Below are 72,089 nucleotides of genomic sequence, written 5' to 3'. Positions count from 1 at the left end.
TAACTCAATTAATTTCATTCACTCTGCATATTCAATCCTTTAGACACCCTTTTAACTCTTCATCACAAACGTAACTCGATTTCACAAAACAATCAAGAGTAATCAAACCGACTTCATTAAAAATCCCAATTCACCATTACAACACTGACTTCAGCAACGATTGCCTCAGTCTTCCCCAAACCCTATGAAGAAAAAAAACCCAATTCTTTGTCTTCTTTCTCCGCCCGAAGCATGAAGCTCCTCCCCGATCCTTCAAAAATCCCTCCCCAAAACTTATTCTCTCCCCTAACCTTATCCTCTGAATTTCTTCAATCTTTCGTCTTGGATTTGGAATTGGCTCCCACCGTCAGAGCTTGGATCCAAAATTGGCTCTCGCCGTCAGAGCTTTCTCCCCCATTTTTACCTTTAAGAGATCTTTTTACCGAAAACAATGTTCCTTGAAACGGCATAGAGAACAAGACAGCCGAAAACAGAATCGAAACCTCATAATCGGGACCACATTGAGTCGCCTGACCAATTCAGGTCTCATATTGGCTAAGAGTCCAGTAGTAAGACCCGGATGTCCCCGTAATTGGATCAAATTGGTCCTTTGCGTCAGATTGGCTGAGGCCCGTAGTAAGACCTGGATTTTTCCGTAATTAGACTGTATTGAGTTGCCCGGCCAATTCAGGTCTCATATTGGGTAAGAGGACCCAGATTGGATTCTTGAAATTGGATCCAATTGGCTCTTCAAACCAAGCTCACCCGTCGTGTGAATTGGTCCTTTCCCTTCCTGCTGACTCCCGTTATTGGAATCGAACGGAGCATTTCAGTATGCCCCGGCTGACTATAACGGGGTGACTGAACCTCGCCACTCAGTATTTGCACTGGAGTTGGTCATTGCTCCCAATATTCGAGGTAACTCAACATTAATAAAAGTCCCCTTTCTTTATATTTTCATGGTATACTCGTGTTACAATACGACATCGTAAAGCTTTAATGGCTGGTTCTTAGTGGCCAACAATATTATTAGATGCACACCAATATATTTGACATTGTCATATTATATGGTTTTCTATTTGGAAATACACTAAGTATCTAGTTGTAGAGAGTTTAGTTTTAACTTATTGGCCAAGTTCCAATAAGTTATTTAACCTCAAAAGTAGAAGACAAATAAATACTATAATATGAAAAAGATATTGTACTAATAAATGTTTTTATATTTAAGAAGGTTTGTACATAAGGCTTTCTAAAATATCTAGAGATTTTCTAATATTCTTGGCTATACCAAATCATAGCTAAACATTTGCTCGTAGATTAGGTTTTCAATAACTTCAAAGGAAATCTACAATCTTCTTTCAAAAGCTCATCTTATTACAAAAATTCAACCATAGCTCCATACATCCATCATCAACATATATATATATAGTCTTGGCTTCCAAAATACTCCTTTATTTTATATAAAATACTCAAGTTATAATAAAATTTCTTCAAAATATAATATTTCTGTAAAAAATATATTTTTTTAAAATGTTAGAAATTCATATCTACTGATCAAACTGTTCAGATTTTGCCAAATTCAAGGATATTATAAAATTCACCTTTAAGCTTTATTTTACAAAAATTCAATCATAAATTTGCAACCAATTGTCTGGCATCTTAAAAACCCTAGTAGGTGCTCTACAACCCTAATTCATAATCATCTCAATACTATTTTCTTCATATCTCACAAATCCAAAATCCAAATATCACAAAACTTATGCATAAAATTTAGTAACATAAAATTAAATATTTTTACAAATTCTTAGTCAAAATCTTGTCAAATTACACAAGATAAAGCTCAAAGCACAACAACTAGCAATTCAGGTCACTTACAACTCTCTAGATTCCAAATACATTTTTAACTTCCAATAACAGCTTTATTTCGGCTCCAAATTCATCAAGCAATATACATAAAATATAGCCGAAAAAGTAATCCTTCTAATCCTAATCACTGATCCTATGTTGCTTTCTTTATGCGTGTCTTATATCCAAAAGAGTGACAGTAGATACAAAATCAACACCTTAATTTTGAGCGCCCATATCTCTTTTTTATAATCTCCAAATGACTCATAATTTATACCAAAACCATAGCCAAAAACCTAAACTTACTGATTGTAGCCATTAAAGCTCGAATGTCTCTAAAAATCTAATCCTAATTTCTAATATGGCCTTAGGCAGCCTCCTCGAAGCTTATTGATCATGATTTTTGACCAATAAGAATAGAGATTTTCATCATCCATCTCCATTCATCTATATGGATGCCCTAAACTCTCTTTTTGCTACCAAAATCTTTCTCCAACTCTTTTTTTTATAAGTTTTATATATGTCCTCAATACCAAATTAAAGAACCAAAATAAGACTTCAAGGATCACCAATGTCTAATAAAGGTGACTCTAAATATTTAAAGTTACTACAAAAAAAATCAATCTCAAAAGCCATTATCAAAAGAAAATAAAGTTATACAAATTCTAATAGTAGCCCTTTTAAACAACCTCTTTTTGAGGTAGTAATCTGTCTACATCCTATAACCAACAAAAGTCTATTAACATATCTCTGACCATGTTGTCTAATATATTGTACATTAAATATATAAATATATTATTTTTATATGGTAGCCAAACCATAACATAAAAATATTATGATCTTTGTCATCAAATTGGTCGATGTACTGGAACTTATGCCATGCCATTGTCGGAATAAAGAGAATTTGCCTCAAGAAAGCACTAGACTCTTGGTTGTCACTAATTGCTCAATTAAGCTTGAAATTAAAGAAATCCTAAGTTTATATATAAAATTTCTCTTTTTGGAGAAATTACACTAAATACATAAGCCTCAAGTAACCAACAATACCTAAAATATGATAAAATCGTCTAAAACCTTTTATATCCTTATGTGAAATTTTTTTTTTTCACAATAATTCCAAATCTTCTATTTTTTGCATACAAATTGTAGTCCAAATCTTAAACCTTACAACCTTCACTTCTAAATTCCAAATGCTCTCTTTAAAGTTACCAAAACTCTTGTTAAGGTCGCAGGTAGCCTCTTCAAAGCCCATTGTGTATGATATTCGATCAATAGGCATGTAGTTCTCCATTCTTTACCTTCATCCAACCATGCCTCATTTTCATCCATTCTAATTAATCTCCTACTAGTTTGGATTTTCTTTCTTAGGCTTCCACCTTCTTCCAAGGCTTCATACTAAATATTAAGGTCTTATCTAGACATATATATATTAATGTTCTCGTTGTATTCAAGCTTCAATAGACCAAAGGAATTGAACTAATAGAGGTGGATTCCAATACGGGAAAAGACTGGTTATATGAATTGGGTCTGTTAGTATCACAATTGAGTGTATTCTGGCTATTAGAAATCAAGTATCAAACTAAAAAACATCGAGGCTTACTACTTCCATCTTAACTCAATCTATAATCAATTCTATGATTATCAATTCAACAATATTTCTCTCAATCACCATTCTTCATAAGCAAATAATAAAGAAAATAAACAGGTAGCACCAAGCTTACTTTGGCTTATGACTCTTAGTCTGATTCTCGGCTTACAATTCTCAGTCTTGCTCTCAGCTTATGACTCTCAATCTGACTCTTGGCTCACGACTCTCAGTCAAGTTTTCGGCTTACGACTCTTTGTCTCGCTTTCAGCTTACCACTCTCAGTTTGGCTCTCCACTTACAACTCTCAATCAAGCTCCCGACTTATGACTCTAAGTCTGGCTCTCAATCTCTCTTTCTTCAACCTATTTATCTTACTAAAAAGATGATCCATCGACCAGCAGATTCCAAAGGTTATGACCTTTTGAATTCTTAACCATTTATTCTACTAATAACCTACTATTACCAACTAAATTGCTTAACCATTGGTCTAATTCTCAAGGTTGTTAATAACCAACCACTAACTTATCACAAAGTTTATTTACCTATTCTACATAGCCACACTCCTGATTGTACAACGTCCTCATAAATATTATTTAGTCTCAATTTATAAAAATGTAACAGCGTTGGCTTCTTCAATCAATGGTGTTGGCTTACCATTCTTTGAATTGATGACCTTCTCCTCTTTACATCTTCGTTGTCTGCCTCGATATTTGATGGTTCTCTATCCAAATGCGCCATCAGATCTTCATTCAACAAACCCAATTCCCATACTTGAGACTCAGATCAGACAATTTGGTTGTCACGCTCCTCCAACATCTTTTGCCATTCTTTTGTCAGTTTCAAAGTTATCTCCGAAAGTCTTATTGCTGAAACTGGCGTATTGGTCAGTATTAAATTATTGGCCTCCTTCGCTAATGTGCCTAGTTTAGTCTCCAACATCGTAACCACTACCTACAGTCATTCTTGCCGTTCTTTCCACTCGGTCGCCATCCTTACTGTCTCAGATATCATGTTCACCATCTTCTCCTTAACCACAAAAGAAAATATGATGCTTGTCAAGAGCCCCCCTCCTACTTCTTAGTATGGTCCAATCAATAAAGTCGACTCCCTCTTTTGTAACAGGAAATCCATCTCAAGTTTATATATAGTAAAGTTTAAGCCGATTACCATTGATCCATGTCATAAATTTAGTACCCATAAAGTCTTCTAATTGTACTGAACTATTTGGAAATCTGTCAATAACTTGATATGGTCCATACCATCGAACTTGAAATTTTTCTGAAAAATTGTTAAATTGACTATCGTAAAGAAGTACCAAATCATTTGGCATAAAAGCCTTTGGTCTAAGCTTACTATCAGAATAAGTCTTTCTTCTTTTTTAGGTAGTTTCTATTATCATTAATGCATTGGCTCTAGTTTCATCCAATTTTTCCAATTCTTCTAAACAGTGCCGTAATAAATCATGATCTCTCAAATTATTATCTATAGCAATTCGTAAACTTTGGACTTCCAATTCAATAGGTAAGATTGCTTCCTGGCCATAAACCAATTGGAAAGGAGTAGCATTGGTAGTAACTTTATATGAAATATGGTATGCCCATAAAGCTGCAAACAACTTAGTGTCCCAATTTGTTTCCGCTCTTGAAAATATTTTTGTTAAGATTATACATAAAATTCTATTAGTATTTTTTGTTTGTCCATTGGCTTTAGGGTAATACAGTGTAGTCTTTTGATATTTTATCTCGTATTTAGTCGTGAATGCTTCGATTGTACTATTGATAAAATGAGTTCCTCGATCACTAACCAATTCTTATGGAAAACCAAACCATGTGATAATATTTTCATACAAAAAGGTTGCTACTGTACTTGCACTATCGATTTTTGTAGCTACTACTTCAACCTATTTTGTTATGTAATTTGTTGCTACTAGTATATATTATTTTTGTCTATTTCTCGAGGCTAATGCAATTGGTCCCACAAAATCAATTCTCCATTTTTTTAAAGGTGCTTGAGCCAGAATTGGTACCAATGGCATTGTTGAAGTTCCAGTAGGTCGATCCGTTCTCTAACATGGGTCACAATGATGGACGAGTTGGTGGGCATTTGCAAACATTGTTGGCCACCAGTAATCAGTCTGTAAAGCTTTACGAGCCATGCTGTCCCCCATAAAATGTCTACCACAATTGTCCAAGTAGCAACCTTCTAATATAGTATGCACTTCAGTCTGATAAATACAGTGTCTCAAAACTCCATCCTTGCCTTATTTATATAAAGCTTCACCAATCATCGTATAAAGTACATATTTTAATATTAAGCGTCGTTTAAGCTTTTCATTGAAATTGGGTGGAAAGGTTTGAAATATCAAGTATTGAATTATTTCACTATACTCTGGAATAATTACATCTACTGCAAATAGCTCTACATCCGATAGTGGATCGTTAATGGATTCATTATCCAATATATTGGATAACCAAGATAAATGGTCTGCATTGGAATGTGATTTTTCTGGTCTTACCTGAATAGTAAAGTCAAATTCTTGCAATAGTAAAACCCATCATGCAATACGACCACTCAATTGAGGCTTATTAATCATATATTTTAAAGCATCATGGTCGACATGGAAAACAAATTTATAACCAAGAAGATAATGTCGAAACTTTTGTATGGAATAAATCATTTCCAATGCTTCTCTTTTGGTTGTTGTATAATTTCTTTCAGTTGTTACTAATTGACAACTTGCATAATAAATAGGGTGATCAAAACCCCGGTCATTTTTTTGGCTTAGCACAGAATCAATCGCGACATTAGATGCATCTACATAAACTTGGAATGGTTTTGTCCAATAAGGTGCCACCAATATTGGTGCTGAAACCAATTTTTGTTTCAATATTTCGAATGCAATTGTACATTTCTTTGTCTAAAATGGACTGGTCCCATCAGTTGGTGGTTTCTTCAAGAGATTTTTCAAAAAAAGGCATATAACTACGAATAGATAGATAAATCACCAATAATAACTGACATGGCCGACAAATACTCAAACGTGTGTAATAGTGTCTGGTTGGTTTAATTCTACTATAATCTTTATTTTATCTGGATCTGTAGCAATGCCTGCCATCGAAACTATATGATCCAACAATTTACTAGAAGGCACACAAAATTGGTATTTTTTTGAATTTAAAGAAATTCCATATTTGGCACATTGATTCAAACATTGACCTAAACATTCTAAATGCCTGGCTCTCGTACTAAATGTACAAAAATCATCTAGAAATATTTCCATTGAAATTTGTAGATAATCTTGGAATACTTGCATCATTACCTTTTGAAATATAGCTGGTGCATTACAAAGCCCAAACGACATAACCTTATAGGTAAAGGTCCCTCAATCCATAGTAAAAGTAGTTTTTAATTGGTCTTCTTTTATAATCTTAACTTGATTATAACCGGAGAATCCATCAAGAAATGAATAATATTCATGTCTAGTGACAGCATCCAATATACTATCCATGAATGATAAAGAAAAATAATTCTTTTTGGTAGCCGCATTTAATTTTTGGAAATCTTGACAGATGTAAACTTTTCTATTTTTTTTGGCACCATAACAATTGGTAAAACCTATTCACTGAAAGGAACTGGATAGATAAATCCAACTTTTAAGAGTTTATCCAATTCTTCTTTTACCATAAGTGAGTATTTTGGATTAAGTCGATGTTGTCTTTGATGTATTGGTATAGCATTTTCCTCCAATATAATTCGATGCTTACAAACTTTAGCTAGATTTCCTTTCAAATTTGCATACGACTATGCAAAAGTAGTTTTATGCATTAAAAAGTAATCCATGTAAATTTCTTTCTCTTTGGCTTTTATCTCGTCATAAATCAGAATAATAAGGGAAGCCTCTCCTTTACCTAAGTTAATTAGTTGACATTGTAGAATTTTAGGAGTCCTTGGACTGATGTTTTGGTCAATTTCAGAATCTTTTATACAATCTAACACATTAGAACTTTTCAACTCTAGTTCCATAGCACTAATGTGATTAAGATCTCATCTATTCATCCAATATGCAATCATATGATCAAAATCGTCAATAACATCTGGAGGAACTAAGTACTCTCTTAATCCCTTGTATTGATAGTTCATTCTAGTGTGCTCGACAATTCGCCTTGTATCAGCATAAATTGGGTTAGGTGCACCAATTTCTTCTTCTGTAGACTCATCTTTACAATCCAACGTGAATTCTGAATTAGAAACTTGAATTTATCCGTGATATTGGATAGGGTACATTTGAAGCACAATTTTATCATTACCTTTCCTAATTGTCAATGTACCACGACCCCTATCATTTCAAGCTTTAGCTTGATACAACCACGGTCACCCCAATAAAATTGGTTATGACAATATAGAGCTTCGCAATCAAAAAATAATATAATCAATTTTGTAGGTAATCTCCATAATTATTATATCAATATTTTGTAAAATATCCATAGGTTTAAGTCGACTGGAGTCAGGCATTCTCAAAACTATTGTAGTAGGCAATAAGTGATCCAAACCCAACTCCTCCATTGTAGCCGTATTCATAAGATTTACACTAGATCCTCCGTCTACTTGCACTCTCGATAATAATACTTCATCAATTGAGACATCAATCATAGGCGCACCCAGATTGGAATTCAAATTTACTTCTCGGATTTCTTTATTTCGAAATCTGCGATGAATTAATCAGAAATTCAAGATAGTTTGGTACTTAGGTGCTACTGCTAATAGTTGCTTCATGGAGATCGTGGATTGTATGATGCCCAAATCTTTTAGAATATCATATGGTTTTGTATTAGTAGTAATTTCCAATGTCAGTTTCTTCTTCCTAGTCCTAGACACTGATGCAGGTAAATTGGTTTTCTCTATATTAAAAATTGGTAAAGCTCTGGGAACTGAATTTGATGGAGCCTGTAAAATCAGTTCTTTCAATGGGTAAGATTATTCTCCCAATTGGACTAATATTAGTTCCTTAAAATTCATGCCTTTTAGAGGATCTTTCAATAGAAAGGATGTTTTTCAAAATTGTGTAGAGAACGGAACAGCTTGACTCGGAACTCAAGCCTCCGTAATTGGTACCTCATTGAGGTGTACAACTGATTCAGGTATTATATTGAGTAAGGGGTCTATGTCAAGAGCAGGATTGGATATCCCCGTAATTGGATCGAATTGGCTCTTTGCTTCAGGATCACCCAAATGTTGAATTGGTCTTTTTTCCTTTTGTTGACTTCTTTTAAAGACAGCTTGGACTACTTCTTCCTGATGAACTGGTGAATCTTGAGGACCTTGATTTATCTCCTTTATATTTCCTTGGCTTTGGATCTACTGATGTCGATTATTTAAATTAAACGGAGCATTACATTGTTGATAAGTATGTCTCAACTACTTTCAATTCACACATACTAGCACATAATCGTCACTGGCTCTGAGATTGGGACATTCACTAGCATAATGACAAATCTGTCTACAACAGAAATAATGAAGTGGTCTTCTTGCACCCTCATCCGACATATTGGGTGTATCCACTGGTATATACCTACTAGGCTTATTCCATGTAGGATTAGAAAATAAACTTGGCTGTCCCATTGGTATGGAGGGTACTTGGTTCGATGACACTAGTGGAGCATATTATTGATACTTCTGCTGCTCTTTCTCGTAGTTCTGAGGGTTTGACGCAGATCCCTGATTAGAAGTGAAACTTTAAAAACTATTGAATGTTCGATTTTGTCGATTAGATCGATTTCCATTCCATCTATACATATTTTTCATTTGAACTTGATTGACTTTCGACTAAGTCGGTGGAATCATAGTTTGATTATTGAATTATTGTTGCCTTTGTAAATGCCAGTAGTTTTGGGTAGGGTGCTTTCCTCCACAAAATGTACATTAAATACCTGTTTGTCTAGGTGATGGATATTTTGTATCAACATGACCTTGTTCCTTATAATTATTACACCATACAATAGGTCTCATATTAGAAGGCTTATGTCATTTCTCCTTATCTTTAGCCAAATTCACAACCAATTCTTCTATTTTCTTTATTAGATTTAATAACAAGGCTTCATTTGGATCTTTAACAATCGCATTTGTGAACAACTCCGGTTGTTGATAGGTTGGCAATGTAAAATAAGGTGTCATCATTATTGGTGCTATTGTTTGGAGTAGTGTAGCATTAATTGGTTGTTGCAACATAACATTCTTTACATTGGAGGCAGCTATTTGTGGATAATTATCTATTGACACATTTTTTGGTTGTATTTTATGGCTCACTGAACTTATAATCATCGTGGCCTCTATTATTAACAATTGGTCATAATGACATTCTTCCCACACTTTTGCTTGTACCAACGATGCCTTTACCATAGCTAGTCGAGCGTCTTTTACAAATATTTTTAATTTTGATAGATGCAAACCGTTAATTAATATTGATAATATAAATGCATATGGCATTTGATTATTTGACTATTTACGAAGTATTTCCACGATCCGACTATAATATGACTCTATGGATTTCCTCGCAAATATCTTGCTATTCATAAAATTTTCTCGAAGCTGATCTTCAAATCCAATTGGTCTAAAATAGATTAGAAAGGCATTCTTCAAGGCCTCCCAATTGAGAAATCTACCCACTGATTGTTGAATATACCATATAAAAGTTATATCTTTTAAAATTGTTGGCAACCATCTCAATCAAATGTCTTCAATTCTACTATTATTAACTACGTAGGCTGTCAAGAATTGAGATATATGGTAATTGAGATTAGAGCCCGGTCAACCACTAAAAGTAGGTAATGGTGCCACACTTGTAGTTCGTTCTCCTACTGCTCCCATTTGTACTGCAATTGGTACTTCTGGCACTCTCGCAGCCATTGGTGTTATTACTAGTCTCCTTACTATTTGAATCTGAATTTTTCTTCCGTTGGTTTTTCTCGGACCTACAATTCTTTTTTTTTGTTCCCATAGACTATTTCTTATGCGTAATCACTCTTATCTTTTTTTTGCTTGTCGATTATATCTTTGATAATCCTCTCCTTCCTAATTATCACTCATAATCTTTCATTCTTCTTTACAAAATCAATATTGCCTTAAATTATAACTTACATATTTATAATCTTAAAACTGGTTCTTCTCATGTTCTCATTTAACATATAATTTCATCTTCCATATAATCAATTTCTAATATTTCATATTGTTATCATTTTCTTAGCAGCGATGCCAAAATATTATTCTTGTTGCGTTCAAGCTTCAGTAGAGCAAAGCAATTGAACTAATAGAGGTGGGTTCGAACATGGAGAAAGATTGGTTATATGAATTGGGTCTGTTAGTGTCACAATTGATTGTATTCTGGCTATTTAAAATCAAGTATCAAACCACAAAACATCGAGGCTTACTACTTCCATCTTAACTCAACTTATAATCCATTCTACAATAATCAATTCAACAATACTTCTCTCAATCACCATTCTTCATAAGCAAATAATAAAGAAAACAAAGAGGTAGCACCAAGCTTACCTTGGTTTATGACTCTCCGTTTGGCTCTCAACTTACGACTCTCAATTTGGCTCTCGACTTACAACTCTTAGTCTGGCTCTCGATTTATGATTCTTGGTCTGGCTCATGGCTTATGACTCTCAGTCTAACTCTCAGCTTACGACTCTCAGTCTGGCACTTGATCTCTCTTTCCTCAACCTATTTATCCTACCAAAAAGATGATCCGTTGGCCAGCAGATTCCAAAGGTTATGACCGTTTGAATTCTTAACTATTTATTCTACTAATAACCTATTGTTACCTGCTAAACTGTCCAACCATCAATCTAATTCTCAAGGTTGTCAATAACCAATCAGTAACTTATCACAAAGTTTATTTACCTATTCTATATAAATATGTATATATATATATATATATATATATTAGTAGCGACTGATTATGTAACCAAATTGAGTGAAGTGGTGGCAACAATAACTAACAATGCTAATATGGTAGCCACATTTTTATATGAGAATATTATGACTTGGGTTGGTTGTCCCAAAGTATTAATTAGTAATTGAGTAAGCTATTTTATTAATTCTACGATTGCAGCCTTGATGGATAAATATGAGATCAAACATCAAAAAATAATCTCACATCATCCTAGGACCAATGGATAGACTAAAAAAACCAATAGTATTTAGTGTAAAATTTTAACTAAGATAATGTCTCGTGTGGAAACAAATTAGAATACTAAATTTTTTCTTGCATTGTAGGCATATCGTATTGCATATAAAATGACTAATAATTCTACGCCATTCTAATTTGTGTATGAATAAGAGGCAATAGTACCAATTTAATTGGAAGTGCAGAGTTTAAAATTTTTGTTAAATAAACATCTTGGCAATAAAGAATCCCTCTAATTTTGGTTGGCAGAATTGAAATAATTGGATGAAGTTAGGGCTACTGCTCTTTTGACAATGGAAGCTATATAGCATCAATATAAGAGTTATTATGATAGTAAATTACATCTCAAAGTATTTTTGTCCAATAATCTGGTGCTTCTTTATAATAGCCAATTTAACAATTTCTTGGAGAAATTTCAAGTCCATTTGCTTTGACCATATTATGTAGTAGAAGAATTTCTTAATACTTTAGTTTAATTGGAAGATTTTATGGATACACAATTTATTACATGTATCTACAAAAATTGATTACAACTTCATTATATACAAAATCAAGACAAATTTTTAAAATTGAATTAAAAAAAAAAAAAAAAAAAAAAAAAAAAACTTATTTGTTAGTGATAGATTGTCTTTAATCATAGATGTATAATAAATAGTAAAATCGGATGATGGTTAGTTTTAGATCCTAACACTGACTAATAAAGACAATCAAAAGTGAGATTATAGTAAATAAGATTAGGGATTCTTGATCCATATCCCGAATAAAAAGTTAATAGCGGGGCACGGAGTAGTAGTTGTCTTTAATATTTCGTACATTTTGGTTTGGAGCATACTAATTTGGAGTGCAGGATTTCCTTCAATAAGTAAAGACTAAGTGTTAGTGAAAGCAAGGAATATAAGAAGTAAGTATTCCATAATGTCAATAGAAAGGGTAAAGAGAGCTACGAACAGAGAGAAAACCTGCCATAATATGAAATTTAAGAGCAGTTTGAAGTCAGTGTCATACTGTAATTTCTTATAGTATGTAAAAATTAGTTAGAACATATAATATGTTCATAAGTCTTGGTATATGTTAAAATGGTTAATAGATTATTTTAAAGAGAGTGGATATAAAAATCTTTATTTTGAATTTTATCTATTTTGATTATAGTATTTAAAAAAATTATAGGATCTAAATATTTAATATGAAGGAGAGCAACAAAGGATCGGCGATTGGAATTGGAGAGATCACTTCTTTGAACATATTTTTTATATATTATTTGATGAATTTGGAATTTGGATAAAGAAGTTATAGAGGGTTGAGGTCATTGCATCCAAATCAAAGAGAGTAAGTAAGTGATTTTATTCATAATAATAGTTGGAGCCATATTTTAAGTTCTTAGAAGAATTTTGGACTCAAACCTTTTAAAGAAAGAAGATTATTATATCGAAAAGCTATATATATAAATTTTGTGGTAATTGAATGCTTAACTTGTGAGATATGAAGAAAATTACACATAGGTATATAAAAACTAGGGTTTAAAGCTACTATTAGGATTTTGGTAATATTATAAGATTTGTGACAAATTTATAGTTGAAATTTGTTGTCGTAGTTGTTAGAAGTACATCACTACTTCATATAAAATTTGAGTGTATTTGAATAGTCCGATTGGAAGATATGAGTTTTTGAAGTTCAAAAATAATATCCTATAAGGATATATAAGGATTTAGAGTTTTTTTATCATATTTTGGATGTTTTGGGAACTTAAGACTTATATATTTTGTGTAATAGCATCTGAAAATATATATATATATATATATATATATATATACAAACTTGATCTTTCTTATCTCAAGACTTGATTGAGTAATTAGTGGCAACCAAGAGCCTAATGCTTTCTTGAGGTAAGCTCTCTCTACCTTGATATCACCGTTCTTAGTAGTTCTTACAATAATGGATGGAATGAGGTTGGAATTGTGCTGGAATGCAAAAAAATAGAGAGATTTTTGAAATGCATAGTTATATCAGTTTTTGCAATGGTTTGATAATTTTCCACCAATTAATGTAGAATTGTTGGAACTATACATAACCAATTATGATCCAAAGAATGGTTCGAGTGTTATCAAGGGAGCATTATTAGGATTGACAAGACTAGCTTATAAAAGGTATTGCACCTTCTAATTGGTGAGCTTGCGATTGGTGTTGAAGTTTCCAATGATTTCAAATTGAGAAGCTATTTCAGAGGTGGCATGTCATCATGTGAGAAGAATCAAGATTGGTGAACGATGGAGGCACTTATCCTAGAGCTTATGGAATGGATGTGTTTTGTTCAGAAGTGGTTAGGCTTAAATTGATACACCACATATATGTCCAAACGGCTACTGTTTGCTACGGTAGGAAAAATAGAAGATATAGGATTTAATTGAATAGCTTTTGTAGCAACTAGAATCCATGTAAAAATAAGAGCCAAGCGGAAGTCAAAGAAATTTGCATCTTTGCTTTACTCTAATTATATGCACTTTATGATTACATATATGTTAAGACAAATACGACTAATGAAGATGAACAATATGCCATCTCTAATGCCTCAACAAAGTGTTCAAAATTTAATGGTACTTAGAGCTAGTCCTAAGGTTGTGGTGCACAAAATTGGAGAATCAAGTAACTCATTGAGGTGAGAGGCTATATCAGAGATTCTACCAAAGTAGGTTCTAATTTATTTCACAATCGAGGTAGAGGCTGAATTTGTAGTTTTAATAGACATCAATCAGTTAGCATTTCTACAAGGTAGAATATCAGAAAGAGTGAATCTCAAGGATGTCATATTAATTCAGATTTCTCAATTACAGCTAATAGTGAGTAAACTAGATGGAGAAGGATAATTAAGATAGTAATTGGAAGCAAATAAGAAAGAGCTATTGGAGCTAAGCCATCAAATTAAGGAATAAGATCAAATTATCGAAAAAGAATATAGAATCCAAGTTACAATTAGAGCATAAATTTGGAAAGGAAAAAGAAGCTTGGAAAAAAGAAAAAGAACACATTCAACATATCATAGATGGCCAAAAATAAGACCTAATCTAAATTTATAATATATCAATGTTGCAACAAAAAAAGACAATGTGTCACTTAGAAATGGAATAAAAAAAGATAGCATTATTAGAACAAGAAAAGCAAACATTAGGTGACTGGTATAAAATCAAAACGGCAATGTTATAAATAGAAATTGAACCTTGAAGGTTGTAGTGACAAAATTAGAAGATGATTTAGCTAGTATTGGTCAGTCACAAATGTCTATTCCACCTATTTCAATAATTGATGAATTAAAAAAAAAAGATGAGGTAACAACAGTATCATTTAGAAGCAAAAGATGTCAGGATTTTGTAATTGGAGGCTCAAGTTCATGAATTGGGAGCATATAATGAAGATTTATCAACTCAATTGAGGAGAAAACTAATAGAAGTATTGGAGGAGGATGAAAATTTGTAAGGGTTTCATTGAAGAATTTTTTTTTTACCAATTCTGTATTTACAAGGATGATGCACAGTTAAGAGTGGAGCTATGTAGAATCGATAGTATATTTTTTGTTTTATAATACATGGTATGTAGGATTAAGAGAAGCTAGTAAACTGATGAATGGATACTTTAGAAGGCAAGAGGAATGATATAGTCAAAAAAAGTAGTTATCATCAATTGTGTAATGGGTGGCATTTTGAAGAAAGTATAAATAATTTGAAAAAGAAGTAGACGAGGCTAGACTATGATAGTCATCAGCTAAAGTAAGCTTGATGCAACCTCTTTGTACTTTTTTTTCTTTATAGAATAAGAATAATGGATAGTTTTTGAATATTGTGAAGTGAAATTTTGAAATAAAAGAAAGATTTGATATAGATGATATTAAATAAAAAATTTAATTTATTATGTGTTGAATTATAAATAGAGGATTGGAAAGTCGATAATAGAAGATGTTTGTGAAGTATGGATATAACTAGGAGAATTATAATACATTGAATATTGAGATTCAAAAAGAAGTATGTAGAGTCTAGAATTGTGTAAAGCAGATTAATAGAAATGATAGTTAGTTTAGAAAATTCTAGTGATAGGATTAAGGGATGTTTTATATAGTAATTTAAGATAGTGTAGTATAACCTATTGTTTTCATAAGTTTGGAGAGGAGAAGAGATAGTGGATACATAAGAAAGAATTATCGATTACAATATTTTTTTGATAGAATGCAAAAGACATATAATATTTTTAAATGTTTTAATTGATCAAAAGACAGTTAATTATGTAACCCTAACATAAAAATTCATGTAGATAGTCTTTCCTCATATTTGAATCTCCCTATATAGATTTATATTGATTAGATTAGTCTAGAGTAAGTAATATGACAATCACAAAATACGTGGTTAATTTGTTGATCAAGTTTTTAACCTACCAATCAACTACAAATACATGTAAAGTTAAAGCAACATCTATAAAGCTTCTAAGAAGCTTCTCTAGAAGATCTTATGAAATTAATCTATAGTTGTTTTCTTTTATCTATTCCTATTTAATCATATAGATATTTATTAGAGTACCTATGTATATCCATCACATATATAAGAATAAAAAATAATCTAATTATTTTTTACTTTACTATTAATTCAAAGAATCATTAAAATTCAAGACTTTCTTACTACATGAAATCTTAAGCAATGAGTTGAGCATTTTTTTCCTACAAATTACTATCATGAAAAAATTTTATTATTTATATCTATTTTAATGAAATAGATACTTTGTAAAATAGTAAAGGCTCTAATTTCCATATTTGATATATGTGTATAGAAGATATTTCATCGTCCATTCTTATACTTCAACTCTTATCAAGAATTACATTCTCAAAGGTAGAAGATTCTATTATTATTTCACAAAGTCTAGTGAAGTAGTCTTGAAACTATTCAACCTATACTTTCATACAACTACTATGTTAGTATATTAAAAACTCTTTTGAGCCAATTTAATCATTTCCAACTTTAAGATTAAGTTCACTTTCAAAATTAAGATCAATAAGTGGTGGCTTAAAAGATTTGTAGTTATTCAAGGCTTTATTAGATGGTCATTCATTTAGATCATCAATAATAGAGTGATATAGCCCAAAAATTGATATTGGCAAAAAAAACAAAGATAGTGTCTTTGAAGTAATATGTGTCTAATTAAGCCATGTGATTATTTTAATTGTAGCCTACATGGATGTTATTCAATGGTGGTTGAGGTTGTATGCCACTAATTTATGAGCCTTATTGTAATAGATAGAGAAGAATAAGAAATGAAGGCAGAGGCTTTGATAGCACTTCTAGTGAAGCCTCTCTTGTTGATGTACTTTTTTTACTTGCAACATTGTTTTAAGTAAGATATTTTTGTTTGTTTCTTTATTTGAGGTCATGTTAATTAGTTCATAAAAAGAAACAAATAGAAAATCAAGTTTAAGGAGAAGATAGATTTCTTTGATGTAGTTATAAAAAATTATATTTCATTAAATTTTACATCCTTTGTCACATGAATTTTTTGTAATGAAAAAATTTACACTCTCTATTCTTAAGACTTATTATCTAACCTTAGTTGCATACTTAAAACTAACTTGAGGCTCAACTTATCTTGCTTGGATTTATCCTAGTGAATAAATATAATGCATTCAAACATTTTAAATCAATTAATGTCTGATTTTATTCTTGAAAAGTATTCTATTAAAATTATGCCATTATTGAATTAAGTTGAAATGATTTTAATGATTTATATAATTGTATAAATGATATTTTTCCAAAGAAATTTTGGGATCTATTGCCAATTACATTACTCTCACCAAGTTCAAAATGGTCATATTCTTCTATTTAGACACTCCATTCTAATAAGGTGTCGTTGCTGTGGTCAATTTTTAAAAAATACTATGGTCATTGAGACAACATATGAAGTTTTAGAATGTGAGTTCATCTCAATAATTTGATTTAAATATAATGATTTAATTTTTAATTTTTTTCTTTTTTACCATAGCTTTAAATATTTTGATTTTTTGAAAATCCTAATCTTTTTATCTAAAGAAGTAGATTCAAGATTTGTAATTATAGTTATCTGTGATTAAAATAAAGTATTTAATTCTTGCTAATAATCGTATTGATTCTAGTTTCTTTAAGTTCAAATAGATCAATGCAAGAGGCTTGGTTATTCTATCAATAATTGACTTGAAAAGTATTTTTTATGTCTATTTTTATTTTCATACAAGTATTATAGATTTATGGTATAATTTTTAAGGAAGGAAGTCCTAATATTAAGTTTTGGAATTATACAAGCTAAAATTTTAAAAATTAATGTTACCTAATTGATAGTATCAAAATTAAAATTTCTTGATGATAGATGCATGTGGATTTTGGAACATGTTCTAATTGATTTATTTGATATTTAAAATTTACTACAAATAAGAATAAAATTATATTTTTAAAGTTGAGGTTTGTAAGTTTGTAAAGATTGTTTCTTTTAACTCAATTTCATACTTCAATCACCTTATGAGGTGATCCTTTGGTCAATATGATACAAGAAATTTTGTTGAAAATTACCAAATATTCCATATCAATGATTTTTATAAAAGAAATAATGTTTTAATATAGACTTGATACATACCTAACATCTTTTAGAGTTCTTATTTCTTTTGAAGGATGAAAAACCTTTGCCATTTGTAAAAGTAAATTTTACTCTTCAATCCAAATTTTAAGCTGAATTCAATTTAGAATTGCTTGTAATTAGTTGTGAGTCCCATAAATTGATAATAATTGGTAGATTAATTAAAAACATAATTTTAAGTCGTTTAATTATACAAATATTAAGATTAGATAGTTATTTTGACTTTCCATGTATTTATTATAATTTAGAATTATTTATAAGTTACAAAAGTCTTATTAGAAGAAAAATTATAAAAATAGAGTCTTAGTAAGTCTTAAAGGTAATTATCTTAATTAATTTAGTATTTTAGTTTTTTATTTTTAAGTATTAAGAATTAATTATTGAGACTAATTTCTTCATTGGCTTCCTATCTACATGTATTACTTATAAAATCTTATCAATAATTAGTTAGTAGTTAGAAGAAGCATGAAAAAGAACTTCATGACTTTTTAGTTAATTATATAGAAAATAGAATTTTTAGTGGATTTAAATTAATTTTATTACTATAAAAAATTACCAAGATAGAAAAATATAATCTTATATAGATGTTATTATTATAGAAATATTTAAGGATTTATTTATAATTTATTTAGAATTTTTTATGAATTTTTAGAGAAAATTTCAAGACTTTGATAAAATTGAGTTTTACCACCTTGAGAGCGATTATGAAGATATAAAGCAAGATTTGAAGGCTGTACAAGATTTATAGTGTAATTGGGTATTTTTGAATACCATAGTGAAGTAAAAAATGAAAAAAAAGTAGTTTTACTAGTAGAAAATAGGAGGACCAGCAGCTAGTGTAGTCTTTGTAGAAAGAGATGTATAGAATTTCCATGTGGGTTGTAGCACCTTGGATATAGGTAGGACGATAAGACTAAGACCTCAAGGTCTATTTAGACAACTAGAATATGTGCCAAAATGTGCCATTTTGGTGAAACAATCTACGAATATGAATATGGAGTCATATGAACTTGAGACTACAAGATCTCTGATAAAATCCATAGAAACAGAAGACCATGATTGTTTTAGAATTGGTAACGGTTGAAGAAGTCCATAAGCTTGATGGTGAGGAATTAAGGATCTCGAATAAGTATCACATGATTGTACAAAGTCTTTGATTGCCTTCCATATTTGAAGCCACCAAAAATCTCTTGATATTAGCTCCATAGTCTTATTGTATCTAAAATGTCTGGCTGCTAAAAAATCATGAAGAGCTTGAAGGACACGTAATCATACATCGCCTTCTAGAATATACAGGCAATCTTCAAAATATAATAGATTTTTCTTGAAATCAAACTTTGAAGTGTCATATGACTTAGAAGAAGTATTCTTGATATCACAAATAAGAGAATCAGAGGACATAATTGATTGAATTTGCTTGACAAAGTTTGGATCAATAGTCAATATTGATTTTATTGCTTGAAGATAAAAATGCTTGAGCTTCAAGAGAATCATTCTTTGTTAATCAAAAGATGCATCACTTTCTTTTGATGCAAGATAAGAATGTCTAGAAAGGGCATTTGATAGACCTTATTATATTTTGGATTGATAAGTGATCTTGAAATTAAATCTAGATAAAGACATATTGTAATTGGCTTGACGATGATTCAAAATACGTATTGACATGAAGTACTCAAGGTTCTTGTACTATTCTTGGAATCTTTTAATCTATGATAGTTTGAACTTTTTTGGCATCCATCATAGGGCCTATGTTGGAAATAATGTATTATAAAAAATTAACTTGAGTAGTGTGGAATACACACTTTTCTAACTTGGCATACAATCATGTATTTCTAAGTTTCTGTAATACACGATAAACATGAAGTTCATGTTCTTTTGTGTTCTTAGAATAGATTAGAATGTTGTCTAAATAATAAATAATAAAATCATTTAGAAACTCACAAAAAAAATCATTCATAAGATGTTGAAAAGTGGTTGGTGTATTTTTGAGTCCAAAAAGCATGACATTATATTCAAAATGTCCATACCTAGTTCAAAAAGTAGTCTTCCATTCATCTCTTTTTTTGATACAAACTAAGTTATATACTCTTCATAGATCTATTTTGGTATAGATCTTTGTTTGATTGAGTTGGTCAAGAAGTCCTGAAATCAAAGACAAAGGATACCTATTTTTGATGGTGATCTTATTGAGTCTTTGATAATCCACATACATCCAAAGAGATCCATCTTTTTTCTTCACAAATAAGATAAGAGCCCCGATTGGAGATTTAGAATAGATAAATGAAGTTCTTTGCAAATTTTTCATTAATATAATCCTTTAATGTAGCCACTCATTTTGCAATAAGCTATAGATTGGTCCAAATGATAGTTGAGTTCTTTCTTGCAGATCAATTGAATAATTATAAGATTGATGCTCTAAAAGAATATCTGCATTTTTTTATCAAAAATATCTTGAAATTCTTAATATTGGCTAGGAATATCACTTGATTTTTTTCCATCATTAAAAATGGACATAGCATATATAACAAAAGATGATATTTCTTTTGCAGCATGCATGAAAGCTCTTATACCAACCAAGGTTTGAATATATTAGACTTATGTACTTTTATTTCACTAACCCGATCTTAGATGATACTACCAAAAAAGTTAAGGCTAAGAGAAATTCAATCTATTTAAAGATTATATTTTTTTAGCCTTGATAATCCTAAAATAATCAGATTGGAGGGAGATCTTATTATATTAAATACTACTACAATGTTATGATCTTTAATTATTACATTTAAAGGAAATGTCTCATGGATAACATTTCTAGAAGACAACAAATGACTATCTATGACTTTTATATGAACAGGTTTAGTTTTCTTGATTACATGAATATTTTGATTTTTGATAAAATCTATGTCTATAAAACAGACTAAGGCTCTTAAATCTAATAAGGCAAAGACTTTGTGATTTTTAGGTCCTAAACATACATCTATTATAAAACAAGGTGAGAAATCAAAGGAGAGAATAAGACCTTTATTAGGTGTTGCACATGATTCTAGCTACATGGTCCTTATTGTAGCTGAAGAAACTCATTTTTCAATATATTATTTTCTTTGGTAATTGTGCTTCTCATTTTGTAATTACATTGCTTCTTTGGAAAATATTGAGTAGTGTGTCTAGTTTCTCTAGAATATAAATACAAGCCCTCTTAGCAACATCAAGTCTTTTCTTGTTTTGTAAGAGGTTTAAAACATATCGTATCAACTTGCATTGATTTTGACCTTGATGAATATGTTTCAAAAAACTTGGAAGTTGTTGCTATTACTTGACTTGTTCTTCACTAATCAAGACTTTGTTTTTGATGCCTTTCAAATAATCAATTGTCACATGCAATGGCTTGAGTAATAAATTGTAATAAAGATTTTATTTTTAACATTATTAATAACAAATCTTTGACGCTATCTTTCAATCCATATCGAAATTGATTGATAAGTGCTATGTCATTTCAGTCTACATCGCAAGCAATATTTTGGAATTCAATAGCATATATAGTAGTTGATCATGATCCTTGTTGTAAAGATAAGAATATAGTCTCTACTATTTTTTTTTTATCATTTTCTTTGAATGTGGCCATAAACACTTCTAGGAATGAATTCAAATCATAAAAGAATCGCAAATATTTTTCCATTAAAGGTGCAAACCAAAAAAGAACACTTCCTAATAGAAGTGTGCCTATGAATCTAACTTGAATAAAACCGTGAGAATATTGGAAAAGCTGCAACCTTAGATAAAGCTTAACTTGTTGTAAAAATCTTTGAAATTTTGATCTTATTCCATCAAACTTTTCAAGCATACTAATCCTTGTCTCTGTTATACTTATAGAAGAAAAACTCCTTAGATTTGGTTGTAAGGTCAATCTACTTGCTTCCTTCAATTGTACAATTTCTTGCCAAAGACTTTGAACTTCTTCTATAGGCATAGGAATAGTACCTCTATGATTCACGTTAAAAATACATAAAATTTTTATCCTAAAAGTATTGAAAAATTCATGAAGATCTGTAATAGTTGCAAATCTATTCTTGCTTCTGCCGGGAATAGCATCCATAATCTTTTATTCTATAGATAACTCAAAAAAATCCAAAAAATTAAATCACAGGGAGGTAATTTGTAACTTCTAATAAAAATTTCCACAAAGAGGGATAATCCACTCTCTTTAAGGAAAAAATAAGTGTTAGAAAAAAGATTTTTTGTTTAAAAGTAGATAGTCCGCTACCTTCAAAATACAATAATATAAGTAAAATAATCTACTTACTTCTAAAATAAGATAAAAATAGTATATTAATACTCTTATCAAACTGTCAAGGATATGAATCTCAAAGAAAGAGAATCCTTAATATACTCTTATGTCATTGAAAAAAACTAAAGAGTCACTCAAAAGATAATGTAATATTAACTAGAATGGGTATTGCCAACAACAAGAAGACTAAAAAGTCTTGAAACAAGACTAAAGAATAAAACGGTGTTGACAAGAGTAAAAAAGGCTTCATTCTTGCTTCTATAAATATTCTTAACTAAGAGTTACATAGCGATGTCCTATAGGACCTCTGAAACGAGTTGACTTTGCTACGCACATGTCTTAACTTGCAAGGCAAGTTATCTATGTATGTGCCACATAGTTAGCTTACTCTACAAGCTATTATACGGAGTTAACTTGTCCCATAAGCTACCAACACGTGATTAACTTGTTGACCAAGTTTCTATCCTACAAATATATCTAAAGTCCAAAACCACATTTATAAAGCTTGTAGAAAGCTTCTCTAAAAGACTTTATGAAATTAATCAATATTTATCTACTTCTACTTAATTATATAAGTAACTATTGGAGTAAATGTATATGTTCGTAATAGTGCCTCTTTCTACTTAACAAAGGCATTTTACTACTCCAGTTTCTATTTAAATAGAGCACCCTTCTTTAATAGGTTTGCCAATGAGGCAGCAATGTGAGCAAATTGCCGAACAAAATCGCAATAGTATCTAGCAAGGTCTAAAAATGAGCAAACTTCAGAAGCATCTTTGGAGGTTGGCCAATCTTGCTCTGTTTTTATCTTATCTTGCTCCATATGCATGCCTTCGGAGGATATCACATCTCCTAAAAAAGTGACTTCCAACTTCTAAAGTTTACATTTTGATTGCTTGCAATAAAAGTGACTATCTTGCAATGAACGTAGTATCTCTTGTAGGTGTTGTTCATGCTCTTCAAAGATTTTATTATATACAAGGATATCATTAATGAAGACAACTACACACTTGTCTAAAAGGTTTCAAAACAATCTATTCATGGGATCCATGAAAGAGACTAGAGTATTGGTGAGGCTAAAAGATAAAATCAACCATTCAAAATGTCCATAGTGCGTACAATATGATGTCTTTTTTACATCTTTTCTTGCAATAGGTCTTTATCAATAGCCACTTCAAAGATCTAATTTACTAAAGATGGTTGCACTTCAAAGTTGATCAAGAAGATCATCCACGCATAAAAGTGGATATGCATTTTTAACAGTTTACTTATTAAGACTTAGATAGTCAATGTAAATGCAAAGTCCACCATCTTTCTTAAGTGCAAAGAATACATGTACTCTCCATGGTGATGTACTTTTTTAAATGAGGCTTTTTTCCAAAAATTTATCCAATGTTTTTTGTAACTCTTCAAGTTCTTTTGATACTAGGCAATAAATTGGTCGATTTCTTAGTTTAGCTCTAGACAATAGTTCTATTTAAAAAGGGGCACCTCAATCAAGAAGTATGCTACTAAGTAGGTCAGTTAGAAAGACATCCTGATATATCTGTATGAGTTGTTTTGCATGTTCTATCCCTTTGGCTATCTTTCCCACAACTAATGTAAGATTTGGAACCACCATATATATATATATATATATATATATATATTGGTTATTCATGTTGTAATTGCTTCTTCATAAAGGTCGTCTCTACAAGTTTGTCTTTAGTTACAGATTGTCTTTCTTCTTCACTTGATATAGAATTACAAAGAGTCACCTTGCATCTTCTAACTTTAAAAGAAATTATCTATGCTACCTAATCAATTTGCTTAGTTTCCATCTGTAGCCATGGCATACCAAGGATAACATTATATTTTAGCTTTGTTACTTTCAATCTCTCTTAAGACATAGGTGTCTGTCAATCTCAAGGTTTCATCTTCATACATTTCACTCAATATGTTTTTTTGGTCAATTCTAAGTTATATACTTCGTTCTTTGATTTCTTTGGTTTTAATTCTAAGCTAGTCAAGAATTTTAATTGAGATGTAATTTTTTGTAGAGCCACAATCTACAAACACTTGACATGGTTGTCCTTTTAATAGTCTTGTTAGATGCACCAATAGACTCTTTTTATAGTTGTCCAAGGCTATGTCATTTTGTCTCTGAGAAACAATAGTTATCCCTAGTACTGGCCTCCAGTGCTTTTATTGAAGAGCTCCGTTTTCTTGCTTTGACTCATTATCAACTTAGTATAGTTGTCCAAGGCTATGCCATTTGTCTCTGAGAAACAATAGTTATCCCTAGTACTGGCCTCCAGTGCCTTTATTGAAGAGCTCTGTTTTCTTGCTTTGACTCATTATCGACTTGGTAAGTTTTGAAATTGTGAACTTGCCTTCTCTTGTTGGTACTTACACTTTGATGTTTTAAACAACCTCCAAGCTAATAGCCTGACTCTCGACAATAAAAATATAATTCTTTTTGTACCAATATTTGTTGTCTTTGTGGTGTCAATGATTGTTGTAAGGCATCAATCTCCATTGGTGTTGATTGTTGTGCGATAATATTAGATAGTGGCATAAGACTTTGTGCTATAGGTTGTACTCCATGATCTCCAAAATCTATAGTATTGATCCTCTTTGCAATCCAAATTGCATCTTCAAATGTTTGTAGATCCCTTAGTTCCACTTCTTATTAGACTCCAGGTTTCAAACCTCATAGAAATCAATCTATCATCTCTACCTTCAAAACATTACCAATTTGGTGACATAAGGACTTAAATTGAGAGATATAATCTTGCACCTAGCTTGTGTAAGATTTTTCAAGTAATTGCAAGCTATCTTTTTCACATTTTATGGGCTAAAATTGATTCCTAAACTTGGTTTCAAACTCCTCTCACTCACAAAATCCACTTTAGGCTCCGTAACTTTGAATTGGATGGCACCACCAAATAGGTGCCGCATCCTTCAAATAACTAGCTATATATATAATTCCTTCACTAGTATTTTTCCTAGATAGTTAGAGATATTGTCACATATTAAAGAGCCATTGACATACATCTTCATGTCTTGAAGTTCTAGAGTATGAACTAGGCTTACTCATTTTTAGCCTAACAAATGTCGACTTTCTTGTCTTCTAGGCTTCTATTTATCTTTGCAAAGTAGCTATCTAGCCTAAGAGGTGTTGTATTTGAGCCTATATCTGAGATTGCTTTGTTATATCTCTCATATTTTAATTTTTTCTTTGGACTCTACTATTATAATATCTTTTCATCTCTCAATTGATTTTTTAAGAATACCTCGTGGTACCCTCAAGACAGTTCTTAATATTACTACAATAATTGATCTTGGATTAAATGATGACTATTGATATGCTATCAAAAATAAATAGTCTAACACTTGCTATGATATGAATGGAATAGGACTAGACTATCTCAAAAATCTAAGATCCTTCCAATCAACAACAATCTAAGGCCTCATTACAAAATAAGACAAAATAAACTAGAACAAAATTGAATGGAACTAAACATATATTACATGAAAGGCAAAACTGATCAAATAGAAATAAAATAGAATAAATCTGAATAGAAAGATGTAGAACCAAATTTTATTAAGAAAAACAGTCTAAAGCCATATTTGACCAGTTGCCCCAAAAGTCTTGGCGAGTCTTATTTATACCTTTTCCTACTACTCTAGACTTTCTAGAATGTTCCTAGATAGTAGACTCTACTTAGATAGCTGCCTTAAATTCCTTTTTTAGAAGATTTTATGATGGATCATATCTAAATAACCACCTTTAGTTTTTTTTAGAAAGTTCTATGATAGGCCCTATCTAAATAACCGCCCTAAATACTTTTTCGAATATTCTATGATGGATCCTACTTAGTCTACTAACCTAACTCCAATTCTAAAAACTTCTATGGTTTTAATTATCTATATAATTATTTTATCTATATCCTATTACAAAGTAACTAATAATTAAAAATAAAGTGACATTTAGTAGCTAAGAGTAATAACTATTCTAACAAAAATCTCTTTAAGTTGGCTTTATATATAAAAAGAAAAATCAAAAAGTACTAAGAGAAAAAAATTGAATTACAATGCATTTTTTTTATATAGAATAAACAATGGTGTCTTTTAGAATTTCTATTGGATCTATCTTAAGGAAGAAGTTTTTTCAAAAAAATCAAAAGCCATTATAGATAAATATTTTGAGTTTTTGTTTTATAATTTTTTAAATTCTTACCTCAAGATATGGACTAATATATTTTGATTTGTAGTAAAAGAGTGATTTGAACGATTTTATGGTCTCTTCTCAATTTATAATATATTCAAAGGATAAGACTTCTAAAAGTAGTTTTTTCTTTAGTAAGTGAAGGACCTTAATAAGGCTTTTAAACCATACATTGTTAAAGTAGGCTTCTATATATAAAGTACCTTTTAAATGTTTGGTATAAGAATGACAAATTAATCTTGGAGTTTATATGAAAAAATACATATATTTATTTATAATGAATAATTATATGTATAAATTATTATTATGATTAATTTATAAAAAAATAAATAGATTATTAAATGATTTTATCTATTAATTCATAAAATATTAATAAAATTAAACTAAATAAAAGAGTAATACTAGTTGGTTTTATATTATTACCATCATATAAAACTATTTTTATATAAAAATATTTATCAAATATTAGTTAGAGTTGGGCTAAAACATGCCTCACTTATCCATAGTGCACACACGAATATTCCACCAAGGAATTGAGTTAAAGCTTCTAGATTTGCACATTTAAAAGTGAGTAACTGAAAAAATAAAATGAACAAAAGAACAAAAGAAAAAAAGACAAACTGACCAACAAACAATCAATCAAACAAAATGAAAAAGATATTTGAAATCGAAAGAGGGGAAGAGTCACAGCAATAGTAGAAACTAAATGGGGGAATTTGCAAGAAGAATCTTCGGTGCGAGGTGCGAGGATCCACTGACGAGCTGCCACAATCTCATTCCGTGGCGATGCTCGAACGTGGGTTCCTGAAGAAGCAGGAAGAATTGCGATGAATCCGATGGAGTGATCGACTGATCTATGTGTCGCTAATCAGAGCAATTGAGGGGCAATAGGGAGGCTGATGAATCGGCTGTCGGTGCCTCTTCCTCCTCTTTCTACTACTACTCCTCCCCCACCTCGATGCCGTTGTCGATTCCGCTGTCTGTTTGCTTCCTCGGCCCCGAGGAGGAGTGACGAGAGGTTGTGGGACCCCACGTGATGGAGGGGAGGGGAGTGGGGGGGAATGATCATCATCATCCCCTGGTCCCTTCAGCAGCTGGCTGATCGCACCTACTGTTTCTCTGCAAATAGCTTGGCTTGCGTCATTCGTTGCTTCCGTCATCTGTTTGCGCGAGGATCACACCATTCCCAACAGCAGGAGTAGCATACGCGGGCGGAGCTCGTGTGGGTCTTAAGCCTGCCTGCCTGCCTGACTGCCTGCATGCATAAGAAACCACCTCCACCCCCTTTCCTTTCAGGGTGGTGATGGTGGTGGTGGTGATGATGTGCGTTCGAATCTCCCGTCCTCCTCGATGTTGCTGTTTTTTCATGTACCGAGAGGAAGACCCCCTCCCCCTTCTCCTCCCACATTCGCCGTTTTTTACACTCCTGGAATCTTATAACGTGTGAAGGTTGTTGCTGCCGAAGGAAAACGACGACCACGACTTGGTTTTCAGTTGCTGGAAACGGTTGGTGAAACTTCTGGCACAATGTAAATGATTTATTTATCTACATGTATTCACATATACATATATATATATATATATATATATATTGAATTGTTCAATCCACCAAGGCATTTATAATATCAATTCACCCTTTATCATTGGTTGATTCAACCAATTTTCTCTTGGTATGTAGATCCAACAATGGAGACTTTTTTGATCTTGGTTAGGATGGATGGATTGATTTAGTAAATACCTTAGTCAATTTAACAATTCCATGCATATATATATATATATATATATATATAAGTATAGTGGTATATGATTTTATGAGAATGTTAAATAGACTAAGGCTTTTACTAAATTGATCCACCCATCCTAACTATCATAAACAAAACAAAATGTCATTTAGATTTATTTCTACACTATTGGATCCAAAATCAATAAAAACCAACCACATTCATCATGATTACTATATTCTTCATCATGAGTAAGTATCAAGGACATGAATCTTAATAAAAGAAAATCTCAATACAGTCTTATGTCACTAGAAAAGACTAGGAAATCACTCAAAGATGGTAATATTATCTTAGACATACATATTACCTTGATAATTATCTAGATAATAAGAATACGTAGAAGTAAGTCAAAGTAGATAAATATGATAATATCTTGTGGAAAGCTTCTTAGAAGCTTTATAGACGTTGCTTTGCCTTTATACATGTTTATAGGTGATTGGTAGGTTGAATACTTTACTTGGCCAATAAGGAAGCCATGTGTCGAAATGTTGACCACTTGTAGTACAAGTTAGACATATGGCATACACCTAGGAAACTTGCCTTGTAAATTAAACATGTGTCCTGCAAGTTGGATGTGTATTAGAGATCTTATAGCATATTGCCACATAGTTTTTAATTAAGTAGTATATATAGAGGCAAGAGTGAAGCCTTCTTCACTCTTGTCAACTTCTTTCTTGATTTTAGTTTAGTTTCAAGATTCTTATGTTTTCTAGTCTTTGATAATAGCCATTCGAGTTCTTTCTTCAATATACATACTTTCTTCTATTTTGTCACTTTTTTTTTGACATAGACTCTACGAATTTATGCATCTTCTTTTAGTTTATGTCCTTGAAAAATATATTGAATTAGAATGGCTATTGCCAAAAACAAGAAGATTAAAAAGTCTTGAAAGAAGATTAAAGATTAAAAAGACATTCACAAGAGTGAAGAAGGCTTCATTCTAGTCTCCATATATACTCTCTAACTAAGAGCTGTATAGTAATATTCTTTAGAATCTCCAAAACGTGTTAGCTTTCTAAGACTCATGTCTTAACTTGTAAAAAAAGTTATTTATATATGCCATATAATTAACTTGTTCTACAAGCTATTAAAATATGTGGTACGTGACTAAGTTGTTGACCAAATTTCTAACCTATTAATTAATAACAAATACGTGTAAAATCAAAGCATCATCTATGAGGCTTTTAAGAAGCTTTTTCAAAAGTCATTATGAAATTAATCTATTTTTACCTACTTCTATTTAATTATATAGATAATTATTAGTATAAATATATATGTTTGTGATATTACTTACTTTTTTAGAGATGAATTCTATGAAGAGCACTCATCATATATTAAAAAAATCCAAGATGTAGAAATTATGTTTGCTACATACTCTGATATTTATTTTCTTTAAAGATGGTTGATAGGTCTTTTCAGCCATCAATAGTATTCTATACCAAGGTGTAAAGACTACCTTTTTAATTGATCATTGTTGAGGCCTTCAAAACTCCCTTCAAATAAAATATTTGGAATACTGTCAAAAGTTGTTTCTATCTCTCATAAAATCACAAAATATCAAGAATCTCTTCCAAGGTCATAATATCAAACACATATGTCTTGCCATCTATTTGAGGAAGAACATGTCGTTCTTAAGGATTTTTATTTTGATTATGTCATCTTGAAGGTTGTAACAATCACAATGTATCATTTAGTAAGTTGGCAAACAATAGCTCTTGAGTTAAATCTACTAGTTATCATAAATATATAGAAGCTACAAAGAATAATAGAAGATATAATGTTATCTTTCTTAAATCTTATTTCTTTTATAACAAAGATTTATTATTCTTCATCTTGATTTTAATGGATATTGTTAATAAAAGCCTCAACCTTTTTTATTACATTTGTAAGATTCTTTATTGGCTCCCATGTATGTTCACTAATATCTTATCTATACCAATGAATAAGATATTCTAATCTATTTCGGCGTCGCCTAAAATCTAAAATTTTTTCTACTTTGAACACTTGATTATTATCTACTTTTATAAGAAGATGTGGTATTTATCTTCTTCCTAAGATATTTATTGTCTTGTATGGCTCCAAAGAGATACATGGAATATGGAATAGATCTTCATAGACTCTGGTAGATATAATCAATAAGTAATATGATTGACTTATTTACAAATAACAAAAGGTCCAAGCCTATAATAGTCCAACTTATTATAAGGATGAGTAGACTTGATATTGCAATGAAATAATTATACCGTATCACTTACATTGAATTAAAGTTATGCATTGTAATAGGCATCTATATTAATCTTTTTTCATTTTTGAGCTTCCTTTAATTAAGCTTTCATTATTGCATGCAGCTTTGACAAATGATTTGCCAAATCTTTTGCTCTAGGATTATTAAATTTTTAAAAGTCAAAAATAACAAGTCATAGATAATAACAATAATTGACAAAGAAAGATGTTTATTTAGTAGAGGAATGTATCAAATTATTGTATACAAACTTTGCTAATGGCAAAAGAATTTTTTAATCATCTTGATAATAGTTGATGGTACACCTCAAATATTGCTCTAGAATATGGTTTATCTATTTCATTTGCCCATCAGTTTGAGGATGAAAAGTTGAAGAAAGCTTTATATTCACTTTTAAAATCTTAAAAAGGATTTACTAAAATCTTGATACAAATTGAATCATCTTATCCGATATAATATCCTTAGGCAATCCATGATAGCAATAGATATTATTAAAAAAAAGCTTAGCCATTTTTTTTACTTGTGATAGATTTTATATATAGTATAAAATGTGCTATCTTAATAAAATAATTTATTATAAAAAATATAGAATTATACAAATTTAAGATTAAAAGATCCATGATAAAATCCATAGAAGTAGAAGACCTAGACAGATAAGCTTTTGAAAACCTAGAAGATGTTGCTACAACTTAACTTGTGCTTCTCTAACTAAATCTTTATTCTTAACATCTTTCAAAGAGCTGATTGTCACATATAATGGCTTGAAGAATAAATTGCTCTAGTGAATCTGCTCTCAATATTGTCAATAATAAATCTTTGACATTATCTTTTAATCTATATCAAAACTAATTGATAATGGCTTTATCATTCCAATCCACATCACAAGCAAGATTTTGAAATTCACTAGTATATGTGGTGGTTGAATATGATCCTTGTCATAGTAATATGAACTTGGTCTCTATTACTTTTTCTTGATCACCTTTTCCAAATGTTGTCATAAATACTTTTAAGAATGAATTCAAAATATAAAGTAGTTATGAAATTTTTTTCTATCAAAGGTGCAAACTAAAAAAGAACACTTCTGAATGAAAGTACACCTATTAATCCAACTTGTATAAATCCATCAAAATATTGGAAAGGATACAACCTTAAACAGAGCTTAGTTTTGTTGCAAAAATCTTCAAAATTTTGATCTTCTCCCATAAAACTTTTTAGACATATTAATCCTTGCTTCTCTTATGCTTATAGGGATGAGACTTTCTTAAACTTGATTGTGAGGCTGATTTATTTGCTTCCTTCAACTACATAATTTTTTAGTATAGACTTTAGACTTCTTTCATATGTGTAGTAATAATACCTCCATGATTTATATTAGAAATAAATAAAAATTTTATTTTCAGAATACTAAAAAATTTATGAAGATCTATAATAGTTACAAATCTATTCATTCTTCTATTAAGAATAGCATCCATAATCTTTCCTTCTAAAGATAATTCAAATAAATTTTAAAAAATTAATTAAAGAAAGATAATTTACAACTTCTAATGTTAAATAAAAATTTCTACAAAAGAAATAAGTCATTTTTTATAAAAAAAGTTATTATTAAAAAATTAAACTATATGTTTAAAAGTAGTTAATCTACAATCTTCAAAATACAACAATAAAAGTGTGGTAATTCACTCACTTCTAAAATAAGACAAAAATAATAAGGTAGCACTCTTATCAAACTATCAAAGACATGAATCTTAAGAAAAGAAAACCTCAATATATTCTTGAATCACTCAAAAAGACTAAAAATACTCAAAAATGGTAATATATTGAATTGAAATGGCTATTGCCAAAAACTAAAATACTAGAAAGTCTTTAAATAAGACTAAGAATTAAAAAAGCATTAACAAGAGTGAAGAATGCTTCACTCTTGTATCCATATATATTCTCTAACTAAGAGCTATATGGCAATATTTTATAGGACCTCTAATACCTACTGACTTTGCTAGACATATGTTTTAACTTGCAATGCAAGTTATCTATATATGCACCATATAATTAACTTATTCCACAAACTACTAACACATGTGATATGTGGCTAACTTGTTGACCAAGTTTCTAGCCTATTAATTAATTACAAATATGTATAATATCAAAGTAGTATCTATGAAGCTTTTAGGAAGTTTTTTTTAGAAGATATTATGAAATTAATTAATTTATATTTATTTCCATTTAATCATGTAGATAATTATTAAAATATATATATATATATATATATATATATTTCAATACTATATATATGTGATAATAAGTCAATTTAATACAAATCTAAGTTTATTTAATATTTATCATATATTATATTAAAATATGTAAGAAATACAAACTTATAATTGTAATAATAAAAATATACTTGCGATAGAATATTTTATATTAATTAAATACTCAAAAGGTTTATAAATAATAAAATCTTTTAAATTTAGTATAAAATTTAAATTTACTTTTGTTTAAACTACATGTTAAGTTAAAACCTCATTATTGAAGATGCCAATGATATGCATTAAAGTAAGTATTGTAACTGGACTTGTTATTCAAATTTTGACACAATTTTTTCACATAATTTTTTGTATAGAATTTGGTTTTCCAAAAGCTTTCAAAAGATGATTCTAATAAGATTAGAGATGACTCCAAAAGATTATGAATATCCCAAAATAGTACAATTTTGACTTTGGAAGCTTACATACATATATATATACACATTTAGAATTAAAGCACTATGTTAAGACAAAATAAAATAATAAAATGAACCTAACCCTATCTCAAATCATAACTACATGTTATGTCTCACAATATTGAACATTCACCTAATTACATTGATTTTTTTTTCTCCAAAGATCATTCTAAATTACTCCATTAATAGTCACAACCCCCAAATAAAAACAAATCCCCCAACCCCTAATACTACTCTCCAATACTTCCAATCAAAACCATCCAACATTCTAATAAAACCATTACAATCCTTCATTAAAACACAAAAGGCATATAAACTAAAAACATTAAATTGTCTTTCAACTACCAAAAACACCATCAAACACAGAAGGAAAAAGAAAAACCAAATGCATCACATTGTCAAGCACTACCCCTCTTATCAACTCTTGTCAAGCAAAGAACCAAATTAACTTACAGAATGGTCAATAGGAATTGGAAATGACGTAGTGTTGATTGAAGAACGAGGGATGGTTTGCAACAAAAGGGACCCTCTCCCCTCTCCTCTCCTCCTCATGTACTATACTTCCTGTGTGTCTTGCACTGCACAGCAGAAGCAGCACCACCAAAGCCTTCCCAATCCAAAGCAAAGCTAAGGCAATGCTATGCAATGCAAGCAACACCCAGAAGCGTGCATCGCGAGAGACGCAAGGCGACGACGACGACCACGACGAGGAGGATGCGAGAGAGAGATGGCAGAGAAGAAGAAGGAGTGGGGCCCTGCCCTGCACTGCAGCCATAAGGCTAAGAAGAAGAAGAGGGTGGTGGTGGTGGTGGTGGTGGATCCCAGTGCAACACTCACTCACTTCACTCACGCACTTGGCTCCAAAGAGAGAGTACCGTCTGTGCACGGACAGAGTGGGGGGGGTGGCTGGGGGAGGAGAAGAAGAAGGAGACGGGAAAGGAGAGACAAAGACAAAAGACATATAAACAAATACAATACAAAAAAAAAAAAAAAAAAAAAAAAAACAAGGATAAAACAGGACTTACTCCACGACGACCAGGGCGATGCATTCTTGCATGCTGTTGATTGGATTGGCGCCACAAAATTGCGGCCACTTCAGCCCCGTCCTGGCGTCGGTTGGGCTGAGGGTTCTCCTGCGGCAGTTGAGCTTCTTCTAAGGATAATGGGGTTTCGACAACCTTCGGATGAATAATGTCGCCTTCTCATCTCGCTGTGCCCGCTGCTCACGGACCATTTTGCCAAACTGTCGCTATATTTGGGGAAAACACGTTGCTGCAATTCCGGATTTTTCGATCGCGAATATGTCCTGGACATGGGGTTTTTCTTGTTTCTTTTCTTGTTAAAAAATCGTTTTCAATTTTTTTAATAGTAGCATCAAATCGGATGCGTCACAACTGAGCAGATTCCGGTTGAGTGGAGTAGGGAGGTGAGGAGTGTAGGGGTTGTTGCGCGACATGCATGGTGGCCGAGGAATGGTGAAGGTCAAGGGGTCGGGGCTGGTGTGTGGAGTTTCTATGTTGCGGGACCCAGTTGCTGTGTTTGCTGCGGTGGCGTAGTATGGTAGCTAGCAGATATCAAAGTGGTCGTTCTGATGGTGGGTCTGCTCTGCCTTTCCAGTGTGCCTTCATTTTTGCCCTCACGCGGGCGTGCAGTCTTTGCAACCGACACTCGTAGCACCGTGCTCGCAGCATCCCTGGCGATGGTGCGTTAGCACTCGCCGGGTGTTCAAAATGGCGATTTGGATGGATCATTGCTGGTGTTGGCCTTCTAGGAAGGTAGAAGGTGTGATGCTCAGGGTTGATTTGGAGAGTGGTTTCTGCGTCGGATTGTTTTTGGTGGTCTTGTTCTGTCTCGGGGTACGGACTTGGGAGTTGGGGGTTTTGGAGATGTGGAATGTTAATAGAGCGTTGAAGGAATGCGAGGCGTTAGCGATGGGTAGTGTAATTCGTGTGACACTTATCTGGAATCCTGATTGGCGGACAGGGGAATTGTAGTCGTGTAGAATGCATGAATTTTGAAGTTTCGCATCTTTAGGAAGGATGCGCTGTCGATTGTGAGTAAAGCGTTATGTCGTCTGTTGCCTTTGAAGTTCAAGCGTTGCCATCATTTAGGTCGCTTTGTAGGATTTCAGGATGGATCCCAATCGGTTGCTGGCTGTCGGTGCTCTACATACACTTGGTGCTGTCTGTACTGGAGGATTAGATGTTCAAAGAAAAAACAAAAAACATCAAAACAAAAAAGAATAAAGAAAACAGAAAGAAAGAAAGCATAGAAGGTTAACTAGGTATCACACTATAAGTTTAAGGGGGCTCTGTAGCTGCTTTCTTGACTCTTCTGTAAGAACTAGTCCAGAATGGCAACAAAGAGCAATTGTTTTCTTATTTCTTTCAAGATTGTATGATTTTATGTTCTACGAGTATGTATTTTGAGGTAGGGTACTCTTGATGCTTCCGCTCATAGATCTGTTGAAATGATATGATGTAATTAGGACTATTCAGTGTAGATCATTTGAAGTTTTAGGTTTTGAGTCACATCTATTGTGTCCTTTTTCAGTGCACCCAGGGTGTTGGCTTTGTTCGGAAGCCGAAGATCAATCACAAGAGGAGAGGGTCTGGGTCGGTGGTGTTTGGGCCGTGCGTTTAAGGATTGGCGCGATGTGGAGTGTGAATAAGGATGATTTAGCTAGAAAGCAGGTAGGATTATTCATCTCCCACAAGGAGGTAATTGTGAAAGACTGGCCGTTTCTCAGGATCCCGGTAGATAAATGGCCGAGTATGCGTATGATTCGGCTCTCTCGATGAAGAATTTAGCAATCCAATTTATAATGCTGAAACTTAAGCAGAATACGTACCAAGTGAATCAAGATGGATCTGTGGGGTGAAGATTGGAGAAAGGACTGTTTCTCTTCACAGAGAGGATGTTGGTGGGATTGATTACAGTGCAATGGATAATCCATCTTCCGACAGTGCTGATGGAAGTTTAGCAAACGTTGTAGGTGCATCACATCTTTCAGCTCGTTCTTGGCCAGAGACTCGGAAAAGCATTCGTCTAGGGACTCTCAGGTGTTGTGCAGGTTTTAGCGTCGACTTTTCCGTACAAACATGGAGGAAACTCTCAAGAAACGTCTCGGGTATGTTAAGAATTCTTCGACACAACGTGTTTACCTTCATCTTGGTGTTGCTGAGTGGGATCGTAACGTGGGAAAGTTCCGTGGACGATCTCCGTGTCAGAATCGACCGGACAATCGTGTTCCCTCTGTATCTCCCACATTCTGTGGCGCTTGCGGCTGCATGCGTTTGGACAAAATCTGTCGCTCCTGGGAATCTAGCGGGTTTATATTTGGTCAGGATGTACATGATTTGGAGGGGTCACCTGGAGTTTAGTAGCTTGAATACTACGGTCATGTTCCTGGTGGCATCTCTGGCGACAGTTCAAAGCCATCTTGGTGCGTACTTCTTGCGCAAGATCCTATGTCGGGTTAGCACGAAGAGGTTTCCAACGATCGACTCTGTGGCGGAAGCGTCGTGGTATTTGACCATCGTCTTCTTCCTTTCCTTAGGTTTTAGTATGGTGATCTCTTTGTGCATTACCATCACCCCTCTCATCCAATGGCAGAGCTTTTGGAGGTACTGGGGAACCTGGTGGCTTGGAGTTCTAGCAACCATGATCACTGTTACACCACTACTTACGCATCTCTTAGCTTGGGAGTACCCATCAAGCTTGAAGAGCCCCGGCAAATTGCTCGAGTGCATGCTGTGTACTGTGGCAACAGCAAGCATCATGGCCATCGTGTTCTTCTTCAACTTTGAACACTTCATGCCGCTGCCCTATCTTTGTTTCCCACTCATCGCGTGGACTTCATTTCGATTCAATAGAGTGGGCTGGGCTATCACAGTCACCACCATCGCTTACTGCTGTTCTTTAGGAGCCGTCCGCAGGAAGGGTGCTCTTTACAATATAACGGCGGGAGTTTCACCTGCATCCCCCGAGCTTGTCATTCAGGTTTTACCACTTTATAAGAAGTTACGCTCTGCCTCGGCGTTTCTTGTCGTGTATTTACATGATCCGGTCACATAGAAGTTGCAATTTCGCGTTGTGTAAACTGTTGTCTGACCACTGCTCCATTCGCCTATGTGTGTCGACTAAGTGATGCCTATGTTTTCAGGTTGAACTTTTCAGCTGTGTGATGGGAGTAATAGGTATAACACTGGCCGCAGCAGTACGAGAAAAAAAAGTTCTCACTCGGAAACTACATCAAATGAATATTGAACTGGAACACACTGTGGATATGAGAACGTTGGAGCTTCGTAAAGCCAATGAGGAGCTCCAAGTTTCACAGAAAAAAGCTGAACAAGCTAGCCACGCGAAGTCGGATTTTCTCGCTAACATGAGTCACGAAATCAGGTAATTCCTAGCCCCTCACTTGATTAAACGTCTACACTTTTTATGCCCTCAAAGTGAATCCTCTGATTATTAACGGATGATTGCCTCCTAATTTCACATCTAGACTTCAACATGTAAGGCTCATCGTTGACCTACTCTGTAGACTTCTACCTGTTTGGTTTGTGCCTTTGAATATTCTCTAGTGTGTGATGGGAGTTGCTAGCGATGGTAAGGTACAGTGTGACCTTCAGAACGCATAATTGTCTGAAAGACTGTTCAACCGAAATCCTGTCTAGTGTGCTTCCCTAGGCATGTATTGTACAACTTAAATAGATTTTAGAAGACTTAGAAGGATGATTCTTTGGGATGATTGCTTGACTTAGCTTGGTGCAAAGATGACTGAGTGCCTGATTGCTTTTATGTGTTTTGAATCAGGACACCAATCCATGGGATCCTGGGCTTAACTGCATTGCTATTAGAGTCTGATCTCTCTCCTGACCAGACGGAAAGTTTACAGTCCGTGAAGGAATGTGCGGATCTTCTTTTGCATATCATCAACAGCGTTCTAGATCTTGCCAAGATTGAAGCGGGACGCTTAGAGGTAGAGAAAGTCCCATTTAATATTCGGAAAATGGTATCAAGCACGTTTCGCATGCTACAAGCACGGGCGCAACAACGTGGCTTGAAGTTGTTATGGGAGGTCGATAAAAGCGTGCCGCAGACATTGATGGGTGATGTTGGAAAGCTTCAGCAATGTCTGTTGAATTTAGGTGTGTATTGGCCATTCATGCTCATTTCTCGCCCTAACCTTGACTTTATCAACTACATCTTACGCTCCGTTGAAGTGCACTGCTTTTTCATAAATTTGTGGAGCCACTGGGGAGGTTTTGTCCTTGCTATATCGATCAAATGCTAATTACCATAGAAGGGGGGTGATCATTTCATCGCTGCCGGTTTTCGAAGCATTACTGGAGTATTTTTTAACAATTTTGTTACTGGATGTGGTCTTGTAGTTGGAAATGCCCTGAAATTTACACACGAAGGCTCTGTGACTGTGAGTGTAATATTGACGAATGACACGACAACTGCGTCCCTCAACACAGATGATGGTAGGAACGAAACTTTGAAAGGGATCATGCAGCTCCCGTCAGCTGCATCCAGTCTGTTGCGATTGTGTAATGTCGTCACCTGCTAATTTTCTGTGGATTTATGTACATCAGAACTTTCAAACAAAGCGCTTGGAGTATCTGGTGATAAGTCTGAGAGCCAGGACGCTCCAGATACGATGTTCGTCGAATTCGAGGTGCGGGATACTGGAATTGGGATTAGTCAAGAGATACTACTTGATATGTTCAAGCCATTCAAGCAGGCTGATGCATCCACTTCTCGTCTATATGGTGGAACTGGACTTGGTCTCTGCATAGTTCAGAGGTATGCAACGTGTTGAATTACAAGTCAAAACTTTTGCAGGATTCATAGTTTTATGCTATTTTGTTAATTGTTGTTGGGTCTGTAGATGTCATGGACGGTGAGTCGGTCAAAGTTTCGTAATTTTGGTTTACGGAAAACTTCAAACAAAAATGGAGATTTGATTTGGCTCATATTAATAGGTTTGCATGCTTAATACTCTTGTTGGCATCACAAAGATTTGATGCAACGAGTCCTATTCTGCCTTCATGTATATTAGAACTTAAAGCTGATCTTATTCTATACGTTGTCATGACGTCTGTGTTTAACAAGATCATTTGCTTGGGTTCGATAGTTCCAGGTCATGTTTTGAAGTGACATGTGTAACCATCTATGTATTTTGCAATCGTCACATTCACTCCAAATATGTTTTTTTTCCCAATGAAGTGAGAATATAGTGCGAATAAGCATTTATTCATTCCTGCAGATTTGTTGAGCTTTTAGGAGGCACGATATGGGCTGAAAGCGAAGTAGGCAAAGGGAGTGCCTTTCACTTTCTCTTGCCTTTCTTTTCTAACAACCCAAAAGAGAATCCATTAGAATCATCCTCAAAAATGTTTTCAGGTTCCTTTCTTAACCCTGCTTTCCTTTCTTTGCATGAAGGACAGAGGTGGGGAGAAAATATCACACTAGAGCAGCTGTTGTGAAAGACTGATACCAATCAACCTAACGATGGAGCTCGTATTGATGGATTCCTTCCTTCTGCAGATAAAATCTATAGCCGTCAGTCCTGGAGCCTGATGGGAGGGTTGATTTTCAACCCACCTGGCAAATATCAGAATGAGTCCAATCAGCTAGGTTTTGGAGCCCAGGCTCAGAATTCAAACTTTGCTGCAAGGGTTCGATCATCCAATGATCTTTTAGGACTGCGGAAGGATAACAATGGTACGGCATTGGGTAATTCTGACAGCAGTGATCCTTCAACCGTGAATGGATATTCGTCAGTTTTTCGAGATTCCAAGCATAGCGGTAGTTTAGTGCGACAAAATAGTCTCGGTCCAGGACACTTCGCGTGTGTTGCACCTCAACGGTTACAAGATGGATCTAGTGCAGTAGTTGATGAACAGCGTACGGAGAAGACACGGTCAGATCCAGCCGGTGCATTGAACCAATGTGACATGCCTCTGAAGTGGGATTCTTTATGCAGTGACCGAATCTCAAGCGGTGAAGCCACGCAGGTGTCACAACAGGAGTCTTTCCTGAATTCAGCTATTTGTCATAGTAACCCGGAATCATGGGACCTAGTCCAGCCACAGGGCTTCGTGTCAGATTCAGCACGAACATCTTCAACTTTTTCAGGTAGGAGTTTAGGATCTGATTTCTTAAGGGCATATGGAGGTCTTGTGAATGCTGATAATCCGGGAGGGGAAGAAGCCCTCAATGAGTCAGAGGAATGTGAAAGAGGAAATTTGACTGGATTAGCAGATGATTTGCATTGTGTAATTGTAGCGCATAGTCTACATGGGAAGTCGGCTTCAGTGAGGTCAGATCTTAGCAGAGAATCATCTGCGGAGTTAGAAAAGATGTTGGATTGCAAGGTTAGTCTAAACATACTTCTGGCGGAAGACAACGCCATTAATCAAAAGGTCGCCAGCAGACAGCTTCAAAAACATGGACACTTAGTCACCATTGTGGGTGATGGCCAGCAAGCCCTGGACGTGATCTCTTGTCGTCACGACGAGTTCGACCTCGTGTTGATGGACGTCCAGGTACTTAGTGCTTCAATTTCCAGTGGATGTGTCTATTGTTTGTTTAGTTGAAACAGGAGGTGATTCTTGTGGAGCTGATTTGATCAGAACAGCAATGGGGATACATTTTATAGAATTCCGTGGATTTGAAGAGAAACCTGGTTTTGTCACGTTATGTTTGGAATACAGTAGCTGTGAGGTTCAGAGTGGTGAAGGTGCAGCATCACTTCTTTTTCTTTTTTGAGAGTTTCCCAGTACTATTTAATGCGAAGGTTTGTGCAAAGAGTTATTTATGCAAGCCGAGGACTTTTTTGTTAACAGGCTGCAGTATACTAATGCGCATTTCGGTGTTTTACAGATGCCAATAATGGATGGATTGAGGGCTACAGACCTTATACGAAAAGCTGAGCGTGAGAACAGCTGGACGCGAGTGCCTGTACTCGGGCTTACTGCACATGCTATTCAAGGCTACCAAGAGATATGCCTGCAACATGGAATGGATGGCTATCTCGGAAAACCTTTCGATATTCACCAGCTTCTCAAAACGATCGGTCATTTGTTGCCCCCTGATAGGCTTTGTCCGCAGCTGTGATCTGATATTTGTACATTTTTTTGGTGATGGTTGGGGGAAATTATTACATTGAACAATGTTTCGGTGGTATTGAACCGTGCCCTGATTGACATGATCATCTCAGCCATTTTCCTGTTACATTGTATGCGTCTATACAATTCCACACATGCAGATCTTACATATTTCATGTGCACATTATGATTTGGTAAATTTTCGTTAAGCACGTCACTGTTGCTAGCAGTGAAATTATTATTTTTTCTCCCCAGTTCGGATGAATTAACGTAGAGTTGCTCTTCTTAATGTTCTTTTCAGAGTATTGTAAGATTGCCGCCTTCAAATTCTGCTTATGGACATCCTGCAAATGCTCTGTAAGTTCGCGTTTCATAATCTTTGGCTTGTTTTGGTTACAGTAAGAAGCGTTTCGAATTTCATGGTCTTTAACCTCGAATATGCCTCCATCTAATTCGTAACAGGTCACATGGTACGAATGCGGTGAAAATGGTTATAACTTGCCCTGCAATAGCTGACCTTATGAGCGCACTTTCCTGTTGTCCTGATTACACAGCTGCAAGGCAAACGTACAACTCTTATTGATAACCAGATCGGGATCTACAGCGTGTCTAAATTCATCCAACTTTCCTACATTTTCCAAGAATAATAACAAAAAATCTCGAGGAGCCAATATATTTTCATTATACAAAGCAACCAAGACTAAAAACCGAAACCAACAGTTAAAAATTTCACTTCATCAATCTTTACATATTTTAGTTAATCTCGAGATTCCATGGAAACTTAAAGTTTAAGTCAACTAAGGAGCTACTATGTAAGCACTCAGAATGCAAACACTGAAGCTTGCAACTACCATCCAAGTTCCAAAATATTGCAGTATGTTACTTCCCAAAAAAAAAAAAAAAGAAAAAAAGAAAAAAAGAAAAAAAAGCCATAAATATTCACTTTCATAATTATTATGATTAACGAAAATCTCATTTATAAATTTAAAGTTCAAATTTTGATGAATGTTAACCAACTAAAATACTACCACCTCCAGCCCCCACTCTATACTGCTACTGATTGAGAAGTAAATGACTTATTTGATGAACTTGTTGACTGGATTACGTAATGATGCTATTAGTGATGTTACTCTGCATGCTTACATGTTGGAAGTAGGTCCCTTGGATAGTAGTTGGGCAATCTTCAACCGCAGCTTGTTTTAGTCGGTCCGTCTGTGTGTCCATCGTGCTCCAAGTGCGATTGGGCTGCTCTCCTGGCACCGTATATGTTCCCAAATCCGCGGGCTGCCAAGTTTCTGGCGACACAAAATTGATCATAAGTACATACGTATTCCAACATGATCATCTGAAATCCAGTTCCACAAATTAATTTTTTTCGACAACATGACGCACACCAAAGTGATTGAAAAGCACTTCATGATTACCAGAGTCGCCTGCAGATTTAATGGACACAGGAACTGGGTGAAACGATTGTTGAGGAGAAGGTCTGTTCTGATGTACATCTGCCATCATGTAAAGCTATTTTTATCAATTCTGATTAGTTTTGTTGACGTTTTTGGAGAAAGGAGAAGACGATGGGGCATGGCACTTGCCTGCAGGATTGACGCACCCAGAATCGTGCCATTTCTTCAGAGCTTCTGCTGCTGATATACAGCGCGCCTCCTCGTTGAACCTTGGGCTGACGCTATTGTTCAAGATTTGGGCATGGCCAATGGATGGCCCAAGTTTTGTGGCTTTGTTTTCATTCTGGTAAGAATCTGTTTACGTCCACCCCAACCTCATATGACCTACGAGGTTGTTTTCTGTTCTAAAATTATTTTCTGAGACGATGTCTGGGGAGGAAGGTGATCGAAGTACCAGGGGGTTTGATTGTTGAGCTGCGCTTGATCTTGAAGTTGGGTGGAGGAGGCTGCTGCAACAGTGACTTCATTGCTGGGGTCTTGGTAAGTTTGTCACGTCCAAGCGGCATCTATATAGTGCCAAAGCTCTTCATCAACAATTGACAAATCAACAAAATGCTAGGTTTATCCCCCAGTCAAAGCAGTGAAAGAGCTAACAGACGAACTGAACGACGCCCGTTAGTCAAGATGGCCTCACTGGGTTCAAGCTCCACCGTCCTTTGGCAGATACATCCTTCCTGCATACATCATACAACGACAGACCCACTTATCAGCAACACAAATTGACGCATCATCCTATGAAATCAAGCTTAAAGTAATGATACTATAGGGTTGTGGCTTGGTACCGAAGCTCTTCAGTAACTTTCTGTTCCAAAGCGATGTTGGACCGGATCTCCGCAAGCTTCCGCATCTTCTCTTGCATTTCTTTCTCAAGTTTCATGGTCTCACCAGATGCTGGCATGGTCCTCCTTCACATCAACAGCCCACTCAAGTAGTCCACAATCAACTTGTGCTTAACTCCCTTTTCATGCCCATGATTCACTCACAATTTCACAATCGCCCATCGCAGCTACATTGTGTTCATAAGCAAAGTCAATCATAAGTTTCTCCCACAAAACGCGCGTCGCAGAATCAGACAAACATAAGCACCTGGTGCGCGTGCTGGTAATGAATCCAGTGCTTCCAGACCTTAGTTGCATCGGTGCTATGTCTTTCATGGTGCCTCGAGTATGTTAAAAATCTTGACCAAATTTTCTGAAAACCAAATCCTCATTCAGAAAAGTGAGGTATGAAAGCAGGCGGTTCTTCGAACCGTTCCAGTCTTGGACACATCATCCATGATAGATGCAACTTGCCAAGCAAATCTCCGGTCGTCGATGCCGTCCCAAGAGGATAACAGAAGTGGTGCGATTCTCCTCAACCTTCTCGTGTTGCCCTGGAATGGCATCACACACCACATGGTGCCGTTTCTATCCAAGTCATTCCTCAGTGAAACCTTGTTTATTGAATTGCAATCAACGCAACACACATCATCTACCACTACTCAGATGCCGAATTTTTTGCCTCTATTATCTCACAATGGATGCTACCATCGACCTCGGCTACTCAATTTTGAGACCCACCGACATTACCACAGAAATCACAAACAAAGACATTCCTTCCACAAAACTCCAGAAAGTTCCACAGCACTACATTCATCTATAAACGGATGAATGTACCCATCCATCCATTATTGGCATGTAACTGAACTCGATTTAGCTCTCGCCTTCGACTACTTCAACCACTACGATTATAAGAGTTTGAATACAAAAAATTACGTTAAAATTGGTGATATTGTAAGAGAGCGAAATGTGTTGCTGTAAAAGAAGTTTGAAGATGCACATTTACATGGACTTAATTAGCAAACATCACATGTCAGAAATAGAAAATGGATTGAAATCTGTCGCAATATGGAATAGGAAAAGAATGGTATAATAGTAAGGAGAATAAAACCATGTCGCTTTGTTACTTTACCACCGATGGTGTCAAGCCAATTGTTACGAACTGGCTGGCCGAAGCATCACCGGCTATGCCGAGGTCTGGTTTTTTCCAGCTTGGAATTGACGCCGAACTGTGACTGTTGAAGCTTCACCTCCGGCAACGATGGCGGCACTCCATGCGCTGCCAACCTATCATGGATTTTCCTTGGGACTCGGAGTCTTCTGCCCTCTCTCTAGTCTCCTTTTTCCGTGCTCGTCACCGAATTTCCAGCCCAACTATCTCTGTGTATTGGTCGGCATTTTGCTTCAAGCTTTGTACACTGGCTGGATCTCATTTCGCATCTGCTTGCCTCGCCAGCTTTTCAGTCACGCTGTTTCGGATCCATCGCAGCATTTTCTATAAGTCGGTGTGAGCTTTTAATCATCCCTTGCATCGTCGCATCATCGCTTCAATACCTTGAGTTATTCTTTGGCGTGACAGCAGATTCGTGGACTATTGCGGTAAAAATCATGAGAGCCTTGAAGAGTGGGAGGTAATTTGAATGTACTATGTATAGGTCGGGATGGAGAACGGGAGGATTATGCGTTACGAATAAAAGCTGAGCACTGTAGTGTGTGCGTGTGTGTGTGGGTGCGGAAAATCATTGCATTGTGAGCCAGCTTCATTGCAGAGCCGGCTAATGTGTGCAATACTGTTAGGAGTAGATCCAAGTTTTGTGGACATTTTGTCTACAGTTAGCGTAGTCTGTTGTTCCCTGATCTTGAGACGTGAGAGGAATAATTCAAGTTATTGAAGCGATGTTGCGTTTGAAGCTCACAACCCTAGTGCACGGTGTGTGTGTGTGTGTGTGTGTGTGCATGTTCATTAATTTCTTTTTTAGCGGACTGTAAACAATGAATCCGGCTAACCGCTTGAACAAAAGAGGGATCGAGATTGGAGTTAAGGAACTGCCCAGGCAATTGATTGCGCATTGAAATGCAAGTACGCTGACCACAAGTGTGTTTCTTCGCTGCAAACAAACTTCGCGATGGTGGTTTTTTGCCTGAGAGGAGAAGAGCGGGGGTTTTACAGGTGACGTCATTGTTGTATTGTTGACGGGAATTTAGCGATCAGAGAGTTTGAGAGAAATGATAGCTACCTTAGAAAGTAATAGGTTTAATGAATAGGAAGCTGTTGAGAGTGGACACAATCTTCTGAAGAGTCATGGCCCCCACGTCTGCGAGCACTCCGCGGAAGCCAGTGGTTACGCCCAACTCAGATCTGGATTCAGCTGTCCATTCTCTTGAGAAGTTCACGTTGTACGAGACGCAAGCGGTACGCTATGATTAACTGTTGTCAGTTTCTCTTCTAAATTCACCTTGAGTTGATACGTGATGTTAAATTGCTAGTCGCAATTTTGGAATCAGTAGCTAGAGACCTTGGTTTCACCATGGACATTTCTATGGATCTGGTTTCTTCTTAACTATTTTGAAACCTTCAGCAAGTTCAGAAGTTGTTTGCTGACATTCTTCGGCAGTGGAACACTTGAATCAATGACTTCTTTTACTTCATCTTTAGCAATTGGATGATGAGGTCATGAATCTTTCCTTAATATCAAATTGCGAAGCTGGTCTAGTTATGGGCCTCAGCAATGGACCTTTGCCTCGTAGGAAATAGTTGTGGCTTACTCTCTGAGTATTAAACATGTGTAGATTGACTGCATTCTTCTCCACAGATTTTCATTTTTGAGAGTCCAAGCTTCATGCCATGAGGTTGGAGACTGGCAGATTTGACCGTTGAATTTTTATGATTTTGTAAAACATATCTAAAGTATCTCAGTCAAGGACCGTGTGAAGTTCAGAGTGCGAATTATGAAAAATTTCTCGTTGAACTTTGTGGCAATAAAAATAAGCTTAAAGCATACTTTCTGATTACTATGAAGTGTACTCAATTGAAAAATTGTGGGTGATGTTTATAGAATTATTATCTCATAGGAAGGGACAAGAGAAAGCAGCATTGGCAAGTGCTAAAGATTGACCGTACCGAAGCCTCAGCGTTGAATGTGGTGGAAGATCCTGTAATTTACACAGACGCTGAGTGCAAGAGACTTCTGACATGTATAGCTGAGGGCAATAAACCTACTGGGGGACTCAAGCTAGTCACGAAAGCTTACGGGATCGTGGGTAAGGTTCACCTACTATTTAATCCTATCTTCCGTCAGGCTTATGAAGTATAGTAGAAACTGTGTCAAAAAGTAAAATAGCCGGGAGTAGGTGGATAACTCCTTGTTGAATATTTCGTCTTTTTTTTGGTGTTACGTGGATGTTTAAAAGATAATTACACGCCTCAGAAGGGGTGATTCCGTTTGTATCAGTACATCGTGGACGGTTTCTGGGTCACGACTTCGTATTGTATACTGTTGTGGTCGTTTTATGGCGTGTATTCGCCCACGGTCTTGTGCTTGTGCTTGTGCTTGTCCTTTTCTTTAATTCTTAGGTTCTATCATTACTATTTTTAAAGTCGATGTCTACCAAAAGATGCTCTCTCAAATATCAGTACTTCGTTCTACTCATTGAAGCTTTGGGATCGGGTGGTTGACATTGTCAGACTCTGACATAAACTGATTTGTCTCAGTTAGAAAGCAAGTAAAATTCAATCGCAACATAGTGTTTCAGCCTAATTTTTGATATGAATTTTGGAAAAGTTTCTACGCTTTTTTTTCGTTCATAAATCAATATTTCAGCTGAATAGGAGTTGGTAAAAATAGATAGGAGGTTTTAAAGTTTTGAAGTTGATGATCTTTAGATAACGAATGATGTTATCAGTACGCTAATTGTGTGCAGCGATTGGTTCTGATTCGCTCTTATTGCATCTGCTCATTTCCAGGATTTATCAAGTTTAAGGAGTCTTATTACATGATATTGGTCACCAAGCGACGGCAGATTGGAACAGTTTGTGGGCGTGCGATATATCGTATCGAAGAGAGCCAGTTCATTACTGTGCCACATTCGACTGTACAGACCGAAGCCTCTTACTCAAAGGTCGAACTCAGGTGCATCCTTCTGTCTTTTACCTTTTCTCTTGCATTGACTAGTAGCTGTAGAGACATTGACAAGTGATGCATCAAGGTTCCACTTTGCCTTGCTTTTTTACTCATTTCTGAAATTTTCTGAAACAGGTACAAGAAGCTGTTGTTAGCAGTGGATCTTACCAAGGACTTTTACTTCAGTTACACGTATCGGATTATGCATTCTATGCAAACGAATGCAATGGTATTAGATGACGATCAGATCCCGTATGATAACATGTTTGTGTGGAATGCTTTTCTCACAAGAGGCATCCGACAAACCTTGAGAAACACTCGGTGGACCCTTGCTCTTGTCCATGGATTCTTTCAGCAGGCAAGTGCTGTTGATCTTTCTTTTACCTCAAGTAGTGCAGATTGACAGCACTTGAGTGAATAGTTGTGCATTATATCTCATGTACATTCTCGACGAAATTGAAGTACGAGATATTGTTTCCTGCGGTCATGTAGTGTAATGATTAGAGCATTTTTGTGAAGTTTTGTTTGCTGTGAACCTGGTGGCTTGTGATGTTGCGTTTTATATTGCAGCAGGAAAGACCTACTTTGGACTAATAGACTCACACTGAAATGAATTTGAAACGTAATTCTACTATTGAATGCAGGAGAAGCTTTCAATTTTCGGTCGTATATTTGTTATCACTCTTATTGGGAGACGTTCTCGACATTTTGCTGGGACAAGGTGGGTGTTAAGCGAAGTTTTTGTGTATTTCACTGTACATTGTAAGATTATGGTGCCAGAACTTTACTTAAGCACCAAGAGCAACTACCGCATGAATTGAAGTGCTGTATGTGCGCTCTTTTATATTTTTTTTGTAGGTACTTGAAGAGGGGTGTGAACGACAAGGGTCGTGTTGCAAACGATGTAGAGACCGAGCAATTAGTTATGAATGAGGAAACAGGGATTGGCCCAGGTACCGGACAGATTAGTTCTGTGGTGCAACATCGGGGCTCCATCCCTCTCTTTTGGTCCCAAGAAATGTCGCGACTTAGTCCCAAGCCTGACATCATACGTAAGTACAGGGTGCTGCATTAAAGCTTATCTCGAGCAGCTATTCAATGTTAAGGAATATTAAGGAATATTAAGCTTTCGACGTTCTCCTTTTGCCTTTGATGGGTCTGCACTTGTTGTCCTCGTGAGTTTGTTGCGAGTGTTTTGAGTCTATCTAAATTTTAATAAGGATTTAGGTTTGATTATCTGATATCTGATTTCTCATAGCTCGGTAAAATTGCAGTGCAAAGATTTGATCCAACTTATCACGCCACAAAGCTACATTTTGATAATCTTTCAAATAGATATGGCAACCCAATTATCATCTTAAGCCTAATCAAGGTATGTTGGCCTGTTCGTGTCGTCTGTACCTGTGCTTAGCAAAAGGAACCTGCATTTATGGTGGATTCTCACGTTTACGCCTGTAGATGGAAGTACCGTGTTTTATCGATTATCTTCCAGAAAATGCTAATTTGTGTGCATCATAATGCTTTTCTTCGTTTTAGATATTCAATCGATTGAGCAGTTATCGTTTTTGAAATCAGACAGTGGAGAAACGGCCGCGAGAAATGATGTTGCGACGAGAGTATGCAAACGCTGTTGGTTACTTGAATCAATCACTTCCCGAGGACAGGCAACTGAAATTTATACACTGGGATTTTCACAAGTTTGCGAAAAGGTGATTCCAACTTTTAATTAAGCAAGTCATGCTGATTGATTAATTATCATTTTTTGATTAGGTAGTGAGCATTGTTTGTATATAACGTAGCTAATTCCGTGCGCTCGTCTGTTAGTGGCAATAAATCAGCCAATGTCCTGGCAGTACTAGGAGGTGTGGCAGCTGATGCTCTCGATCTCACAGGCTTCTACTATAGTGGTAAACCGCTCATTTCCAAGAAAAATACGCAACAGAGTCTCATATCCACCACTCCAGTGTAAGTTACTAACCACATATGATTGGCTAGATCTCTAGGAGATTGATGTATAACGATAATTTTGTTGCTTTTTGGATAGAACGTGAAAGAAGTATGCGTTTGTCTACCGCCTAGCATAGACGTTGTCATTTGAATTTAGTTGTATGGTATGTTTGAGATTTAACATAAGGTTGCTTAACTAATGTTTTTCAGAATACCACCAGGCAGAAAATCTCCATTAAGAGACCGAAGCTCGTCGCTTGATCTGGACCGCCGCTTGGCGTTGGACTTGGGAGGCCGGCATTTGTCTATGGATTTGACCAGTCTATATTCCGCTACAGGAAGTAGCAGTACAAATGGCAGAAATGGAGCTCTAGAAGTAGAGCAAAAGGACCTGAATATTGATCCGTTACGGAAGCCTCGCTACCAAAGTGGTGTTTTGAGAACAAATTGCATCGACTGCCTTGATCGCACTAATGTTGCCCAGTATGCATATGGACTTGAAGCCTTGGGACGCCAACTCCAAGCTTGTGGTCTAATAGACTGTCCTAAGATAGACCCTGACTGTGAGGTTGCAGCTGCTCTTATGGATATGTACCACAACATGGGCGACTGTCTGGCGCTTCAGTATGGAGGTTCTGAAGCTCACAATTACGTATGGCTCTTTACTACGTAGTTGAAATTTGTTTTTGCTAGTTCTGTCTTCATGGTGATCATGAGAGATCATTATAAAATAAGCATCACGATGGCAGTCCATGCCTTACTCTGGATGTTAACATCGAGGCTATAAGAGAGATTAGGCATCGTAGCACTGCTATGCACTTAAGAACTTATAATGGAAAAAATAGATGAAGATTTTCAGACCCATGGATATGAAAATGATGATCACAGGTATTTCCGGAAAGGCAGGGGAAGTGGAAGGCGACAACACACTCACAAGAGTTTTTCAAGTCTATCAGGCGGTATTACAGCAATACTATCACAGATGGCGAAAAGCAAGATGCTATGAACTTGTAATTTCTCTTCAAACGTATTTTTAGTGTTAGTAATGCTGCAAATTTAAAGTAAAGGGTCTAGTGATGGACATGCAATCATGGCTCTGTATCTACTTGCGTAAGCTTCATATAACCAATCGGCCCGAATTTAGAATGCTCTCTCGTGTTCAGGTTCTTAGGCCACTTTCAGCCACAAGAGGGAAAGCCTGATCTCTGGGAGTTGGAAACCGACTATTACCTGCATGTTAGCGGCCAAGGAGAGGAATCTTTGCTTGAACAGAGGTAAGAAAATGCCTTTTTAAACCTCGTCAGGGCTACAAATTTAAGTTGGTGACATTGTCTTGATTTGGAAAATAGATGTTAGCACCTTATGGAGTTGAGGTCAGCAGAAGTGACCACTGGAATGTTTCTGTGAAACTTCTAATTACATTGATCAATAAGCATAGGACTCGTCATTTTGGTACAGAATGAGATTCGAGGTTTTTAAGGTAGATGAGGTGGTGTTATGATGTGGCAAAAACATCTTTAGGATTACATCTCACGCGGCCAGCATCTTTGTTGGGTCCTTTTGACTCTGAAGGGGCCCTTACCGAGAAATTTAACGTTATTTAGGCTGTTTATGCAAGGCCTGGCTACCACCTGTGATTTTTTCTGAATTAATTCATTGATGGATGTGCAGAACGACCAGAATACCCAGTAGAAAGCCGTCGTTTAGTTCTCAAAAATCACGAAACAGAACTCTTTTTTCTGTGTCTCCGTATGATGAAGACTTTCGCCGTCTTAAGATGACATCATTCGACAAGCTTCAGGTTTGATTCAAATTTCATTATTTCTTTCTTGTAACCTCATCCATGTGGCTCACATTTTGTGGGTAAGTGATAGCAAGTTACCTACCGAAAAGATTTCAGTTTCTGCTTATCAAGCTCTGGTTTCAGTAAGAATAGATAGCTTTTGAAGCATGAAATTTTTCTTGATTGTACTGACTATAATACGCCATCAACATTGAAGCTTCGCAATACAAAAGTTTGTAACTTCCATTGGGGAATCTGTCACTCTGACTCTTATCTTGTCAGAGATAGGTACGTTAGATGATAGCTCAGCTGTGACTTAGTATTAATATCTTGCATATTGACTTATGCACGTTTCACCATATTGCAGGCAACTCGCGGATCTGTAAAGAGCGTGCGCATGTACGGGGATTCAGGGTTCAAGAGGAGAGCAGTTGCAGGAGTTGCAAGTGATGCAGCGTGAGTTAATTGCTGTTAGTGATGTCATTGTATTTCTTGCATATTATCATCAGTTATATGACCTCTGAAGTACCCGTGTATGCTTAGCTTGCAGAAATTAGGAAGTGCAATCAATAACATTTACATAAAATTTTGAATATCCATGGCCATGTTGACGGGGATTCATCTGATTGTGCATACAGGGAAGTTCAGTTAAAAAGTCCGAATTGGCTATATGGTCAACGTAAGCCTGAAGATAGCGGTCCAGCAAATGTAGACTCCCCAATAAGTGTTAAACCTCTGGCTACGAAGAAGGAAAAGAATGAGCAAGAATTTGAGAATCTAGATTGGTTAACAACATTGTGTCCTTACTCGGAGGAAGAGCTTTTTACGAGGTACAAGTGCTTTTCTTTGAGGATACTTCCTGGTCCTCGACTGAACTTAATCAGTAGGAAATCTATGCAGAAAGTTTTGCCTCCGGAAGTTCACCTAGATTTTAGAGGCTATAAGAGAGACTAGTCAACATTTCAATCCAATTCTGTGTGCAGGCTCATGACCTGAATGCAATTTTAAAGTTTTATTCCTTTCTTGGAAGCAGGTATGTGCTTATGGGATTAAATGAGGATGATTCGTGGTATGGAACCAGGCTCCTCCCTGGCACTGTAAATAGTAGCGAAGCCAACCGACACTACATGGAGTGCTGCCAGGTTCTCTGCAATTGCCTTGGAATAATTTGAATCAACATTTTTTTTTCCTACCAGTTTATACTTATATCTCCAACTTATTCCAACCTAGTCCCCACCTTAACGGGGCATCGGCAGTTACTGCTGTCAATGCTCTTTTTATCGAACGAGAGACTTGGTTGCATACATGAAGTTATCGCTTTGAGGCTGTACGTCACGTAGGGTGGAAGTTAGAAAACTTGACACTTACAGAATCGCTTGTTTCGATTCAGGGGCCACCGCGTGATTTCGAGGACGTGTCTAGCAGTAGAGGCGCGGTATCATTTCAGTCAGTCTGTGAGTTAATTCACTTTGACGAAGACATGGTGAAGCTAGCAATGGAAGCTGCTCTGAGCCAGTTCAAGAGCATTGAAAGCAGCGACTTTCACTTGGCCGGAGATGCGCCCGCATTGAATTCTACTAGCGATTTTGATAAAAGATTCCTGGTTGATCACAAACTTTGTCAAGTCTTATCATGAATTAATTGGCGGCTACGACGATAGTCCAACTTCAGCAGTCCTTTGCAGAGCAACAGTTTTTGTGACGCTAAGTTTGACGTTAATCCCGGAGGTGATAAAATCCTTTGTGAAACTTGAGCTCTTGTGGAGCTATGCTTTGGAAATAGAGCATCTGGAGGGTTCGAGCATAATTGCTTGCACTATTTACATCCATCTGCCAGTAAACGTTGTAGGAGCAACAGAGCTGGTTGGTAAAGATACGCAGACAGGATTACGCTACCCCTTAAACCATTTCCTTACAACAGTGGAAGAGGAATAGGTAGACGCGGCTCAGTATGATGTGAGCTCCTAGACTTTGGTAACTCGGCCTATAAAGTTGATTACCAAGTTCCTTATATGAAGAGTACGCAGATAGCCTCTCATTTGAGGTGATCAAACAACGCACATCAATTCAAGGAGTTTGGAGATTATGCACATGGGGTTTCGTATCAAGCGTCACAGGAGGGTTGATGAAGTGCTGGTGCAGTTATGAGGATCCCTTGGTAACTACGGAGGCCTTTGTGGAGGGTAGATGCCTGGAGGATAATAAGAAACAATTTTACTTTTGATGATGAACCTCTAAGTTGAAACTGGTTGTAAGAGAGAGGTGTTGCCTCCAACCGAAGTTGGTTGATTTCAAGTTTTAATTCTTTCAAATAAAGAAATGTTGCAAAATCCGTGTGCTTTGCACACAAACAACATTTGATTTCTTAAAAAATGTGTCTTTGGTTGTTGCACTTGATGGATGGTTTTTACCGACATAAATTGATTAAGTAGAACAATCATTTGGTACATTGGTTTGTTGCCATGTATTTGATCTCCATAATTGATTATGCAAAGCTAGTTTAATTCTTGACAGTTAACACAATGAGTCTCTTTTTATGAATTATCATATTAATTGTTGTAGATTGTTTAAATGTATTTATTACATGTCTAATTTATACAAAAATCTCACATTTTCACATTTCTTTTGTCATTTAAATTTCATATATTAAATTTCCTTTAAATATTATGTGATCTTCAATGTCATTTTCAAATGTATAAATTAAATAATTGATAATCGTATATATGATTATCATGCTCATTTCAAATTCAAATCAAGTCATATATTTCCTAATACACAACAATAATCATACTACAGCCTTCCATTTTAAAACGAATTTCATCAATTTCATGATTCTAAACTTATATTAATTTGAAGTTTTTAATTAAGTTAGATTTTGATGTAAAATAATAATAAAAAATAATCATAATTAAAATAAATTAAACCAAAATATAAATAATTTTTTTCACTTGGTAAAAATACTACTTCAATCTAAGATTAAAAAAAAAAAAAAAAAAAAAAGAAAAGAAAAAAAAAAAAAATCACCTTAAACATATAGTTAATAATATAAAAAAATATTTTTTTCAAAAAAATTATACAATTCTGATTTTTTTCTTTTTTTACTAATACATTAAACTAAAGGGATTATTAAATTGATCCATACATTTATTAAATAAATCCACCTATTATCATTGGTTGTAGATCCAATTATTTTTTTATTGGTTTTCAATTAATATAGATCCAATAGTAGAGAATTTTTTGATGATGATGTCAACAACATGAATGACAATAATAAAATCCACAAAATACTCTTGTATCACTCAAGAAGAATATATATTCATTCAAAGTAGTATAGTATTAGAACTATAATAGCTATTGTCAAAGATAAGAAAATTAGAGTCTCTTGAAACTAGACTAAGAACAAGAAATACATTGATAAGAGTGAAAAAGACTTCACTCTTGCTTCTATATATACTATCTAACTAAGAGCTATGTGGCAATGTTCTATATGACCTCTAGTATGTGTCCAACTTCCAAAATACATGTTTAACTTATAAGATAAGTTTCCTATATATGTGCTACATGATTAGCTTGTACCACAAGTTATTAATACATTATTGTGTTGTGGTTTGGCTACCATGTAAAAATAATGTACATATATATTTAGGGGAATGATAAAGTGACTCAAATTTTTATTAAAGAAATTCATTCTATCTTAAGGATCATTGCACCACTGAAGCTCCCATTTCTATTTTCAGCCATTTCTTATTCTCAATCATTGCTAAAGATAAAAGTAGGGGGATTGAGAACTTTAGGAATGAGGGTGATGGTTGACAACAGAGGAATGGAAGAACAATTGGGAATAGAGCATATAGATTGCTTTATCATTTTTTTGTATTTAATATATAATTTATTATACAATATTGAGAAAGTATTATTATTAGATTTTATTTGATTATAAAATGTAGTTAGATTAATATTTTGAAGTGGTTAGTTTAAAAGGACTACTATTGAGGTTGCTTTTTATATTGATAATAGTTTAATATACTTAGAGCCACTTTTATTAGATATTGGTGACTCTTGAAATCTTATTTTGTTTCTTTTATTTAATATTTAGGATTTATATTATATAAAATTTATTAGAAAAAAGATTAGAGAAGGATTTTTATATAAAAAAAGATGGTTAGATCATCCATATGGATGAATAGAGATGGATGATAAAAATCTCCATTCCTATTAGCCAAAATTCATATCCAATGAGCTTCAAGGAAGTTGCTTGAGGCCTTATTAGGAATTAAGATTATTCTTTCAAGGGCATTCAAACATCAAAGATTAAGATTGTTAAGTTTAGAATTTTGGATATGGCTTTGATAAAATATTTATATGAGTTGGAGTTTTTATGAAGAAGATATAAGTGCTGAAAGTCAAGGTATTGATTTTGTACCTTCTATCATTTTTAAAAGCATAGGGTATGGTTATAAATGGATTTTGAAGATTGGATTGTACAATTGGAAAGTTGGTATAAAGAACTACATTCTACATGAAAAATGTGAAAGATTTAAAGTTGATTTGGAAGAGAAAAAAATACTTAAAGATAAAACTTTTAATTTGAAGTTTGTGAGTAAACCAATTTTATGAGGGATTTGGTTCTAGCTATATCTTTAGAATTTGGACAAATCTTTGACTAAAATTTTCTATAAATATGTATTATTATGTTTTAAAATTATATGCAAAATTTTGTGGTATTTAAATTTTGGATTTTTAAGATATGAAGAAAATAGTATTCATCTAATTATAAATTGGAGTTTAGAGTACTTAATAGGATTACTAAGATGCCAAAGGATTGGTAGTAAATTTATAATTTAATTTTTTTGATAAAGCTTAAAAATAAATTTTATATTATTTAAAAATTTGAAAAAAATTGAATGGTTGGATTAAGCAATATAAAATTCTAAAGTTTGAAAAGAAAACATTTTTTGTGGAAAAAAAATGATTTGAAGGAATTTTGCTATAATTTGAGCATTTTATAGAAATTAAAAGGGATTTTAAGGAGCCAAGACTTTATATATGTTAAAAATGGATATATAAAGCTATGATAAAATTTTAATATAAAGATAAGTTTTTGAAAAGAGATTATGGATTTTCTTTGAAATTATTAAAAATCTAACTTATTGGTAAATGATTAGATATGATTTAGTATAACAAAGGATGTTGGAAAATATTTAGATACTTTAAAAAATCTTATGTGCAAACTTCTTTAATGTAAATGGTTTTTATTAGTAGAATATCTTTTGATATTGTTCCATTTTTTTTATCTTCTATATTAGGAATAAATTACTTATTGGAGCTTGATTAATAAGTTAAAGCTAAATTTTGTATATCTAGGTACCTAGTATTAGGGACCATATACAAGATAAGGATTCAAGACCAAGGAATGGAGTTAATTCGAAATTAAAACAACAACTACATACAAGGCAAGAAGATCCTAGTTAAACTATACGAAGTGAGTTGTTGAGACTGAGGATTCCTTTAAGCTCGACTCCTATATATATTAGGTCTTAAAAAGCTTCTTGAGAAGTTTCTATGAGGCTTGAGAATAAAGCAAGCCTAAGATCCTTCTTTAACATCTTTTTAAATCATCTAAAGCCTCTTAAAACCTTCGAGGACCTCCTAAGACTATCTACATCATATAAAATAGAGAAGACCAAAAGAATATAAACAAGCTATGGTTATGAACTCAAACTATTGACTTATACTATTCTAAACATTTGACAATAAGTGCCTCTTCAGAGGTTGCCTCTTCCCCTTCTTTATGAGGCTAAGAACTAAGAATCTTCATGGTGAAGCCATCTTACTAAGCTACTCTCCTTTATTTTGCCACTTTTTGTCTAGATGGATGTCATTGATGGACCCTTTGAACCTTCATTTGTATATTTATAAGGTTGGCAATTAATTCCCACATACGATTGTTGATATCATATCTGTGCCAATGGACCAGATATTCAAGCCTTCCATTTCTTATCCTTGAATCTAATATCTCTTCTACCTCAAATTCAACATGATCATTGATTTCAATCATAGGAGATGGTGGTTATCTTTGACCTGGTATGTTTGATTCTTTATACCTTTTCAAAAGTAAAATATGAAAGGCTGGATAAATCTTCATAGATGTAGATAACTCCAAGTGATAAGTTATGTAATTAATTTATTTTTGAATCACAAATGGACTCAACTTTCAATAGTCCAACTTATCTTATGGCCTGTTGGTTTTTATATCTATACTTTATTACCAACTTGGAATAGAGGATGTTCCTTCCTCAATTCATCTGTAAATAGCTTATAATATTGTTGAGCCCTTTCTAGGTGATACTTCATGGTTGCTTGAAGTTTGACCATCTTCATAGCAAATTTCTCTACTTCTGGATTTACCAACTTTAAAGGCTCTATCATATCCAACTTTGGATGATGACCGTAATTTGTGTAGAATGGTATTTGTTGTATAGATACATGGATTGTGTTATTATATGCAAACTCTACCAATGACAAGTAGGAAGTCCAATTGTCTTATTGATAGTTGATGGTGCACCTCAAATATTGCTCAAGAGTTTGGTTGACCTGCTCCGTTTGGTCATCAGTTTGATGGTGGAAGGTAGAAGAAAGATTGATGTCAACCTTAGAAATCTTGAAAAGTATCTTCCAAAACCTTAATATAAATTGTGATCCATGATCCGATACAATGTCATTTGGCAATCCATGGTAATAATAGACATTATCAATAAAGAATCTTACCATCTCTTCATCAATAATTGACTTCTTGCAAGGTATAAAATATGCCATCTTGATCAATCAATCAACAATTACAAAGATAGTATCAAATGAGTTTGATGGTGGGAAATCTGTAATGAAATCCATAGAGATAAATGATCATGGTTGTTTTGGAACAGGAAGGGGTTGAAAAAGTCTATATGGCCAATGTTGAGGGTTCTTTGACCTTGAATAAGTATCACATGATAGTACAAATTCCTTAACGTCCTTTCCCATTTTAGGCCACCAAAAGTCTCTAGAGAGAATTTCTAAGGTTTTATTGAATCTAAAATATCCAACTATAGGGAAATCATGGTATGTTTGAAGAATACATAGGTGAATTGGTCCTTCAAGAATGAACAAACATTCTTCAAAAATCAAGAGGTTATCTTTATACTTGAATTTAGAAGACTCTTCAAGAAGGTTGTTGGCAAGACACTTGATATTAAGAACAAGAAGGTCCATATTTGACGCTTTACAAACCTGATCAAGAAATGATAAATCTACATGCATTAATACATTAGTTACTCAAAGATGAAATTTCTCAGGATTTAACAAGGTTTTCCATTGTTGATCATATATTGTCTTGCCTTCTTTTGGTTTAAGGTAGGAATATCTTGATAATACATCTGATAACCCTTGTTGACTCTTGGTGTCATATAACGTGATTTGTTATCTATGAATACACTGGGTATCTAATCGTAGAGAGTTTAGCTTAAACTTTAATATGTATCTTATCTTAGCTTCCAAAACTTCTTTATTTTGTATAAAACTCAAAATATAACAAAATCCCTTCAAAACATATTTTTTCCACAAAAGGTTTTCTCTTTCCAAACTTTAGAAATTCATAACTCTTGATTTAACTATTTTGTTTGTGTCAGATTTATAAGGTAGGTAGAATTCACTCTTAAGTTTTATCACATAAAAACTAACTGCAAATTCACTCCCGATCTTTTGGTATTTAAGAAATCCTAGCAGATACTCTAAACCCTAATTTACAAACACTTGAGTACTATTTTCTTAATATCTCAAGAACCCAATATTCAAATGTCATCAAACTTATGCAAAAATTTTATTAACATGAATTTATCCATTCTTTGAAATTTTGAGCCAAAACCTTATCAAATTGCTGAAGATACAGCTCAAGACACAACCACTAGTAAATTGGGTCACTTACTACCTTTAGATTGCATGCGCTGACTTCAAAATCCAATAACTTCTTTATTATAACTTGGAATCCAGTAAACAATATGCAAAAAGTGTAGCCGCAAAAGTACTCTCTCTAGTTGCGGTCACTGATCCTCAATTGCCCTCTATATGCATGCGTTATGTCAAAAATAGTGATAGTAGCTCCCAAATCAACACCTTAACTTTGAGCGCCTATACCTCTTTTATATAAACTCCAAATCATATAAGGTTTGTACCAAAACCATAGCCAAAAACCTAATCTTACTGATCCTAGCCTTCAAAGCTCGAATGGGGTCCAAAAACTAATCCTAATCTCTAATATGGCCTCGGGCAGCCTCCTCAAAGCTGATTGGTCATGATTTTTGACCAATAGGAATGGAGATTTTCATCATCCATCTCCATTTATCTATATAGATGTCCTAAACTCTCTTTTTACTACCAAAATCCTTCTCTAATGCTTTTCTTTATAAGATTTACTCAATATATGGTCTAAACACCAAATTAAAGAACCAAAATAAGACTTCAAGGGTCACCAATGTCTAATAAAGGTGAATCTAAATATTTAAAGTTACTACCAACAAAATCAATCTCAAAAGCCACTATCAAAAGAAAATAAAGTTATACAAATTTTAATAATAATCCTTTTAAACAACCTCTTTTTAAAGTAGTAATTTAATCACATTCTACAACCAACTAAAATCTAATAACATGGCTCTTACCATGTTATTAAATAAATTATACATTAAATTCATAATCACATTATTTTCACATGATAGCCGAACCACAATACAACATCGAGTCAATATGTGATACAAAAGCTAAATTGTGATAAAGATATACTCCAATGTGTTTGGCGACAGTTCAATACTCGAGCTGAAATGAAGTATTCAAGATTTTTGTGATCTGTATATTCAGTCACCTGATGAGAGGCGCCTTCAAGAAAGTGGTACCATTCTTAGAAAGAATCTATGATAGCAAGTAGCTCTTTATTGTGGATTTTGTAATTAATTTCTATTATTGAGAATTTTCTAAAATGGAATGCAATTGGATGAAGTTTGCCATCTTCTCCATATTATGACAAAACTGCTTCCAATGAAAAGTCTAAGGCATTGGTCTCCATAAAATAGGGCTTATTGAAATTTGAATGTATCAAAATTGGAGCTATTTTAAAAGCATCTTTTAAGCTTTGAAAAGCTTTCTCTACTTCAAGGCTCTAGTTTAATTTGTCCTTGCATGTCAACCGCATAAGTAGAGCATCAATCTTGGAGTAATTTTTAACAAAAATCCTGTAGAAGTTTGTAAATCCAAGAAAGAATTGGACATCATATACTGTTTTTGGCTTTGTCCAATTAATGATTGCTTGCACTTTCTTTGGATCCATAAAAAGGCCTTTGTTGGAAATAATATATCTAACAAATTTGACTTGAGGTGCATGAAATATACACTTTTCTAATTTTACATATAACCTAGTACTTTGTAGCTTTTCCAATACAAGGTGGATATGTTTTTTGTGGTCTTCAAAATTCTTGGAAAAGATCACAATATCATCCAAATAGATCACAATAAAGTCATCAAGATACTTTCTAAATATATCATTTATTAAGTGTTGGAATATAGTTGGAACATTGGTAAGTCCAAAAGGCATGACATTGTATTCAAAATATCCATACTTAGTGTGAAATATTGTCTTCCATTTATCTCCTTCCTTAATGCGTACCAAGTTATATGTGCCTCGTAAATCAATCTTTATAAAGATCTTTGCCTGGCTAAGTTGATCAAGAAGTCTAAATATCAACGGGAATGGACATCAATTCTTTACAGTAATTTTATTAAGTTTACAATAATTGATACACATTCATAGGGATCCATCTTTATTCTTCACAAATAATATCGGAGCACCAATTGGTGACTTGGAATATCAAATAAAATTCTTAACCAGATTTTTCTCAATATACTCTTTTAAAGTCATAAGCTCATTTTAGGATAAATTATAGATGGATCCAAACGGTGGTTGAGTACCTTCTTGAAGGTCAATTGTAAAATCATAAAGGTGATGCTTTGGTAGGATATCGACATTTTTCTTTTCAAATACATTTGTAAAATTCTTATATGCTTTTAGAATTATTGTTGTAGTAACCACAAGTTCCAATTGTGGATTTATGTAGACATCAAATGTAGCACCTTATTTGACCACCCTCACAAATGCTCTAGTCTTAATAAATAAATGTTATTTAAGTTTTGGCTTATCAGGTATTAAAAGCTTTTTCATAGATCTGGGGGTTCTATGATCTATTAGAAAAAATTTTAACTTTTGTGATACCCAATCTATCTGTGAATTGTATTTTTGAAGCCATGAGAGTTCTAAAATGACTGGACTTGATGGTGATCTAATGATGAAGAATACTACTTAACTTCTATGGTTATCAAAGGTTATTTCTAATGGAATTGTTTCATGAGTGACGTCTTTAGAAGATAAAAATCGACCATCTATTACTTCTACATGTACGACTTTGGATTTTTTGATTGTATAGATTTTGTGTGATCTAGAAAATTCTTTGTCAATAAAACATACAGAGGCTTCTAAATCAAGTAATGTATGACAATCTTATTTTGTGACTCCTAACCATATAGGTATAGTAAAATAACAAGAAGGGTTGGCAGAGAGTATAGGACTTTTTCTAGTTTGTGATAGTGAAGAATCCAACAGCATAGTTCCTACTATGGCTAGAGGCCCTCATTTTCCTGCAACACTTTTGATGATGTAGCCACACTTTTTATTTGATATATATGCTAGTGTTTCTCTGAACAATTATTAACCTTATAGCCAGGTTTTTCATAATATAAGTATAGGCCAAGTTTCCTTTGATGCTTTTTTTCTTGCTCAAAAAGAGGTTTCAAGCAAACTGCATCAATTTGCATATCTTTTGCTTCTATGTACTCATTAGAATTGGATGGTGAAGAAGCTGCAGAATAATTAGTATATACATGTAGCATAATTGAAGAATGTTTAACTTATTGTCATTGAAATAAACGATTATCATATTTCACAGCTTGACTAATGGCTTCATTGAGTGTTAGAGGATCTGGCATAGACAACAATAAGTCTTTGACATTGTCTCTTAATCGCTAATGAAATTGGCTCATCAATGCATCTTCTCCCCAATTTATATTTTATACTAATTGTCAAAAATCTGAGATATACGTTGATACAGAGCGGGTTCTTTGTTGAAGGCTTCAAATTTTAGTTGTTGAAGAATGAACTTTATCATGTTTATCAAATGTTTTTACAAATGCTACCAAAAATGCTTCAAAATTGTGTAATATAAGAGAATTCTTTTCAAATAATGGGATGAACTAGAATAAAGCTTGACTTCAGAGCAAGGTCCAACCAAACCAACATGAGAGGCTTCAGTGGAATATTGTTGAGGTTGAAGCAAGGTAATTAGTCATACTTGGTTTGTAAAGCCACAATATTTTGAGTGGATACCATCAAACTTTTTTGGAAGGCTGATCTTTGGTTCTTTTATTTTTATTATTGTCAGATCATTGCCTTGAGTGGATGCACCTCTCATGTTTGAAGTAGGTATAGTCATTTGAGAATTTAGAATATCTGTTGTAATTTGATGTGGTGATTGAGGCACTCCAGCTCCTTGACCATTATGTATGGTCATATATAGTTCTTCTTTCTGCTTCAATAAAGTCTTTGTCCTAATCTTGAATGCTTCAAGAACATTAATAATAGAGTCTAACTTGATCTCTTTTGAATTTTTCATATTGACTTTTCTACCTACTGCCATAAAAAATCAAAGAAATACATGCTTTCCAAAGAAAAAAATTTAATCTATGATATAAAGAAAAGAAATCAAAAGAATATTAAGAAAAGAACAATATTAGTTTAGAGGAGGATAATCCGCAACTTCTAGAATACTATAGTACTTCCAAAAAGAGAGATAATCTACTCTTTGTTAAGAAAGACCAAGCTCTTCATATTATTTTATGATAGTCTCGACAAACTAATAGGGACCATATACAAGACAAGGATTGAAGATAAAGAAATGGAGTTAATTCAACATTAAAAAAAAAATTAGATACAAGGCAAGAAGGTCCTAATTAGACTAAAAGTAGTGAATTATCAAGACTGAGGATCTCTTCAACTCCAATTCTTATATATTGTCACGGACATAAAAACACAGACTCGAGATCTAACAAGAGGTTCAAGAAGAACTGGCAAGAACTAGATTAATCAGATGAATACAAGAACAACACCAGAGAGGTGAGCTAGAGCTCCAAGAGATGTGTTGTCGAGACTGAAGAACTCTTCAGCCTTGATTCCAATATATACTCCTATTTAGGAAGCTTCTCAAACAACTTCTACCAACTATGAAGCTTCTAGAAGGTTCCAGAGACTTGCTTCTAGAAGGTTCTAGAAACTTATCTCTAGAAGGTTCTAACGACTATGTCCCTAACATCTTCTACCAACTAAGAAGCTTCTAGAAGGTTCTAGAGACTTGCTTCTAGAAGGTTCTAGAAACTTGTCTCTAGAAGGTTCTAAGGACTATGTCCCTAACATCACCCCCTCCTTTAGCTTCAAGGTCTCTGAGAAGCAATGTTGTTGTTAATCAGTATCAAAGCAAGAAAATGAAGATTTGTCGCATAATATTTGTTATGAACTCCAAGTGTTGTTCACGAGGCAAGTGGTTCATCGGCCCTTGAAGCCAACAGTAGTGGGCCACTCCTTCAACTTCTGACCAAGCATGAACTTCCGTGTCCTCATTGTAAAATTGTCCTGCAAACATGCCTTCTGGCTGACCAACATAAGCAGGCTCGAACTCAAATACAATCACCAGTGATCGGTTACTCGGTATCCTCCGTCGTCGTCATGGTGTAGGTGATTCTTCATCTTGGGATCACCTTCGTGAGTTAGTCGGTTGAGATAATCTGACTGGCATAGTATCTATCTCTTGGCTATCCATATCAGAAGACCAAACTATGGCTACTGAAAAAATTCTATTTTATCTTGGAGAAAACAACTACATCAACTATGAATTTTGGTGGTGCTCTCACCCTTTCTTATATTCTTGGGTGAGCAAGCTTCAGAAGGAAGCTATCGTCGAACTGGCTTAGGTTTATGAGGATGTTGTTGATGAAACTCCTGTACCTTTTGTGGCGCATTGGCAAGATTTTCAACTAGCTCCCATGTTTGTTCATTAATGTCGTAGCCGCACCAATGAACAAGATACTCCAACTTATCCCACCTTCACCATGAATCCAGCATCTTTTCAACCTCGTATTCTTCATGGTTCTCGATCTCAATATTAGGTGGTGGACATTACACTCTTCCAGGAAAAGACGACTCTTGATAAGGCTCCAACAGAGAAACATGAAAGACTGGATGTACCTTCATAGAAGTCGATAATTCCAAACAGTACGCCACTGGATTCATTTGCTTCTGGATGATAAATAGTCCCAATCTTCGATAGTCCAACTTATCACATGATCACTTGGTCTTGATATTTTGTCGAAGAAGCCATGCTTTATCTCCAATTTTGAAAGTAGGTGCTTGATTCCGAAATCTATCTGCAGACGCCTTGTAGGATTCTTGAATGGATTGTAATTGAAGCTTCAACGTATTTTGAAGCTTTGATAGTTGTTTCGCAAATCCTTCAGCTGCTAGATTGTTATTTATTGACGGACTCAATAAATCAAGGTTTGGATGATATCCATAGTTGGAAAAGAATGGTGTGTATTGAGTCGACGCATGGAGGATGTTGTTATATGCAAACTCGGCTAACGATAGATATGTGGTCCAATCGTCTCGCTGATAGTTGATGCTGCATCGTAAGTATTATTCCAAGACTTGGTTCACCCGTTCCATTTGGCCGTCAATTTGAGGATAAAAAGCCGAAGAAAGCTTGATATCCACCTTCACTATCTCAAAGAGAGATCTCCAAAACTTTGATACGAACTGGGTTCCTCGATCTGATACGATATCATTTGGTAGTCCATGATATCGATACACATTATCGAGAAAGAGCCTTGCTGTGACTTCACTTGACGATATCTTCTTGCAAGGGACAAAGTGCGCCATCTTTGTAAGCTGATCTACCACGACAAAGATGCTGTCAAATGAGTTCGATGATTGCAAGTTCGTGATGAAGTCCATGGAAATTGAAGACCATGGTCGATGTGGAATCGACAATGGCTATAGGAGTTCATAAGGGCGATGTCGAGGATTCTTGGATCTTGAACAAATGTCGTAGGAGAGAACAAAATCTTTCACATCCTTTCACATTTGGGGCCACCAAAAATCTCGAGAAATAAGCTCCAAGATCTTATTGAATCCAAAATGTCCCACAATTAGAAAATCGTGGCGAGATTGAAGAACTCGGAGTCGTGTTGGTTCTTTTGGGATATATAATCGCTCCTTAAAGTATAAAAGATCTCCCTCCACCTTGAACTTGTCATCATTGGCACGCGGCTTAATATCAATGGCTACTAAATCTTCAATGGTCACGGCACGTACCTGATTCAGGAAGTCCGCATCAATTGACACAATAGTAGCGCAAAGCTGAAATTGCTCTGGCTTCAACAATGTCGTATATTGTTGATCAAACGTTGCTTCTTCAACCTTTGGTACAAGATACGATCTCTTTGATAAGGCATCAGATAGTCCTTGTTGCTTTCCAGATCAATAAGTGATAACAAAATCGAATCTAGATAGTAACATACTCTATCGAGCTTGACGTTGATTTAGAACTCGAGTCGACATGAAATATTCCAAATTCTTATGATCTATGTATATGGTCACTGGGTGTGCAGCTCCTTTAAGAAAGTGACGCCATTCTTGGAAAGAATCCACTATAGCAAGAAGTTCCTTATCGTGGATCTCATATCTAATTTCAACAGTAGAGAACTTTCGAGAATATAATACAACTAGATGGAACTTCTTATCTTCTCCCATTTGTGAAAGTACAACTCCCAAAACAAAATCCGAAGCATCAATTTCTAAATAAAAGGCCTTTGTAAAGTCTGGATGTACCAAGATTGGAGCCGTAGTAAATGCGATCTTCAGGACTTGAAACGCCTTCTCCGCTAGAAGTCCCCATTCCAGCTTATCCTCACATGTCAACCGAGTGAGAGGAGCAACAACTTGAGAATAATTCTTGATAAAGATCTGATAGAAGTTGGCAAAACCAAGAAAGCATTGTACGTCTCTAACCGTCTTTGGAACCTCCCAGGACACGATTGCTTCCACCTTCTCGGGGTCCATCTTCAAGCCTTCCGTAATCGCAACAAACCTCAGAAACTCCATCTCTATTTGGTGAAATAAATACTTCTCCAACTTGGCATATAGTCCTCGCTCATGTAGTTTCTCCAAGACTAAATGAACGTACTTTTCATATTCTTCCTCGTTTTTGGAGAATATCAAAATATCATCCAAATAGATGACAACAAAATTGTCAAGGTGCTCTCGAAAAATGTTATTCATCATATGTTGAAAAATCGCTGGAGCATTGGTAAGACCAAAGGGCATGACATTATATTCAAAATAGCCATACCTTGTATGGAACGCTGTCTTCCACTCATCTCCTTTCTTGATTCGTACGAGGTTGTAAGCTCCTCTTAGATCAATTTTTGTAAAGATCCTTGCACGTCCAAGTTATTCTAAGAGACCAGAAATCAAGGGTAACGGGTAACGATTCTTCTTTGTTACCTTGCTGAGGCCTCGATAGTCCACGCACATCCGCAACGAGCCATCTTTTTTCTTCACAAATAAGATGGGTGCTCCAATTGACGATTTTGAATGACGGATGAAGTTTTTGGCTAGATTCTCATTGATATACTTTCGTAATTCTGCCAATTCCATTTACGATAGATTGTAGATTGGACCAAAAGGCAGTTGTGCTCCTCCATGCAAGTCTATGGCACAATCATATGGTCGCTGTTCTGGTAGCATGTCGGCATTCTTCTTTTGAAACACGTTTTTAAAATCCTTATATTGCTCAGGTATACTTGTTGTCGAGATCTTCTCCTCGGTAGTTGGAGCCGCATAAATGACAAACGGTGTGCCTTCCTTGGACGATCTTATAAACGCTCTTGCTCCAATGAATAAGGATTTCTCTATTCGAGGTTTTCTACTAGGCTTGCTCTTGGGTTGTTTTGGGAAAAAGTCATCTTCCGCAACCTCCAATCTATGGATGGGTTATGCTTTTCCAATGAGGAAAGACCAAGAATAATAAGATTTGATGGAGTTTTAATAATATTAAAAATAATATGACTACTATGGCCCTTAAACGTCACTTCTATAGATTCTGATTCATGGGTGATACTAACAAACAATAAAGGTGAGCCATCTATGACCTCAATATGAACATGTTTGGATTTTTGTACTAAAGGGATCTTATGACACTTCGCAAATTCTTCGTCTAAGAAACAAGCAGATGCTCTTGAATCTAATAATGCTAAGGTTCTCAGTTTTTGAGGGCCAATAAGCAAAGGGATTGTAAAACAAAGGACAGATTGAGCGGAAAGAAAGGAACCTCGTTGTTGTTGCGATATTTCACTATCCAGTCGCATGGTTCCTATTGTGGCTAGGCATCCTTGTTTTTCTGAATAAACGTACCTCTAATCTTGACAATATGTCGATTTTGCTTCTTGGGGCAGTTTCCAACTTTTTGGCCTTCTTCACCATAATACAAGCATAGATCTTCCTCCATACGCCGCTTTTTTTCTTCTAGGGTAAGGGATTTGACACGTATCGCATCAATTTGCATGTCTTCTACCTCTGAATGTGAATTCACATTGCTTGTCGACATAGTTGGGGCGTGACAAACCGTATATTGTCTTGAATGTTGGTCTTGGCAGCGTTGGAATAGGCGATTATCGCACTTCACAGCTTGGCTAATAGCTTCGTTGAGTGTTTGTGGATCAGGAAGAGTTAACAGCAAATCCCTCACATCATCCCTTAAATCCCAATAGAATTGATTCATCAACGCTTCTTTGTCCAAATTGATGTCGCATGCTAATTACCTGAAGTCCGATGCATAGACTGATGTAGAACGCATCCCTTGTTGTAGTGACTGGATCTTTGTTGTAGCCCATCGAACCTTGTTGTGTTCACCAAATGCTTCCGCAAATGCCTCCAAAAAGGTTTCAAAGTTGTTTAGTATGGACGATCGTTTCTCAAACAAAAGAGCAAACCATGATAGAGCTTGCCTTGTAAGTAAGGTTCCAACAAGCCCAACACATGACTCCTCCGTTGGATAGCGTTCGGGCTGTAAAACTGTTATCAACTTAATTTGGTTGACGAATCCTCGAAACTTGGAACGCATACCATTGAATTTATCTAGAAGGCTAACTCGGCGCTCCTTATGTTGTAGAACCAATGGTGCTTGTCGAACCTAAGGCAAAGTTGCTTCTCCAAGTACAGAAGTTTGAAGCTGGTGCAACCTAGATTATGCCATTCCAAATGCTCCATCATTATGAAGCCTTGCCACAACTCCTTCAATCTCTGCAGTTCTTTGCAATAATGTAGCAAGGACATTCATGATAGCATCCAACTTGGACTCCGAACTTTCCGTCATACTAATGTCTTAGCTTCTGACCATTCTAAGAGAATGACAGAAATGACTCTACAAGAAGACAATATTGGTTTAGAGGAGGGTATTCCGTAACCTCTAAAATGCCTTAAAAGCTTCAAGAAAAGAGGTAATCTACTCTCTCCAAGAAGAATAAGACTCCAAGATTGTAACAAAAGAAGTATCAATTTAGAGGAGGGTAATCCGCAACCTCTAAAATGCTAGTATACTTCCAAGCAGAGGGGTAATCCGCACTCTAACGAGGAAGAAACTAACTCTGATATCTGAGGTGAGTGAAGTCTTGACAAACTATCACAGACACAGAAATACAGACTCGAGATCTAACAAGAGGTTTAAGAAGAACTGACAAGAACTAGATTAATCATATGAATACAAGAACAACATCAGAGACGTGAGCTAGAGCTCCAAGAGATGTGTTGTCGAGACTAAAGAACTCTTCAACCTCGATTCCAATATATACTCCTATTTAGGAAGCTTCTCAAGCAACTTCTACCAACTAGGAAGTTTCTAAAAGGTTCCAAAGACTTGCTTCTAGAAGGTTCTAGAAACTTATCTCTAGAAGGTTCTAAGGACTATGTCCCTAACATCTTCTACCAACTAGGAAGCTTCTAGAAGGTTCCAGAGACTTGCTTCTAGAAGGTTCTAGAAACTTGTCTCTAAAAGGTTCTAAGGACTATGTCCCTAACATATATACTAGGTCTTAGGAAACTTCTTGAGAAGTTTCTATGAGGCTTAAGAACAAAGCAAGCCTAAGATCCTTTTTCAGCAACTTCTTAAATCATCTAAAGCCTCTTAAAACCTTCTAGAACCTCTTATGAACTTCTAGAACTTTCTTAGAATCTACTAGAACCTTTTGAAACCTTTTGGAACCTGTTTGAACCTTCTAGATCCTTCTGAAACCTTCTTCAGTTATATGTCCATGACACCTAATATATTGTTAAATAAAAAATCACACCATATAATAATATCGATCACATGGCTGAGTTGTTGGCTAAGTTTTTAATCTATTAATCTTGCTAATCAAATACAAATCAATATATATATATGATGATATCATATACAATGATTATAAGAAAAAATATAATAGTTCAAATATAATACAAGAAAATGACTTATATATGAACTCTAAAAGTATTTATTGGCTTTATAATGGTATTAAAAAAAATTAAACCAACAACTAAGAAAATAAAGAAAAAAGTAAAGCACTTGATTCTTGGATAAAATTTCAAGAGATAAACTATTATCACAATTTTAAAGAAATATAGAAATTTGTTGTTTCAAAATTTTTAAAAAATATTTTAAGTTGATGTAGAAATTTCAAAAAAAATATGTATATTATTTATAAGTTTATTTTATTATTAAAAAATAAAAAAATAAGATACCATAGACTTATCTAAAACTTTAAAAAATAAATTATGTTAGTACTATTGATTAAATAGATTGCTTAGCTAATAGAAATAAGTTTCAATATATGAAACTTTGTAGAAGTAATAATAAGAATAATAATAAGAATTTTAAATAGAATATCAACTTATATAATTTTAAAGAATCTAAATAAATATATATAGTAATAAAATATTTTATAATATATCAAAAAAATATTAATATATATATATATATATATATATATATATATAGAATAGTATAAAAAATTACTTATATCTTTAGTTACTAAATCAAATTAATAAATATAATTAAAATTTGATAATTTAATTATAGTTTGTGATTTAAAATATTTGTGATATAAGCCCAATATCAACATATTAAAAATTAGTGTACTTATCATGGCTTGCTATAAGTTATGTTGGAGCTAAAACAAAGTTAATTAAAAAAACCACAAAAAGCATTATAACATCTTATTGTCCTTTCATTGAACTCTAAAAAGACATCATGCATTTTAAAATATAATTTTTTAAATAAAAATATTTTTTTCTTTTTTAACTTCTATTTGATGCTTTTGTTCTTTTGTTTTATTAATTATTCATATAATAATTACAAACTATTGGTTACGAGGTAGTATTCTAATTTGATATGGAACAATACATAAGTTATGGCACTATACATTCATTTTTTTCTTCAATGAAACCAACTTGTGTATTTTTGATGTTTCAACATCAAAATTTTACCTTAAAATATCATTATTGACTACTTATATCATTGATTATTTGCCAATTTCTTCTAAGGTCAAATATTTGACATGTTGAAATAATATGCATAAGTCTATTGTAGATTAGAGTTTGACAACTATAGCTAAGTTAGATTCAATATAGAAGGTTCTAAAACATAGACTTAAATTTCTGAAATAATATTAATTTGATTCACATGGTTACATGTTTCTTAATGTATGTATTTAGGTATACAACTTTTAATTATCTTTCATACATTTAGAAAGTTGTTAGTTGCTTTATACCTATATCACAATTTAATAAATTCTTTCATTGTATTTTTTCAAATTTATTTCATGGTAGAAGAGCCAAGTTCATGGAGTAATTGATAAAAATTAGATTATTGCAAAAGAACCAAGAATTGAGGACAGAGATGATCTCTTAGGATGATCCTATGCTAGAGGTAAGAAAAAGGAATAAGCTCAATGGTGAAGTCAAGTACAATGTATAAAAGCTGAAAATGAGAGCACTATTGAAGAGTAAGACTTTGTAGAAGCTTGCTAATAGAAAGATAGTGCTTGTAAATTGGATACACATATATAATAGTTTTTTAATGAAAAAGATGCAATTTAAGAATATGAAGTATAAAGAGATGCAGATTCTTATATTTCTTGTCAAAGATTATCTTCTCAATATTGT

General features: G+C 34.4%; 3 protein-coding genes across 8 annotated transcripts; 2 read left to right on the top strand and 1 right to left on the bottom strand.

Moving 5' to 3' along the window:
- The first annotated feature begins 34,690 nt into the window (after positions 1-34,690).
- On the top strand, positions 34,691-41,663 carry LOC112282093 (histidine protein kinase NIK1). 3 transcript variants are annotated; one of them, XM_090250365.1, is made up of 9 exons: positions 34,691-35,239; positions 36,018-37,466; positions 37,630-37,868; positions 38,283-38,617; positions 38,861-38,956; positions 39,068-39,278; positions 39,742-39,878; positions 40,023-41,023; positions 41,361-41,663. In XM_090250365.1, the coding sequence occupies exons 2-9, from the start codon at positions 36,408-36,410 to the stop codon at positions 41,592-41,594; spliced, it is 3,312 nt and encodes a 1,103-aa protein (XP_090106491.1). In that variant the 5' UTR covers positions 34,691-35,239; positions 36,018-36,407; the 3' UTR covers positions 41,595-41,663. The 3 variants fall into 3 exon arrangements, with proteins under 3 accessions (XP_090106491.1, XP_024375069.1, XP_090106492.1); XM_024519301.3 differs by having other exon boundaries at positions 34,918-35,058; XM_090250366.1 differs by having other exon boundaries at positions 35,104-35,246.
- Positions 41,664-41,859: 196 nt separating this feature from the next.
- Positions 41,860-44,592, bottom strand: LOC112282096 (uncharacterized). Of its 3 annotated transcripts, none has more exons than XM_024519309.3 (8): positions 44,134-44,592; positions 43,830-43,952; positions 43,682-43,721; positions 43,442-43,553; positions 43,177-43,341; positions 43,009-43,086; positions 42,728-42,879; positions 41,860-42,138 (listed from the first exon to the last, which is right to left on the bottom strand). In XM_024519309.3, the coding sequence occupies exons 1-8, from the start codon at positions 44,199-44,201 to the stop codon at positions 42,103-42,105; spliced, it is 774 nt and encodes a 257-aa protein (XP_024375077.1). In that variant the 5' UTR covers positions 44,202-44,592; the 3' UTR covers positions 41,860-42,102. The 3 variants fall into 3 exon arrangements, with proteins under 3 accessions (XP_024375077.1, XP_024375078.2, XP_073390172.1); XM_024519310.3 differs by having other exon boundaries at positions 44,173-44,347; XM_073534071.2 differs by lacking the exon at positions 43,009-43,086.
- A 615-nt stretch (positions 44,593-45,207) lies between these two features.
- LOC112282094 (phosphatidylinositol-3-phosphatase SAC1) lies at positions 45,208-54,017 on the top strand. Of its 2 annotated transcripts, none has more exons than XM_024519304.3 (18): positions 45,208-45,464; positions 45,845-46,278; positions 46,922-47,126; positions 47,830-47,995; positions 48,122-48,344; positions 48,631-48,707; positions 48,845-49,038; positions 49,261-49,358; positions 49,562-49,695; positions 49,811-49,951; positions 50,144-50,585; positions 50,822-50,943; positions 51,097-51,207; positions 51,605-51,734; positions 52,084-52,172; positions 52,355-52,546; positions 52,750-52,858; positions 53,107-54,017. In XM_024519304.3, the coding sequence occupies exons 2-18, from the start codon at positions 46,168-46,170 to the stop codon at positions 53,350-53,352; spliced, it is 2,790 nt and encodes a 929-aa protein (XP_024375072.1). In that variant the 5' UTR covers positions 45,208-45,464; positions 45,845-46,167; the 3' UTR covers positions 53,353-54,017. The 2 variants fall into 2 exon arrangements, with proteins under 2 accessions (XP_024375072.1, XP_090106493.1); XM_090250367.1 differs by having other exon boundaries at positions 45,311-45,496.
- The last annotated feature ends 18,072 nt before the right edge of the window (positions 54,018-72,089 follow it).

The sequence above is a fragment of the Physcomitrium patens genome, chromosome 5 (assembly GCF_059467195.1).
Source record: "Physcomitrium patens ecotype Gransden chromosome 5, ASM5946719v1, whole genome shotgun sequence".
Taxonomy (NCBI): Eukaryota; Viridiplantae; Streptophyta; class Bryopsida; order Funariales; family Funariaceae; genus Physcomitrium; species Physcomitrium patens.
This window is presented reverse-complemented; position numbering and strand designations above follow the sequence as displayed.

Coding starts and splice junctions, on each gene's coding strand:
- LOC112282093 (XM_090250365.1), top strand. CDS start 36,408: ATGGATAATCCATCTTCCGACAGTGCTGATGGAAGTTTAGCAAACGTT. Junction 39,879..40,022: donor ATCCTCAAAAATGTTTTCAG/GTTCCTTTCTTA, acceptor TTCCTTCTGCAG/ATAAAATCTATAGCCGTCAG. Junction 41,024..41,360: donor TCGTGTTGATGGACGTCCAG/GTACTTAGTGCT, acceptor GGTGTTTTACAG/ATGCCAATAATGGATGGATT.
- LOC112282096 (XM_024519309.3), bottom strand. CDS start 44,201: ATGAAAGACATAGCACCGATGCAACTAAGGTCTGGAAGCACTGGATTC. Junction 43,554..43,681: donor GACGGTGGAGCTTGAACCCA/GTGAGGCCATCT, acceptor GGCACTATATAG/ATGCCGCTTGGACGTGACAA. Junction 43,342..43,441: donor CTCAACAATCAAACCCCCTG/GTACTTCGATCA, acceptor GGACGTAAACAG/ATTCTTACCAGAATGAAAAC.
- LOC112282094 (XM_024519304.3), top strand. CDS start 46,168: ATGGCCCCCACGTCTGCGAGCACTCCGCGGAAGCCAGTGGTTACGCCC. Junction 46,279..46,921: donor CGTTGTACGAGACGCAAGCG/GTACGCTATGAT, acceptor TGATGTTTATAG/AATTATTATCTCATAGGAAG. Junction 50,944..51,096: donor AAGCAAGATGCTATGAACTT/GTAATTTCTCTT, acceptor TCTCGTGTTCAG/GTTCTTAGGCCACTTTCAGC.